Source organism: Muscardinus avellanarius (assembly GCF_963383645.1).
Source record: "Muscardinus avellanarius genome assembly, chromosome: 4".
Taxonomy (NCBI): domain Eukaryota; kingdom Metazoa; phylum Chordata; class Mammalia; order Rodentia; family Gliridae; genus Muscardinus; species Muscardinus avellanarius.
The window spans coordinates 130,043,680-130,115,768 of record NC_137789.1 but is presented as its reverse complement, the minus strand read 5'-3'; the positions used below and the strand labels follow the sequence as shown (position 1 = coordinate 130,115,768).

The 72,089-nt window shown below is 42.0% G+C and overlaps 1 protein-coding gene across 1 annotated transcript; it reads left to right on the top strand.

Annotated features, from left to right (window-relative positions):
* Positions 1-24,165: 24,165 nt before the first annotated feature.
* On the top strand, positions 24,166-70,590 carry ARHGAP19 (Rho GTPase activating protein 19; the record flags this gene model as incomplete). The annotated part of the gene is made up of 11 exons (XM_080694597.1): positions 24,166-24,221; positions 40,151-40,416; positions 43,943-44,023; positions 46,519-46,728; positions 49,570-49,796; positions 52,073-52,159; positions 54,761-54,826; positions 58,863-59,054; positions 64,675-64,773; positions 69,637-69,744; positions 70,489-70,590. The coding sequence occupies 11 exons, from the start codon at positions 24,166-24,168 to the stop codon at positions 70,588-70,590; spliced, it is 1,494 nt and encodes a 497-aa protein (XP_080550723.1).
* Between the last annotated feature and the right edge of the window lie 1,499 nt (positions 70,591-72,089).

The window sequence follows — 72,089 nt, the reverse complement described above, 5'->3', positions numbered from 1 at the left end:
GACAACAGACAGACAGACAGACACGGCAGGGAACCTGTTGTGTAATGGAGTGGAATAGAAAAGGAAAAGAGCCTGGCATGGTGGTGCAGGATTGTAATCCCAGCATTTGGGAGGCGGTTCGCGGCCAGCCTCAGCTACTTAGGCCCTTTGCAACTCTGTGAGACCCTGTTTTAAAATAAAGAATAAAAGCTAGGCGTGGTGGCGCACACTTGTAATCCCCGCGCTTGGGAGGCTGAGACAGGAGGATCGCGCAGATGAAGCCAGCCTTAGCTACTTAGTAAGGCTCTCAGCAATTTAGTGAGATCCTGTTTCCAAATAAAAATATAAAATAGGTCTGGGAATATAGCCTGGAGGTAGGAATCCTCTGATTTCCACTCCCAGTACCACCAAAAAAAGAAAAAAGAAAGAAAAAAATAGAACTGGGGGTATAGCTCAGGGATAGAATATCCTCCTAGATGCTGGGATTACAAGCGTGTGCCACCACACCCAGCTACTGGTGCATTTTTACTTTATTTACTTATTTATTTATTGGTACCCGGGATTGACCCCATCGACCACCTACCTCTGAGCTACACCCGTAGCCCTATTTTATTTATTTATTTATTTATTTATTTATTTATTTATTTATTTTTGCGGGTCTAGGGATGGAACCCAGGGGCATTCGACCTCCAAGCTACAGCCCCTGTACTATTTTTTTAAAATTCTTTATTTTGAAACAGGGTCTCACTAAGTTGCGGAGGGCTTCACCTAAGTAGCTGAGGCTGTCTGCGAACTGTGATCCTCTGGTCTCAGCCTCCCAAATACTGGGATTACAAATGTGTGCCAACATGCCTGGCTGACAGAATATGATTTAGTCACAAAATGTCCTGAACATTGTTCCAGTTAGAAATGTGGATGAAGCCGGGCGTGGTGGCGCACTCTTGTAATCCCCGTGCTTGGGAGCCTGAGATAGGAGGATCGCACAGGTTCAAAGCCAGCCTCAGCTACTTAGTGAGGGTCTCAGCAACTTAGTGAGACCCTGTTTCCAAATAAAATATAAAATGGGTCTGGGAGTATAGCCCAGAAGTAGAAAGCCTCTGGGTTCCATCCCCAGTGCCACCAATAAAAAAAAAAAAAAAAAAAAGAAAAAAGAAAAAAAAGAAATGTGGATGAAGCCGGGCATGGTGGCGCATGCTTGTAATCCCAGCATTCAGGAGGCTGAGACCTGGAGGATCGCAGTTTGCAGACAGCCTCAGCTACTTAGTGAGGACCTTTGCAACTCAGTGAGACTCTGTTTAAAAATAAAGAATAAAAATTAGGGCAGGGGGTGTAGCTTGGAGGTCGAATGCCCCTGGGTTCCATCCCCAGACCTCCTCCCCAATAAAAAAATGTGGATGAATCGGGAAACAGTAGTATGTGCCTGTATCCCAGTAGCTGGGAGACTGAGATGAGAGGATCATAAGTTCTAAGCCAACCTCAACAACTTGGCATGACTCTCAGTAACTTAGACCCTGTTTCAAAATAAGAAAATAAAAAAGGCTGGGGGTATAGCTTGGAGGTAGAAAGCCCCTGGGTTTAATCCCTAGAACCAGGAAAAAAAATGTGAATGAAGCCCAAAATCAGAATGCTAAGTGCACTTGTTGTATGATGATTCTGTTTATATGAAATTTTAAAACAGGCAAATAAATTTATGATGGGAAAAACATCAGATTACCTTTGAAGAGGGTGGGGTTGAAGAGGCAGGAGGGGAACTTAGGGGCTGGTGGTGATGTTTCCTCTCTCCACTTCTTGACTTGAGTTTCACAGTTATTGCCATGTGTTAAAACTCATCAAACGTCACACTTAGGAATTTATTCTAAATTTTACATGAAAAGTAAAAACTGCAAAAAAAATTGAATTCAGTTAATCATAGACATGCTGAAGAGTTTGGGAAGAGATTTACTGATGCTTACATTTATTCTGAAGCACATTAAAGTGTGAAATGAAGCTGGATATGGTAGTGCTTGCCTGTAATCCCAGTACTTGGGAGACAGAGACTGGAGGATCACATGTTTGAGGTGAGCCTCAGCAACTAGCAAAGACCTCAGGAACTTAGCAAGACCTTGTTTCTTTTCCGTGTGTGTGTGTGTGTGTGTGTGTGTGTGTGTGTGTGTGTGTGTGTTACTGAGGGTTGAACCTAGGAGCATTCTACCTCTGAGCTACACTCCCTAGCCCTATTTTTTATTTTTTTATCTTGAAGCAGAGTCTCACTAAGTTACTAAGGGCCTAAGTTGCTGAGGCTGCACTCCGACTAGTAAGATCCTATTTCAAAATAAAAATCAAAATAGGGCTGGGAATGTAGCTCAGAGGTAAAGCATCACTGAGTTCAGTCCCCAGTAGTGCACGCGCGCGCACACACACACACACACACACACACACACACACACACACACACACACACACTCGATGGCTGGGGAGGTAGCTCAGTGATAAAATGCCTCTGGGTTCAATCTCCAGTACTACAAAAATAAATAAATGATAAGTGAGATGATTAATATATGAATAGAAGGATGGTTAGATTGGTGAGAAAACATATAAAAATTAATGTTACAATGTGCTTATCAATTCCACCCCTAAATATTCCTGAAAGAATTGAAAATATGGTCACACAAAAAGTCATACACAAGTGTTGATAGCAGCAGGGTGTGGTGGCACACCCTTGTTATCCCAGTACCTGGGAGGATGAGACAGGAGAATCCCAGGTTCATGGCCAGCCTCAGCTACTTAGTGAGGTCCTCTGCAACTTAGTGAGACCCTGTTTCAAAATAAAGAATAAAGCCAGATGTGGCGGTGCATGCTTGTAATCTTAGTTCTTGGGAGGCTGAGACAGGAGGATTGCGCAGTTTCGAAACCAGCCTTGCCTACTTACTGAGGCCTTCAGCAACTTAGTGAGACCTTGTTTCCAAAACAAAATATAAAAGAGGTCTGGGAATGTAGCCCAGAGGTAGAAAGCCCCTGGGTTCCATCCCCAGCACCACCAAAATAAATAATAAGAATAAGAATAAGAATAAGAAGAACAGGGGTAGGGGTAAAGCTAGGAGGTAGAATACCCCAGGGCTCAGTTCCCAGTACCACATGTATGATGTGCGCACACACACACACACACACACACACACACACAACAAAAAAAAAAACCCGCATTATTCATAATGGCCCAGAACTAGAAACAACACACATGTGTCAGTTGATGAATAGATGAATAAAATGTCATATATTCCTAAAATGGATTATTTATTATTCACCACAAGAAGGAATTAAGTGTTGCTACACAGCACAACATGGATGAACCTTGAAAACATTATGCTGAGTAAAAGAAGCCAGCCATAAAAGGCAACATATGATCTCATTTATGTGAAATGTCCGGAACAGACAAATCCATAGAGACAGAAAGTAGATTAGTGGTTGCCAGGGGATGGGAAGAGCAGGGAATTAGGACTGTTAATGGGTATGGAGTTTCTTTTTGGGGTGATGAAAATGTTCTGGAATTAGTGGTAATGTTTGCATGACATAACAAACGTATAAAAACCATTGAAGTGTACAGCTTAAGATGGTGAATTTTATGTCATGTGAAGTACATCTTGATTTTCATGTGTGAGTATGTGTGTATGTGTGTGTGTTACTAGAGACCAAATCCAGGGGTGTTCTAAGTTACAACCCCAGCCTTTTTAATTTTAATTTAATTTTATAATAATAATAATAATAATAATAATTATTATTATTTTTGCAGTACTTGGGATGGAACCCAGGGCATTCTACCTCTGAGCTATACCCCCTGCCCTATTTTTAATTCTTTTTTTTTTTTTTTTTTTGTGAGTCTGGGGATGGAACCCAGGGGCATTTGACCTCCGAGCTACACCCCCTTCCCTATTTTTTATTCTTTATTTTGAAACTGGGTCTCACTGAGTTGCAGAGGGCCTCACTAACTAGCTGAGGCTGTCTGCGAACAACGATCCTCCAGGTCTCAGCCTCCCGAATGCTGGGATTACAAGTGTGCGCCACCACGCCCGGCTAATTCTTTATTTTGAAACAGGGTCTTACCAAGTTGTGGAGGGCCTCACTAAGTAGCTCATGCTGTCCGGGAACCGCGACCCTTTGGTCTCAGCCTCCCAAATGCTGGGATTACAAGCGTAGGCCACCACGCCTAGCTACATTTTGACATTTTAAACGTTTTAAAATGGTAATGATGCCGGGCGTGGTGGCGCACGCTTGTAATTCCCTGCGCTTGGGAGGCTGAGACAGGAGGATCGCACGGGTTCGAAGCCAGCATCAGCTACTTAGTGAGGCTTTCAGCAACTTAGTGAGACTCTGTTTCCAAATAAAATATAAAAAAGGTCTGGGAGTATAGCCCGGAGGTAGAAAGCCTCTGGGTTCCACCCCCAGTACCACCAAAAAAAAAAAAAAAAAAAAAATGGTAATGATAAAGCTGGGCGGAGTGGTGAACACCTGTAATCCCAGTACTTGGGGGGCTGAGACAGGAGAATTGCAGGTTCAAAGCCAGACTCAGCTACTTAGTGAGGCCCTCCACAACTTAGTGAGACCCTGTTTAAAAAAAAAAAAAACATGAATAGCCAAGCGTGGTGGTGCACGCTTGTAATCCCCGCGCTTGGGAGGCGGAGACGGCCGATCATGCAGGTTTGAAGCTAGCTGCGCTGGCTTAAGAGACCCTGTTTCCAATTAAAAAATATAAAAAAGGTCTGGGAGTGTAGCCCGGAGGTAGAAGGGTTTCCAGGAACACCAGTACCACCAAAAAAAATATAAATAAATAAAAAAATAAATAAATAAAAAAATAAAAAATAGGGCTGGGGCATATAGATTGGAGGTTGAATGCCCCTGGTTCCATCCCCAGTACTACAAGAAAGAAAGAAAGAAAGAAAGAAAGAAAGAAAGAAAGAAAGAAAGAAAGAAAGAAAGAAAAAAGAAGGAAAGAAGTGTTAATGGTTAATGATAGAGTCTAGGTACTGGGTAATAGGGTGTTCATTGTTAAATTCTTTGAGCTTTGTTAACTCTTAAATTTTTTGCAATCAAATATTAGGATCAGTAAGCCTCAGAAAAGGAGGATTAATTGTAGGCCTCCCTTCAGAGCTGCCTAGGACAGGAGGGCTCTGGCTCACACTGCTGGGAAGGGATGGAGGAGAGAGAAGTGTCTGCCTGCTTCACCCTGGCAGGACGGGACAGGGGCCTGTGTGAGCTCACCCTGCACAGGTGAAGGGTTGTTGATATCTGCTCCAAGCTGACTAAGTTCTTCCCCCTGGAGGCTTGCCAACAGGGGCTGCGAGGAGTAGGTTGACTCTGAGGAGCCAGGAGCAGCCCTGTGTGAGGAGCTTGGGGCGTAGGGGAGAGGCTGAGATTCCATGCTGGCTGGGGAGAATGGATGTGTACTGAGAGATGAAAGGATTCAAGCTGATTTGCTAAGAGGTGCCAAAGAGGGGAGGAAGCTGTGGAAGGCAGAAGTTGAAATGTCTTGAAGCTGTTCATAGGGCAGGGAAGATAAGCAACCCCTGACTAAATGGAGTGCTAGACCAGTTGGACCCAGTAGTTAGAACCCAGTAGTTAATATGGTCAGAGGATCTGGGGGTTGGCATTGATGCAGCAATGTGAATATGTTGCTACTTATTTATTTATTTTTGTGTTTGTTTATGCTTTTATATGGAACCCAGGGGCATTTTACCTTTGAGCTACACACCTGGCCCTATTTATTTTTTATTTTGGAATAGAACCTCATTAAATTGCTGAGGTCGGTCTCCAACTTGTGGCCCTCCAGTCTCAGCCTCTCAAGTACTGCGATTACAAGCACGCACCACCACATCTGTCATAGTTTGTTATTTATTAAAGGAGAAAGGAGCTAGGGTTCAAGGCCAGCCTCAACAAATTAGTGAGGCCCTCTGCAACTTAGAGAGACCCTGTTTTCAAATTGAAAAATAATAGGGCTGGGGGCATAGCTTGGAGGTAGAATGTCCTTGGGTTCAATCCCTAGTACCAAATTTAAAAAAAAGTAAAGAAAGAAAGAAGAAAGGAAAGAAGGAAGGAAGGGAGATAGGAAGGAAGGAAGCTGGGCATGGTGGTGCACACCTGTAATCCTAGTACTTGGGAGGTTAAGGGAGGATGATCGCAGGTTTGAGGATAGACTTAGCAAGTAATGAGACTCTCAGCAACCTAGCGAGACCCTGTTTCAAAATAGCAAATAAGCCGGGCGTGGTGGTGCACGCTTGTAATCCCCGCGCTTGGGAGGCTGAGACAGGAGGATCACACAGGTTCAAAGCCAGCCTCAGCTACCTAGTGAGGCTCTCAGCAACTTAGTGAGACCCTGTCTCCAAATAAAAACGAAAATAGGTCTGGGAGTATAGCCCAGAGGCAGAAAACCTCTGGGTTCCACCCCCAGTACCACACACACACACACACACACACACAAAACAAAATAGCAAATAAAATTGGGTGAGGCCCTTTGTCACTCAGTGTGACACTGTTTCCAACAAACAAACAAACAAACAAACAAACAAACAAAGAAACAACAGTAGCAGCAGGTGTAGCTCGAAGGTAAATTGCCCCTGGGCTCAGTCCTCCTGTCTTCCAGCCTCTTACCTCAGCCTCTCAAGTTTTCGGATTACAGGCATGAGCCACTATATTCAGCTGCTGACATGCTTATAAAATGAGGAATATTTAGATACAGAGACACAAGGAATGAAAGCCATATGGTGACAAAGGTTGAGGCGGGATTTATGCTGCTACAAACCACAGACACCAAGGACAAAAGAGCAACAATTATTTCTATGGTTACAACTCGGGCTGGCAGCTGGAGGACTGAGAGCCTCTGGATGTCAGGTCATGCGAGGCCTGGAGCCACAGGACAGGATCGAGAAGGTTGAGATGAGGGTCCATTGATCATAGGGGAAAATGCCCAGATCAGGACCAGCCCAGAACGACCCACCCAGGCGGAAGCAGCCCCTGCTCCCATTTCTGGGACAGCGCGGCCTTCCAAGTGGGTGGCGGTGGGAACGGGGAAGCAGATGCTGAAACTCGGAGCTGTTTGTGGGTGTCAAGGGGAGGCAGTCTCTGCTCTGCAGAGGCTCATGGCCATCTGGATGCCTGCCACAGCTGTGCGATAGAGTTTCTTCCTAACACAGCGCTGGGTAGCCAAATTCAGTGTATGCATTTTAATTCTAGTTTTGTTTAAGGCAAACCATCATTTGTTGTGCATTCTTCTTAAAGATGTTTTATACACTTTTCTTCTTCCTGTGGTACTGGGGATGCTCTACCACTGAGCTACACCTTCGGCCCTTTTTCTTCTTTCTTTTGAAGTAGGGGCCAGGCTGGGTGGCGCATGCCTGTAATCCCAGTATTTGGGATGCTGAGACAGGAGGATTGCAAGTTTTTTTGTTTTTGTTTTTGTTTTTGTTTTTTTTTCAGTACTGGGTTGGAACCCAGGGGCATTCTACCTCCGAGCTATGCCCCAGCCGTATTATTATTATTATTATTATTATTATTATTATTATTATTATTATTTTATTTATTTATTTTTTTGTGTGTGGTACTGGGGGTGGAACTCAGAGGCTTTCTACCTCCAGGCTATACTCCCAGACCTTTTTTATATTTTATTTGGAAACAGAGTCTCACTAAGTTGCTGAAAGCCTCACTCAGTAGCTGAGGCTGGCTTCAAACCCGTGCGATCCTCCTGTCTCAGCCTCTCAAGCGCGGGGATTACAAGCGTGCGCCACCACGCCCGGCTATTATTATTATTTTTTTTTACTGGGGGTGGAACCCAGGGGCTTTCTATCTCTGGGCTATACTCCCAGACCTATTTTTTTATATTTTATTTGGAAACAGGGTCTCACGAAGTTGCTGAAAGCCTCACTAAGTAGCTGAGGCTGGCTTCGAAACTGTGCGATCCTCCTGTCTCAGCCTCCCAAGTACTGGAATTATGGGTGTGCACTGCGACTGCCTTATGCCCTTTCTTTATTTATTCCTTTCCTTTCCTTCCTTCCTTCCTTCCTTCCTTCCTTCCTTCCTTCCTTCCTTCCTTCCTTTTTTTAAAAAATTTTCTGCCTCCCTTGTTAGATAATTAGTAGCAATAGTGGAGGCTGCTCTTTGCCTCCCAATAATCATTCTCCCCTTTAGTAAACTCCAAGTGTAGTTACACCAGAGCCATTGACATTTATTAACTTCTTTTGCAACCAGATGTGATTAAGTTCTGTCCCATAAAAGTATTATGTAGTACTTCTGGAAACTCTCCCTATGAGCAAGAGGGCAAGCCTTTTTCTTTTTCATTCCTCTTGTTGCCTGGAATGTGGGTGTGATCCTTAGCGTTCTGACAGCTACATTGATCTATGAGGATCAGGGATGAAAGCACTGAATTTGAAGGAGTCTCAAAAAGACAGATTTTAAGACTGCCTACCTCTGGATCTCTTGTATGTGAGAAAGGAGCAACTTTCTATCTTGTTTAGGCCTACCAGGATCTTTTTAAAGAGAATGCTAGTATAATCAGAAAATCTGCAAAGGTAGTTTGAAGAGCACTGCTACCTGGCCTGTGAGAAGAGCTCAGAGCAGGAGACAAGGCAGATAACAACAGGAACGTGATCTTGATGATGATGATGAGGATTTGTGTACTGGGGATTAAACCCAGGGGCATTTTACCTCCGAGCTACACCCCCAGCCCTATTTTTAATTTTTTATTATTTTTTTGGTGGTACTGGGGGTGGAACCCAGGGCCTTTCTACCTCCGGGCTATACTCCCAGAGCTATTTTATATTTTATTTGGAAACAGGGTCTCACTAAGTTGCTGAGAGCCTCACTAAGTAGCTGAGGCTGGCTTCGAACCTGTGCAATCCTCCTGTCTCAGCCTTCTAAGCACGGGGATTACAAGCGTGCGCCTCAGCTACTTAGTGAGGCCCTCTTCAACTTAATGAGACCCTGTTTCAAAATAATAAAAAATAGGGCAGGGGGTGTAGCTTAGAGGTCAAATGCCCCTGGGTTCCATCCCCAAACCCGCAAAAATATAAAATAAAATTAAAATTAAAAAATGGGGCAGGAGGTGTAGCTCAGAGGTAGAATCCCCTTGGGTTCCATCCTCAGTATGGCAAAAAAAAAAAAAAAAAAAAAAAAAAGCGTACTACAGTTCAAGCTGGGTGTGGTGACACAAGCTTGTAATCCCAGTACTTGTGAGGCTGAAACAGAAGGATCACGGGTTCACAGCCAGCCTCAGCTACTTAGTGATGCTCTCTACAACTTAGTGAGACCCAGTTTCAAAATGAAGAATAAAAGAATAAAAAATAGGGCTGAGTGGGTGTGGTAGAATGTCCCTGGATTCAATCTCCAGTGTCGCAAAATAAAAACATAAAAAATAAAGCATAAAGTTCAGCCAGGCGTGGTGGCACACACATGTAATCCCAGTGTTTGGGAAGCTGAGACAGGAGGGTAGGTTCAAACTCAGCAATTTAGTGTGGTCCTCTGCAACTTAGCAAGACCTTATTTCCAAATAAAAAATAAAATAGAGTTGGGGGAATAGCTCGCAGAATGCCCTTGGGTTGCATCCTCTGTATCACACACACACACACACACACACACACACACACACACACACACACACAATGAATAAATAAATAATGTTTACAGTTCCAGCCAGGTGTGGTGGCACAGGTTTGTAGTCTAGTACTTGTGTGGCTGAGACAGGAGAGGTGCAGGCTTCTCAGCAACTTAGCAAAGTCTTGCTTCAAAAAAAAAAAAAAAATAGGGCTGGAAATGTAGCTCAGAGGTAGAATGTCCCTGGGTTCAATTCCCCAGTACCAATAAATAAGTAAATAAATAAATAAATAAATATAAAAAATAAAGCATACAGTTCAGTGGCTTTTAGATATTTACAAAGTTGTGCAACTATAACCATAATCTAATTTTAGAAGATTTGCATCACCCTGAAAGGAAACTTTGTACTCATTAGCTATATGAGGTGTTTATTCCTGGAACCCTGGAAAGTGCTTTTCAGAGATTATTTCCTTTAGTCTTCCAGTAGCTTCTAAGTTTGGTATTATTATACCCTTTTCATAAATAAGAAAACGGAGGTTTAAACTGAGCGTGGTGGTGGCACATACCTGTAATCCAGTACTTGGGAATCTGATACCGGGGGACTGTAGGTTTGAGGCCATCCTCACCAACTTAGTGAGACCTTGTTTCAAGTAAAAAATAAAAAGGGCTGGGTTTGTGACTTGTAGGTAGAATGTCCCAGGGTGCAATCCCTAGTACCAAAGGGGGAGGGAAGAAGACTGAGGCCCAGAGATACGGAAACCTGCCCAAGATTATACAAACTCCTACGCCAGTGCCAAGATTCCAACTCAGCTGCTTCTGTTTCTGTTTTTTTCTTTCTTTCTTTTTTTTTTTTAAGAGACAAGGTCTCGCCGGGCGTGGTGGCGCATGCTTGTAATCCCAGCATTCGGGAGGCTGAGACCAGAGGATCGCGGTATGCGGGCAGCCTCAGCTACTTAGCGAGACCCTTTGCAACTCAGTGAGACCCGGTTTCAAAATAAAATAAAGAATAAAAAATAGGGAAGGGGGGTAGCTTGGAGGTCAAATGCCCCTGGGTTCCATCCCCATACCAGCAAATAAATAAATAAAAATAAATAAATAAATAAATAAGAGACAAGGTCTCACTATGTTGCCCAATCTGATAAACTCCTGGGCTCAAGCTGTCTTCCTGCCTTTCGAGTAGCTGGGACTATAGGCGTGTGCCAGGGCACCATGCTAAACTCATTTTTTTTTTTTTGGTACTAGGGATTGAACCCAGGGACATTTCCTCCAGCTACACACTCAGCCCTGTTTTTTTGTTTTTTGTTTTTTTTTTATTCTTTATTTTGAAACAAGTTGTCACAAAGTTGCAGAGGGCCTCACTAAGTAGCTGAGGCTGGCTGCAAACCTGTGATCCTCCTGTACTGGGATTACAAGTGTGCACCACCATGCCTGGCTTATTTTTATTCTTTATTTTATTTTATTTTTTGTGGTACTAGGGGTGGAATCCAGGGGCTTTGCTACCTCCGGCTCTACTCCCAGACTTATTTTCTATTTTATTTGAAAACAGGGTCTCACTAAGTTGCTGAGAGCCTCACTAAATAGCTGAGGCTGGCTTCGAACCTGTGTGAAACTCCTGTCTCAGCCTCCCAAGTGTTGGGATTACAAGCGTGCGCCACCACGCCCGGCTTATTCTTTATTTTGAAGCAGGGTCTCACTAAGTTGCAGAGGGCCTCACTAATCGAACCTGCGATCCTCCTGACTCAGCCTCCCAAGTACTGGGATTACAACCTAACTCAGTTTTTTTTTTTTTTTTTTTTGGTGGTACTGGGGGTAGAACCCAGAGGCTTTCTACCTCCGGGCTATACTCCCAGACCTTTTTTATATTTTATTTGGAAACAGGGTCTCACTAGTTGCTGAGAGCCTCACTAAGTAGCTGAGGCTGGCTTTGAACCCATGCGATCCTCCTGTATCAGCCTCCCAAGCGCGGGGATTACAAGCGTGCGCCACCATGCCCGGCTCAACCTAACTCAGTTATGATTGGTGCCAAAGCCTGCCCTTCTCTAACCACTGCCCACATGCCATTATCAGGTTTGGAAGCTGGTCTTTTACCCTCCGCCTTGTTCTTACTCCCTGAGGCCGGTCCATTCTTTAGTGCCTCGTCCAGCAGCCATGCCCTACTTCTGGTCCCGTTGCTGATCTCCTTCCCGTTCACTTGACCAGCCCCATGCAGCTTGTGCCTGGGCTCTGCCCCTTTTTTAATTTTTATTCTTTGGAACTAGGGATTGAACCTAGGAGCATTCTACCTCTGAGCTTTACTTCCAGCTCTATTTTCTTTTTTCCTTTTTTTTTTTGTGGTACTGGGGATGGAACCCAGGGGCAGTCTACCTCTATACTATACCCCCAGCCCTCCAAATGCTGGGATTACAAGCATGCGCCACCACACCTGGCTTAGCTCTTTTTATTTTGTAATTTAAAACAGGCTCTCACTATGTTGCTGAGGTTGGTCTTGAACCTGCAACCTCCTGTGTTAGCTTCTCAAGTACTGGAATTACAGGCCTGTGCCACCATGCCCAGCTCCCAGCCTCTTTCCCTTTAGTCCACTCTCACGATAGATGGACTTCCTGATGACCACTCTGAATGGATGCACACTGGCTCCTCAACAGTATCCAGAAGCCTTGAAGGCCTTGCCCTGCTCCTTTTTCCAGTCTTATTTTGTCCTTTACCCCCATGTAAGCCCATTGCTCCTGTCACACCGGGCCTTTGCCAGCTTCCAGATGCGTCTCTCACGTTCCTGTCTGTGTGTTTGTCCCTGTTCTCTGTGAGAATCCCCTCCTGCAGTCTCAGCCTGTTTAAATCTTACCTCTCCAGCTCCAAGCCTCTGAAGCTGCCTCTGATCTTGCCAGTAGGCAGGGTTCCTCCCAGCCTTGGCCTTCTGCTCCATGTAGTTCCCCCAGTTGAGCTCTGGTCATACACTGCCTTTCTGTAGCGACTTGTGCTGGCTGATCTCTAGGAGCCTTGAGTCCAGAGGCAGGGTGGTGGAATGTCTGGCTGGCTGGGTCTGAGTTGCTTGTTCACTCCCATGGCCAATGGTGGTGCCACTTCCACCCAAAACACGTGGCCTAAGGATAGGGGAGCAGAGGGTCCCTAAAAGGATGCTGGGGGCCAGGTGGTGGCGCACGCTTGTCATCCCAGGATTCAGGAGGCTGAGACAGGAGGCTTGAGGTTCATGGAAAGCCTCAGCTACTTTGCAAGCCCCTTCAGAACTTAGTGAAACCCTGTTTCAAAGTAAAGAATAAAAAATAGGGCTGGGGTGTAGCTCGGAGGTAGATTGCCCCTGTGTTTCATCCCCAGTACCACACACACACACACACACACACACACACACACACACAACAAACAACACAATAAATAAATAAAAATAGGGCTGGTAGTGTAACTCAGAGGTAGAATACTCTTGGATTTAATTCCCCGTACTGAAAAAACAAAGAGAGAGAGAGAGAGAGAGAGAGAGAGAGAGAGAGAGAGAGAGAGAGAGAGAGAGAAAGAGAGAGAGAAAGAAATGCTGGGGATGCACCTCTGTAATATCAATATTTGGAAAGGATCACAGGTTTGAGGACAGCTTTAGCAACATTTTGAGGCCCTCAGAAATTTAGCGAGACCGTTTCAAAACAAAAAATAAAAAGAGCTGGTGCAACTTGGTGGTAGAATGCCCTGTGTTTAGTCCCCTGCAATACACACACACACACACCATACCACACACCACACACACACACACACACACACACACACACACACACACACACACACCCAGGTGTGGTGTTGCATGCTTGTAATCCCAGTACTTGGGAGACTGAGACTGCAGGAGGATTGCGGGTTTGTGGACAGCCTCATCTACATAGTGAGGCTCTCTGCAACTTAGTGAGACCCTTTTTTAAAAATAAAGAATAAAAAAATAGGTCTGGGTGTTAACTCGGAGGTCAAATGTCCCTCACTTCAATCCCCAGTACACCATCCCCCCAAAAAAAAAGGAAAGAAAAGGGAAAAGAAAAATAAATAGATGTTGGGCACATCAAGACAAAAACATGTCTAGCATAGATAGGCAGTAGTTTTTCCACAAGACTCTGGTAACATCATTGTTTCATTTATTAGTTTTTTTTTTATTGATTCGTGTGTTCTTTCACTCATTCAGAAAATGGTTGTATCAGCAGAACCAAATATAGTCTCCAGCCCTTGGAGCCTGCAGTCCGGCGGGAGAAGCCAACACTGACAAAGAATGGAGCAAATCCAGAAATGCAGCAAGTATCAAATGGAAGCTCAGACACCAAGATTGAGTCCCAGAAAGCTTTCATGTTTCCTAATCCAAGTGACTGCCAAAATATATTAATTAGGTGCCAAACCTTTTATTTCACAGTTAAAAGTGGTCCTTTAAGCCAGGTGTGTGTGGTTGGTAAATGCCTGCAATCCTAGTACTGGGAGGCTGAGACAGGAGGGTTACACAAGTTCAAATACAGCCTCAGCAACTTAATGAGACCCTCAGTAATTTAACAAGACCTGTTTAAAGAGGGCTGGGGGAACACACTTGTAATTCCAGTACTTGGAAGGCTGAGACAGGAGGATCGCAGGTTTGAGGACAGCCTCAGCAAGTAGTGAGATTCTCATCACCCTAGCAAGACTCCGTTTCCAAATAAGAAATAAAATTGGGCTGGAGGTGTAGCTCAAAGGTAGACTGCTTCTGGGCTCAATCCCAGCCCTTTGTGTGTGTACCCACAGACACACACAAAAGGGCTGGGAGTATAGCTCAGAGTTAGAGTGCTCCTGTGTTTAATCCCCAGTAACACACACACACACACACACACACACACACACACAATTAAATTCACATGTTACAGAAGAGGTACTTTTTTGATGGTATCAGGTATTGAACCCATATATAACCTTAACTCTCTCTCTCTCTCTCTCTCTCTCTCTCTATATATATATATATATATATATATATATAGTTATATATATATTTATTTATTTTAAACAGGATCTTGTTATGTTGCTGAGTCTTGCTAAGTTGCTAAGGCTGGTCTTGAACTGATGATCTTCCTGTCTCAGCCTCCCAAGTACAGGGATTACAGACATGAACTACTGCAAACTCAGAAGAGGTGCCTTTATATTAATTCACACTAAGGCAACTTTGAAAGAAGGTAAGTCCTGTGGATACGGCTGAATAACCTTGGGGAACTGGTGGATAATTTCCTGTATTTTTTTTTTTTTACTGGGGATGGAACCCAGGGACATTCTACCTCCGAGCTACACCCCAAGCCCTATTTTTTATTCTTTATTTTGAAACCAGGTCTCACTGAGTTGGAGAGGGCCTCACTAAGTAGCTGAGGCTGTCCACAAACTGCGATTCTCGGATCTCAGCTTCCTGAATGCTGGGATTACAAGCGTGTGCCACCACACCTGGCTCTTTTTCTTCCTTCCTTCCTTCCTTCCTTCCTCTCTTTCTTTCTTTCTTTCTTTCTTTCTTTCTTTCTTTCTTTCTTTCTTTCTTTTCTTTCTTTCTTTCTTTCTTGTAGTACTGGGGGTGGAACACAGAGGCTTTCTACCTCCGGGCTATACTCCCAGACCTTTTTTATATTTTATTTGGAAACAGGGTCTCACTAAGTTGCTGGAAGCCTCACTGAGTAGCTGAGGCTGGCTTGGAACCCGTGCGATCCTCCTGTTTCAGCCTCCCAAGCGCGGGGATTACAAGCATGCACCACCATGCCCGGCCGCCCAGGCCTTTTTTATATTTTATTTGGAAACAGGGTCTCACTAAGTTGCTGAGAGCCTCACTAAATAGCTGAGGCTGGCTTCGAACCCATGCGATCCTCCTGTCTAAGCCTCCCAAGCACAGGGATTACAAGCGTGCGCCACCACACCCGGCAAGCCGCATGATCTTTAAGCCATTGGCTGAAGGGGTTACGGGGGAGGGTTTGGCACTCACAATTTCCAAGAAATGCTATCTTTACAAAAATACTAGCACACATAAGGTTATACAATGACAGTTTTATAAAACAGAGCCTAAGTCAAGCTACCTCTTCCCTCCTTCTTCTCCTTCTCCTTCTCCTTCTCCTTCTTCTTCTTCTTCCTCCTCCTCCTCCTCCCCCTCCTCCTCCTCCTCCCCCTCCTCCTCCTCCTCCCCCTCCTCATCTTCCTCCTCCTCCTCCTCCTCCTTCTTCTTCTTCTTTTTCTTTCTCTCTCTCTCTCTCTCTCTCTCTCTCTCTCTCTCTCTCTCTCTCTCTCTTGCAGTACTGAACTCAGGGGCCTTCTACCTCTGAGCTACACCCCCAGCTCTATTTTAATTCTTTACTTTGAAACAGGGTCTCACTGAGTTGCAGAGGTCCTCACTAAGTAGCTGAGGCTGGCTGCTGCAAATCCGAGATCCTTCTGTCTCAGCCTCCCAAGTACTGGGATTACACATGTACACCACCATGCCTGGCTAAGCTATTTCTTTGATAGAAAAGATTGAACTATATTCTCACATTGAAGGTCTTGCTAAATTGTTGAGGCTACTCTTGAACCTTCGATCCTCCTGTCTCAACCTCCCTAGTACTAGGATTACAGGCTGTGTCACCATATCTGGCTGATTTCTGGCTTTTGAGTGGGGGAATCTTTGAAGCTGACTGAGAAGTAGGGAAGTCTTAAGGTCTTTCCTGACCTTCACCCTATTTTCTCATAGCCTTAGAGATATTATGTGCAAAACTCCTCTTCATATACCATGACTGTCTCCATGAGAATGGGTCATACTGGCAGAAAAAAAATCCCCAGCATGCTTCGGATCACGTGACTGTCTAGATAACACCCAGCCCAGCAGTTCAGCTGGTCCCTGCACACTTTTTTTTGTGGTACTGAGGATTGAACCCAGGGGCATTCAACTTCCGAGCTATACCCCCAGCCCTATTTTTTATTTTTTATTTTGAAACAGTCTCACTAAGTTGCAGGGGCCCTCACTAGCTGAGGCTGACTGAGAACCTGTGATCCTCCAGTCTGGGCCTCACAAGTACTGGGAATACGAGCGTGTGCCCCCACGCCCAGTTTCCCTGCCCACTCTTGACCCTCACATGTGTGTTACTTCCGTGATCTCAACCACCAGCACCCGGGGCCTGTTGACCTCAGGTCCGGGGTGTTTAGAGACTTCCCCACTCATTGCAAGCTTGGATCATCCCTCACGTCCTTCAGACTTGGCCTCCACACCGGGCCTGGATACTAGGGGTAGGTTCAGAGAGATTAGTCCTTGTTTCTGCTGCAGTGGCCCAAACAGCACAGCAGCCTTGCCTTGGGCCACAGTCAGTGAGCTTTCTGAGGCAGGGTGCCCAGCTCGCTCAGCTGCTCAGCCACGACACCAACCTCAGTGCCTGGAGGTGCAGAGTGCCGCTCCCAGCGCTCGGCCAGCCTCTGCCCAGGCCCTGGCTGACTCCAGCTGTGGCTCTCCGGGCAGGGTTGGGGGGCTCCAGAGTTGTTACCCTGGTGCTCTAGTCCTGAACCTGGTCATTTTAGGTTGTGCGGAATCAGTAGTCTTCCCTTTGCTGCGCTGAGTCCCCTCCACACTCTGTTCCTGTGGCTAGTCTTGCAGAGGTTCCCACAGGGAGGCGAAGGCAGTTTTCTTCTCTTTTTTTCTGCATATGTAGTAATGCAGATGTGAGCTAGCATTCCAGGCGCATCTGAGGAAGACAGAAGCTTGGCTAAGACCAGAATAAATGGGTGCCCAGGTACACAAGGAGGCCAGATGTTAGAGTTTGGACCTGGAGTGTCCCAAAGGCTCCTGTGATGAGGACTTGGTCCCCAGTGCAGCAGAGTTCAGAGGTGGGTGCTAGGAAGTGGCTAAACCACGAGGGCTCTGATAACATTGATGGGCTCATCCACGGATGGGTTCATAATGCAATGGACTGTTGGGAGGTGGTGGAAGCTGTAGGAGGTGTGCCTAGTAGGAGAAAGTAGGTCACTGGTGGGGACCTACTTCTCTTCCTGTTTCTCTGTTTTCTGGCTACTACTAGGTGTGAAGTTCTGCTCCACCAAACCTTCCCCACCATGATGTTTTTCATTGCCACAAGCCCATAATGATGGGGCCAAGTGACTATGGATTGAAATCACTGAAACCATGAACTGAAATAAATATTTTCTCCTCTGAGTTGGTTTTCTCAGGCATTTTGTCATAGCAACAAAAAGCTAACACATTGGGGAAACAAAAGATCGGGAATGAGTTGTGTCCTTGCAGCAATTCCAGGTCCTGTTTCTGTTAGGCAAAGTCGGTTTTCAGTGTTTGCAAGCCTAACTGGCATAAACCTAAATGTTCAACTAGAGGGCATTGTTTTACTAACTAGGGAGCATCTGTAATGTGGATCGCTATGCAAGATCAAAAGAATTATAACAGCCAGGTGTGGTGGCAGGAATTATAGGTGTGCACCACCATGCCTGGCTTATTATTTTTATTTTGAAACAGAGTTTTGATAAGTTGCTGAGGCTGATCTCAAACTTGGAATCCTCCTGTCTTAGCCTTTCAAGTAATAGAAATGTATCCATGGGTCTGGCAATTATTTTGATAAGAGAACATTATATTTTTAGCTTTTTGGTTTTAGTGATGTGTGTGTGTGTGTGTGTGTGTGTGTGTGTGTGTGTGTGTGTGTTACTAGGGGTGGAACCCAGAGGGTTTCTACCTCCAGGCTATACTCCCAGACCTGTTTTTTCTATTTTATTTGGAAACAGGGTCTCATTAAATTGCCGAGAGCCTCATTAAGTAGTTGAGGCTGGCTTTGAACCTGTGCGATCCTCCTGTCTCAGCCTCCCAAGTGCAGGGATTACAAGCGTGCATCACCACGCCAGGCTTTAGCTAATATTTTTATATTTTATTTGGAAACAGGGTCTCACTAAGTTGCTATTTTATTTATTACTATTTACTTATTGCTATTTTGTTACTAATTTATTTATTTAATAAATAAATTTATTTGTTTGTCTTTTTGGACTGGGGATCGAACCCAGGGCAGTGCACTTGCCAGGCAAGTGCTTTGCCACTGAGCTACATCCCAGCCCTAGATTTTTGGTTTTAAAAATGTTTGTAGGTACCCTCATCCCATGCCTTACCAGAGTCAACATTATTACAAAATTCAGAAATACTTATTATAAATTGGGGTGGTGGCGCATGCTTATAATCCCAGTACTCGGGAGGTTGAGACAGGAGGATTGAGCAGGTTTGAAGCCAGCCTCAGCTACTTAGTGAGGTTCTCAGCAACTTAGTGAGACCCTGTTTCCAAACAAAATATAAAACTGGTCTGGGAGTGTAGCTCAGATATAGAAAGCCCCTGGGTTCTATCTCCAGTGCCATACACACATACAAAAATACTTCTTAAAAATTTGATTGTTTGTTTTGTTTTTGGTGCTGTGGATTAAACTCAGGGGCATTCTACCTCTGGGGCAACCTTCCAGTCCTATTTTATTTTTTATTCTGAAACAGGGTCTCACTAAGTTGTGGAGGGCATCACTAAGTAACTGAGGTTGACCTGGAACCTGAAGTCCTCCTGTCTCAACCTCCCAAATACTGAAATTACAAGTGTGTATTACCATGCCCAACTACCCTTGATGCATTTTTATTTTGATATGGGCATCAAAATGCCCTGTGTGCCGGGCGTGGTGGCGCACGCTTGTAATCCCCGTGCTTGGGTGGCAGAGACAGGAGGATCGCGCTGGTTCGAAGCCAGCCTTGCTAGCTTAAGAGACCCTGTTTCAAAAAAAAAAAATATATATATATATAAAATAGGTCTGGGAGTGTAGCCCGGAGGTAGAAGGGTTTCCAGGAACCCCAGTACCACCAAAAAAAAAAAAAAAAAAAAAAAAAAGGTAGAATGTCCCTGGGTTCAAACCCCAGTAACTAAAAAAAGCCAGTGTGATAGTGCATACCTGTAATCCTAGTACTTGGGAGGTTCAGACAGGAGGATCGCTGGCTTGAGAATAGACTCAGCAACTTAGCAAGACCCTATTTCCAAATAAAAGATTAATAGAGCTGGGGGTATAACCCAGAGGTAGAATGCCCCTGGGTTCCATCTTTAGTACCAAAGCAAACAAACAGACAAACAAACAAAATTGATCTGGGAGTGCAGCTTAGAGATGGAGTGCCTCTGGGTTCAATCCTCAGTACCAAAGCAAACCAAACAGGGCTCACTAGGTTGATGCGAGTCTACTTGCTGAGGTCCTTGATCCTGCGATCCTTCCGTCTCAGCCTCCCAAGCAAAAAGATTACAGGCGTGAGCCATCAGGCCAGGCCTTATCATTTTTTATCTTATTTTATTTTTGTGGTGCTGGGGATGAAATCCAGGGGCATTCTACCTCCGAGCTATACCCCCAGCCTTATTTTTTATTCTTTATTTTGAAACAGGGTCTCACTGAGTTGCAAAGGGCCTCACTAAGGAGCCGAGACTGGCCGTGAACCTGTGATCCTCTCGTCTCAGCTCAGGATTACAAGCATGCGCCACCATGCCCAGCTTATTTATTTATTTATTTTTTTAATTTTGAAACAGGGTTTTGTTTTGTTAAATTGACTCTCCTAAGACTCCTTAGAACTCCTTAAGGGCTTGGGTCACTTCTTTGTGACCTATTGTTCGGTTTGACTACTAGAAACAAGTTGCCTTTACAAACTGTTTTGAATTCCTGCCAGACAACCATCCTTAACCCCAGTCTATACCTGGAAAGAGTGAGGGCAACCTCAGGGGAACCGTGCCCCTGCAGAAACAAGGAGAACGGGCGTGTCCGCTGCGTGCATATTTCTACAGCACTCAGCAAGATTTGCTTTTAATCAGAAGCCATGGTGAAACGGTTGGTTTTGAGGGAAACACCCCTCTCCAGAGTAACTGATTAAACTAACCACGGTGTAATGTGTGCTGCTTATCATAAGCAGGGGCAGAGGTATGCTCTCTGAGGAGGCAGGGTGGCATTCTTAATATTCTTCATGTCATCTGGAACCTTTATCTAGTCTCAGTATGTGCCAGACGCCGTGCTACTAAGCAGCTTTTCTGTGATTATCTCATTTAATCTTCGCGATAGCCGGTGAGAATTAATATTATCCTCATTTTGCAAAAGAGAAAATGGGATCAGAAAGTTAAGCAAGTGGCCCAGGCTCACACAGCTAGAGGTGATAGACCTCGGAACATAGAGCTGGGCTCAGTAACTGCACAGCCCAATGCTTTGAAGTACTAAGGGCGATTATCCCCAAATTATATAAAAATGTAATTCCTTGCCAGGCATGGTGGCACACACTTGTAATCCCTTGGGAGGCTGAGACAGGAGGATTGCAGGTTTGTGGCTGGTCTCAGCAACTTACCATGGCCTTCTGCAACTTAGTGAGACCCTGTTTAAAAAAAAATAGGATGCCGGGCGTGGTGGCGCACGCTTGTAATCCCCGCGCTTGGGAGGCAGAGATAGGAGGATCGCGCAGGTTCGAAGCCAGCCATGTGCGCTGGCTTAGGAGACCCTGTTTCCAAATATAAAATGTAAAAATAGGTCTGGGAGTGTAGCCCGGAGGTAGAAGGGCTTCCAGGAACCCCAGTACCACCCAAAAAAAATAAAAAAATAAAAAAATAAAAAAAAATAGGGCTGGGGTTGTACCTCAGAAGTAGAATGTCCCTGAGGTCCATCCCCGATACTAAAAGCAATACAACAACATAAAACTAATTCCTCAACAAAACCGATGAGCCAGAAATATAGTTCCATGGTATTCTTCCTAGTTGCTGTGGTAATAAAGGTTTTTTTTTTTTTTTTTTTTTTCAGCACTGGGGATGGAATCCAGGGGCATTTGACCTCTGAGCGACACCCTCCAACCCTTATTTTATTTATTTATTTATTTTTTGGTGTTACTGGGGGTGGAACCCAGGGGCTTTTCTACGTCCGAGCCCTACTCCAGACCTATTTTATACTTTATTTGGAAACAGGGTCTTACTATTTGCTGAGAGCCTCACTAAGTAGCTGAGGCTGGCTTCGAACCTGTGCGATCCTCCTGTCTCAGCCTCCAAGCGCTGGGATTACAAGCGTGCACCATCAAGGCTGGCTCTTATTTTATTTTTGAAACAGAGTCTCACTGAGTTTCAAAGGGCCTTGCTAAGTAGCTGAGGCTGTCCTCCGGTCTCAGCCTCTAAGTTAAAGTTTTGAACATTTTTCTGTGTAAGCACCAATTTAATCCATTCAATAAATCAATTGATTTATTAACCAATCAATTGTGGGCTGAGTGTCCTGGGGCCTGGAAAAAAACTTCATACATTTGGGGCAGGGCAGAATTTGAGTGTGGGGTTCCTTGCAACGTATTTTGTAACAATTAACATAGGCTGGATCTTCTGACACTGCTTGGGGTTCAGTTAAAAATTTTTCCAAGCCAGGTGTGGTGGCGCACACTTATAATCCCAGCATCAGGGAGGCAGAGACAGGAGGATAGCAGTTCGCAGACAGCTTCAGCTACTTAGTGAGACCCTCTGCAACTTAGTGAGACCCTATTTCAAAATCAAGAATAAAAAATAGGGCAGGGGGGTGTAGCTGGGAGGTCGAATGCCCCTGGGATCCATCCTCAGACTTGCAAAAAAAAAATTTTTTTTCCAGTGGACTGAGGATGTGAGTGGTAGAGTGCTTGGCTAGTATGTATAAAGTCCTGGGTTTGATTTCCAGCCATCAAAACAAAACTTTCTTTTTTTTTCTCTCTCTCTTTCTTTCTTTTCTTTCTTTCTTTCTTTTTTTTTTTTTTTTACCAGCAGTGGTGCACACCTGTAAAGCCAGTCACTTCAGAGGTTGAGGCAGGAGGATCTCAAGTTTAGGCCAACCTGGACAACATAGCAAGACCCTAACTCAAGAAAATTAAAAAATATATATTTTTCATGGAATGGCTGTAGTGTAGCTCAGTGGTAGAATGCTTGCCTAGAATATGCAAAGCCTTGGGTTTGATCCCAAGCATCACTAAAAATAATTTTTTTTACTGATGCATATTTGTTGATTTTATGTTTCTTTTCACATGTTTGCTCAAAAAGATGATTTGTTAGACACCCTAACCCTAACCCTAACCCTAACCCTAATAAGACTAAGCCCAGCGTGGTGGTGCATGTCTGTAATCCCAGTAGTTGGGAGTCTGAGACAGGGAGATCAAGGGTTTGAAGATAGCCTAATCAAGTAGTAAGACTCATCAGCCTAGCAAGACCTTGTTTCAGAATAAAAATAAAATAGGGTTGTGGTTGTAGCTTGGAGGTAGAATGCGTCTGAGTTCAATTCCCAGTACTACCACCACCACCACAACTACTGAGCTATACCTTATAGCTCTTTAAACTTTATTTTTTTTTTGTAATACTAGAGATTGAACTGGAGGTGCATTCTACCTCTGAGCTACACCCCCAGCCCTATTTTTTATTCTTTATTTTGAAACAGGGTCTTAGCTGGGTGTGGTGGTGTATGCTTGTAATCCCAGCATTTGGGAGGCTGAGACACCAAGACTGGGAAGATTTGAAGCCAGCCTCAGCTACTTAGTGAGGCCCCTTGCAACTCAGTGAGACCCTGTTTCAAAATAAAGAAGAGAAAATAGGGCTGGGGTGTCTCTCAGAGGTAGAATGCCCCTAGGTTCCATCCTCAGTACTGAAGAAAAAAAAAGAAAGAAAGAAAGAAAAAGAAACAAGGTCTCACTAAGTAGCAGAGGGGCTCTCTAAGGAGCTGAGGCTGGTTGCAAACCTACCATCCACACTGGCTTTGAATTTTTTATTTTGAGACAGGTTCTTGCTAAACTGCTCAGGCAGACCTTGAACTGAAGTCCTTCTCCCTCTGTTGCTAGGTTACAGGCATGGGCCACAGTGCCTCTCCAGAGAATGACTCTTAAAGTCACTTTCAAATTTGACAGTTTCAGGAGGGTGTGGTGCACAGGTTTGTAATCTCAGGAGGCTGAGACAGGAGATTGCAGGTTCAAAACCACCCTCCACAATTTAGCGGGGTCCTGTTTTCAAATAAAGAAATAAAATCGGGCTAAGGGTATACCTTGGAGGTAGAATGCCTCTGGGTTCAATACCCAGTGCCTAAATAAATAAATAAGAAATAAATTTGACAGTTCTTTAGTTCCGAGATTTGCCCGTCACAATACAAAAAATGAAGCGAATTCTGGGATTTCTGAGAAGACTCTAAAAGACGATAGAATCCAAAGGGGTAATCTGAACGTGAAACCAGCCGGGGATGGTTGCGCACACTTGTAATCTCAGCATTTGAAAGGCTGAGACAGGAGGATTGACAAGGTTCGAAGCCAGCGTCAGCTACTTAGGCCCTTTGCAACTCAGTGAGACCCTGTTTCAAAATAAAGAATAAAAAATAGGGCTGGGGGTGTAGCTCCGAGGTTGAACGCCCCTGGGTTCAATCCCCAGTACCGCAAAACAAAACAAAAAAAAACTCGTGAAACTACATCTCCCAGCAGGCCTTGGTGCTGGGTCTCTTCTGCTTTTTCTTTTCTGCCAAACTGGGGGCCACCAATGACCGTTAGGCATTTGAATACGCCAATAGTATAAAAGTGGAGGAGGGGCGGAAGGATTATCCAATCGTTTGGGAGATGGGAAAGTATCTTAGCCAATCCAAAGGCGTGGGGCGGGGCCTGAGGAGGGGAGGCGGAGAAAGGAGTTGCTGACGAAGATGGCGACTGAGGAGCAGAATGAAGGGGAGGTGCCAGCTCGCAGCTCCGGCCGGAGGTGAGCCAAGTTCTTGGTCCGGCTGCCTAGGAAACGAGGCCGTGGGCTGGTCGTACTGCCGCCCTTGCCTTGGGTCATGCTGACCCTCGGGCCGGGCTTCGTTGCCGCCTCCCACGGCGTTTTCGCACTGTCCAGCCCCGGCTCCGGGTTCGGCCGCGGCCCTGGCGGTCCTGCTGCTGCCTCTGCCGCCCCGCGCGGCTCAGACCCACCTGCCCGGCCGGCGGCGCTGCCCTCCAGGGCGCCGAGACCTTTGGGTGGCCGGGGAGCGACTCCCAGAGCGGTTTACGAAAGCCCCGCGTCACACCGCACTTTAAAGCCGCCCGAGGCAGTTTGTATGGGAAGTCAGCAAGGATTTGAGTGTTAATAATTGGAAATGGAAATGCACCCGCGGGTTGGCCGTTAAGCCTCCCTCAGCTTCAGTTGTTTTATCTGTAAACAAACATAATGATGTCTGTTTCAGATCAATGTAAAGCTCCTAGTGCCGAGCCTAATAAATAGGTACCACTCGATACGTAATAGATTTTCCTAGTAGAAGAGCTGAAAAATAGGAAGGTCTGCAGTCCAGGAAATTAGGGCTTTTTCGACAGAACCTTCTTTCCTAAGAGACTTAGCGTACCCAGGAAAGAACTTCTGATGCACTTGCCCATCTTTTTTTTTTTTTTTTTTTTTTTTTTCAGGTCTGGGGATGGAACCCAGGGGCTTTCGATCCCCGAGCTACACTCCCTGCCCTAGTTTTTATTCTTTATTTTGAAACGGAGTCTCACTAAGTTGCAGAGGGCCTCGCTAAGTAGCTGAGGTTGTCTGCGAAACGCCATCCTCCGGTTTCTGCCTCCCAATTGCGGGGATTACAAGCGTGTGCTACCACGCCTGGCTTACCCAGCTTTAAGGCTGAAGTTGTCCTAATTGATTACCAATAATTTGTTCTTATTATTTTTTGGTAGAATTAAATAGAATGAGCTAATATATATATATATATATATATATATATATATATATATATATATATATATATTATTATTATTATTGTGGTACTGGGGATGGAACCCAGGGACATTCTATCTCCGATCTACACCCCCAGCCCTATTTTTTATTCTTTATTATTAAAGTAACCGAGGCTGCCCGTGAAGTGCTCCTGTCTCAGCCTCCCGGATGCTGGGATTACAAGCTTGTGCCACCACACCTGGCTTAATTATTTTAAATTAATCATTATTATTATTATTATGGCTTTGGTACCAAGGATTGAATCCAAGGATATTCTTCCTCCGAACTCTACCCCAGACCTTTTATTTTTTTGTTTTGAAAGAGTGTCTCTCTAGGTTGCTGAGAGTCTCCGAGAGTTCTTGAGGTTATTCTTAAACCTGCAATTCTACCATCCCAACCTGCCAAGTACTGGGATTACAAGCTTGACTACTATGCCCAGTATTTAATTTTTTCTTTTCTTTCAGAACTGTGTATTGAATCCAGGAGCATTCTACCTCCAGGTTACACCCCAGTCCTATCATTTATTCTTTACTTTGAAACAGGGTCTCACTAAGTTGTGGAGGGTCTCACTAAGTAGCTGAAGCTGTCCCCGAACTGTGATCCTTCGGTGTCAGCCTCCCAAATGTTGGGATTACAAGCGTGTGCCACCACGCCTGGCTCTTTCTTTCTTTTTCTTTTTTTCTTTTTGCGGTACTGGGGATTGATTTCAGAGGCATTTTGTTTCTCTGATACATCCCCAGCCATATATATATGTATGTATATGAATATATATATATATATATATATATATATATATATTTTTAATTCTTTTATTTGAAACAGGGTCTCCCTAAGTTGCAGAGGGCCTCACTAAGTAGCTGAGGCTATCCGTGAACCACAATCCTCTGGTCTTAGCCTCTGGAATGCTGGGATTACAAGTGTGCGCTACCACACCCGGCTCTATAACCTTAAATAATAAAATGAGCCAGACATGGTGGTGCATACTTGTAATCCCAGTATTTAGGAGGATGAGACAGGAAGATCCCAGGTTCATAGCCAGCCTCAGCAACTTAGGCTCTCAGCAACTTAGTGAAACTCTATTTTTTTTTTTTTTTTTTGGCGGTACTGGGGTGGAACCCCAGAGGCTTTCTACCTCCGGGCTATACTTCCAGACCTCTTTTTTTTTTTTATTTTATTTGGAAACAGGGTCTCACTTATTTGCTGAAAGCCTCAGTAACTAGCTGAGGCTGGCTTCCAACCTGTGCAATCCTCCTGTCTCAGCCTCCCAAGCGCGGGGATTACAAGCGTGTGCCACCACGCCCGGCTAAAACTCTCTTTTCTTTTCTTTTCTTTTCTTTTTTTTGTGGTACTGGGGGTGGAACCCAGAGGCTTTCTGCCTCCGGACTATACTCCCAGACTTATCTTTTAAAATTTTATTTGGAAATAGGGTCTCACTAAGTTACTGAGAGCCTTGCTAAGTAGCTGAGGCTGGCTTCGAACCTGTGCGATCCTCCTGTCTCAGCCTCCCAAGTGCAGGGATTACGAGCGTGTGCCACTATGCCGGGCCGAGAGGTTCTATTTTCAAATAAAATAGGTCTGCGGGTGTAGCCTAGAGGTAGAAGGCCCCTGATTTCCATTCCTAGTATCACATTAAAAAATAAAATGAAAAATAAAATAATAAATAATAAATAATAAAATGACATCTGTGTTTTATTTATTTATTTATTTATTTATTTATTTATTTATTTATTTATTTATTTATTTAGTGGTACTGGGGATGAAACCCAGGCATTCTACCTCCAAGCTATACCTTCGGCCCTATTTTTTATGCTTTTATTTTGAAACATGGTCCCACTGAGTTGCAAAGGACCTCACTAAGTTGCTGAGGCTAACCATGAACCGCAGTCCTCCTGTTTTAGCCTCGCAAATGCTGGGATTACAGTGTGTGCCACCATGCCCTGCTCTCATTTATTTTTTTATTTTGTGATACTGGGGATTGAACTCAGGGGCATTCTACATCTGATCTATACTCCAACCTATTGTATTTATTGTTTTATTGTCTTAGAGATTGAAGTCAGGAACATTCTACCTCTGATTCACACTCCCACCCCTATTTTTTTATTTTGATTTTGAAACAGGGTCTCCCTAGGTTGATGAGAGTCTCATTACTTGCTGATACTTTTCTTGAACCTGTGATCCTTTTCTCAGTCTCCCAAGTATTGGGATTACAAGGGTGTGCCACCATGCCTGGCTACTTATTTTTTATTTTGAAACCGGGGTCTCACTGAGTTTTGGGGGCCTTGCTAGTTGCTGAGGCTGGCCTTGAACCTGTGATCCTTCTGTTTTGGTCTTTCAAGTACTGGGATTACAGGAGTGCGCTGACCCACCCTTCCTTCCTTCCTTCCTTCCTTTCTTTCTTTTTTCTTTCTTTCTTTCTTTTTTGGTATTGGGGACGGAACCCAGGGGCATTCTACCTTTGAGCTACATCCCCAGCCCTATTTTTTATTCTTTATTTTGAAACAGGGTCTCACTAAGTTTCGGAGAGTCCAAGTAGCTGACAAGGAACACAAGATCCTCCTGTCTCAGCTCCCAAGTACTGGGATTTTAAGTGTGCACCACCATGCCTGGCTGCAAGAATTCTTTAATATCTGAATAGTTTGTCAATTTAGTTTTAGGTCAGGTTGCTCAAGTGGCTTGGTTAAGTTGAGAGCAAATATAGGGGCTAAATATATTTTGCAGATTGTTGGCATCTGCATTAGAGATAAGAGGTTCATATTACCAAACCTTGGACAGTTGCCTCTTAAGGGCAGATGTTAGGGTGTAAATGTTTTCAGATACCTAAGAAATTAGATACTATTCCCTGAAATCTTGTGGGGTACTACTTATCAGCTGTGAATTGTTTCTCATATTTAAAAAAAAACCCTGCCATCTTGGTCACATTGGGCCTTTTTTGTCGTATGTACAATTTTCATTATACCAATTTATTTTTTGTGGTTTTAAGGGCTTTAACCCATAGCCTCACACATGCTAAGTTAGTCCTTTTTCACTGAGCTATATTCCTAGCCTTATGATACCAACTAAAATTTTGGTTATGTAGAAAGAAGATAGACTATAGTAGTCTTTTGGTTGATACTTGTATATATTCTTTATTTAATAGTTCCTCAAGAAGTGACATGTTTAAAGCTGCATTTCCTAGCCTTTTAGGGTTAAAAAAGCAGTAACAGAATACATACTTTTTTCAGGGCGGTGAGTTGGACTGAGACAATTTTAAATATAGCCCATATTTTGATAGATGCTGCCAAGGTTGTGGTTCTTGGAGAACAAATCAAGTTAAGCAATTCACTAGGGAGGAAACATTTAGTTTTGTGGGTATGCCGTTTTGGTAGTCATTAGCCAAAAGACACATTTTCAGGATGCAGAGTTTTTTTCCCCCCACTGCCTTGAATTTTGCAGATTCATGGGTTCAACATGCCCCCAAATCACTTACATTTCATTTTTCTGTAATTGATTTTTCAGCTGTGGATTGTTTCCAGTCCTTTTACCAAGCCTATCACTTTACAAGCAGAGTACCATCTAGTGGTAAATGCAGTAATTGTAGATTGTAAGTAGGTTATAAAAAATATTCTTTTTGGGAGATCTTGCTTCTAAGATCCTTCTGGGTAGCTGCCCATAGCCTTTGCTGTCTCTATGTCTACATACAAGCCTAGTTGCCAATTCTCATTCTGGCCATTCTGTAGGTTTTAAACTCAGACCTAGGACCCCACATGTGCTAGGCAAATGCTCTACCACTGAGCCATATCCCCCATTCCTGCAGAAACTTTTACAAAGAGGACATTAACCTTTACTAATACTTTGATTTTTCATGATTTAAAAATTTTTATATTTGTGGTAGTGGGGATCAAACCTAGGGCTACCCACAAGCTAAGCATATGCTGTGTCTCTGAGCTATACCCCTAGACCCTCTTTGATATTTATATTAAGTTGTGAGATTTAGGTCAAAATCACTTGGTTTCTTAACAATTGTTGTTTCTGAGAGTCATCTATGATGGTGCGTATACACAGAGCCTGTTCATTTCCATTATAATCTACTGTAAATACCACCATTCAGCTCCATGTTTTGCTTTTAATTTTGGCTGTTTGGAAAATAATGTTGTAATGGGTATTATTGTTTGTGATTTTCGGTGCATATGTTAGGAATGAAACAGTTGCTGAACCATAGGTACATTTTGTTCAACTTTAGTAGATAGCCTGGGAGTGGTAGTGGCACATTTGTAATCCCAGCATTTGGGAGGCTGAGGCAGGAGAATCAGTTTGGTTTGGTTCTCAGCCAGCTTCAACTACTTAGTGAGGCCCTCTGCAACTCAGTGAGACCTTGTTTCAAAATAAAGAATAAAAAATAGGGCTGGGGATGTAGCTCAGAGGTAGAATGTCCATGGGTTCCATCCCCAGTACCACACACACACACACACACACACACACACACACACACACACACACAAAACCCACAAACAAACAAAAAGAGCTGAGGGTGTAGCTCAGAGGTAGAATGTCCCTGTAAATAATGGAACTGAGGATTCAATCTTCAGTACCAAAAAACATGCAAACAAAACGTTAGTAAGTAAGCCTAGTTTTCCAGAATGGTTGTGCTATACTATTGGTGTAAGAGAGTTCTTGTCTTTTCCTAAACCTTGGTATTGTCAGTCTCTTTAATTGTTACTATTTTTTTGTGGTACTGGGGATTGAACGCAGGATCACATACATGCTAGGCAAGTTGTTCTACCACTGCATTATATTTCCGGCTCTTTTTATTTTGTGGTACTGAGAATTGAACTCAAAGGCATTCTACCTCTGGGCTATACTCTCAGTCTTTTTATATTTTTTATTTGGAAACATGTCTTGCTTAGTTGCTGAGAGCCTCACCAAGTTACTGAGGCTGATTTTGAATCTGTGATCCTCCTGTCTCATCCTTCTAAGTACTGGGATTTCAGACGTGTACCACCATGCCCAGCTTTTATTTTGTATTTTGACAGGGTCTCACTAATTTGCCTGGGCTGACCTGAAACTTGTCTTCTTCCTGCCTCAGCCTCTGAGTTGGTGGGATTATAGGTGTGTACCACTGTGCTTGGTGGGAATTAATATATTCAGGATATGGACCCTTTTTTGATTATTTATATTGTAGGTATATTTTCTTGTCCTGCGATTAATGATGTCTTTTGATGAACGCAAGCTCTTATTTTAATGAAATTAAATGTATTAATTTTTTTTTTGTGGTACTGGGGGTGGAACCCAGGGGTTTTCTACCTCCGGGCTATACTCCCTTTTTAATATTTTTTTTATTTTGGAAGCAGGGTCTCACTAAGTTGCTGAGAACCTCACTAAGTAGCTGCGGCTGGCTTCAAACCTGCTCAATCCTCCTGTCTCAGCCTCCCAAGCGTGGGGATTACAGGCGTGTGCCACCACGCCTGGCTTAAATGTATTAATCTTAATGGCTAATATTATTTATTATTGTGGTAGTTTGGATTGAACTCAGGCATTCGACCTCTGGGATACATATCCAGCCCTATTTTATCTTAAACAAGGTCTTGCTAAAGTTACCACACACTAGCATAGAATCTGCAATTCTTCTGTCAGCCTTCTAAGTACTGGGCTTACAGGTGTGCACCAAGGGGGCCTAACTTTGTTTAATATTTTTTAGGTCTTATTTAACAATTATTTCCCTACCTGGAGTTCAAGAATATACTCTTCTTTGTTATCTTCTAGGAGGCCTATTGTTTTGCTGTTCACCTTTAGATCTGTAGTTCTCCTGGAATTGTTCTTTGTGTGTACTTTGAGATAAGTATCAATTTTCCCCTGTAGATAGAGATCCATCTGTCCCAGCGAAAAGGTCATACATTCCCACTGATTTGCATTACCACCTTTGTACTGAATTCAGTAGAGAAAGTAAAAGAAAGGAAGTAATAAAGATAAGGGCTGGCAGAAATTAATAAAATAAACAAACATACAGTAGGTTCAACAAAGTAAAAAGTTGGAATCTTGACAAAGCTAATAAAATAGATACTTATAACAATAAATATATGTATATATTTTTTGGTGGCACTGGGAATTGGACCCAGGGGCATTCTATGAGCTACCACCCGTCCTATTTTATTTTTATTTTGAAACAGGGTCTTACTAGGTTGATGAGTCTCTACTTGTTGAGGCTGTCCTTCAACTTGTGATCCTCCTGTCCTAGCCTCCCAGTACTGGGATTACAAGTGTGTACCACCACACCTGGCTCATAATTTTAAAAAAGAAAACAGATTGTATCAGGAACAAAGATTTGGAGGCCATTATTGTAGAACCTGTAGTCCTCTAAAAGATAAGAGAATATTATAAACAAGTTCATGCCAATAAAGTTGAAAAGTTTATGTGAAGCCGGGTGTGGTGGTGCACGCTTGTAATCCCAGCATTCGGGAGGTTGAAACCGGAGGATCACGGTTTGTGGACAGCCTCAGCTACTTAGTGAGGTCCTCCACAATTCATTGAGACCCTGTTTCGAAATATAGAATAAAAAATTGAGCAGGGGGTATAGCTCGGAGGTCGAATGCCTCTGGGTTCCATCCCCAGACCCACATACAAAAAAAAAAGTTTATGTGAAACACATAATTTCCTAGAAATATGCAACTTATGAATGTAAATAGAAGAAACATAACATGAATAGTTCTATAACTCCAAATTAAATATATAATTATTTATTACTTATTTATTTATTTATTATTTTTGTGGTACTGGGGATGGAACCTAGGGGCATTCTTTTATTTTTTTTGCGGGTCTGGAGGTGGAACCAAGGGGCATTTGACCTCCGAGCTACACCCTCTGCCCTATTTTTTTTATTCTTTATTTTGAAACTGGGTCTCACTGAGTTGCAGAGGGCCTGACTAAGTAGCTGATGCTGTCCGTGAATGTGATACTCCAGTCTCAGCCTCCCGAATGCTGGGGCTGTAAGCATGTGCCACCATGTCTGGCTTGATCAAGCATTTAAAAAACAAATAATACCAATCTCATGTAAACTTTTTCAGGAAATAGAAAAATAAGACATACTCCCCACCTAACTTTTGAATGTTCATGGAGGATCTAAAGAAAGAGATAGATCAAATTCAGCAATATATAAAGATAATAATACATCACAAGTGAGTTGGATTTTGAAATGCAAAGTTGACTTAATAGAAGACTAGTGTAATTTACCACACTAGCAAAATAAAGGAGAAAAATATATGGTCATCCAGTAGATATACAAAAGTTATTTGATAAAATTAAACACTGATTCAATTTTTTTGGTACTGTAGATTAAGCTCAAGGGTATCCTATCTCCGAGTTACACTCCCAGCCCCTCTATTTATTTTTACTTTTTGTGGCACCGGGTATTGAACCCAGAGACATTCTACCTCTGAGGTAAACCTCCAGCCCAATTTTACTTCTTATTTGGAAACAGAGTCTCACTAAGTTGCTTAGGGTCTTGCTAAGTTGTGGAGGCTGGCTTCCAACCTGCAATCCACCTGTCTCAGCCTCCCAGTTACTGGGATTACAAATGTGCACCACCATGCCCAGCTATTTTTATTTTGAAACATTATCTTGCTAAGTTGCTGAGGACCTCATTACTTGTTGAAGCTGGCCTTGAACCTGTAATCCCCTGTCTCAGCATCCCAAGTACTGGAATTACAGGCATGTGCCACCATGCCTAGCTGCCTTTTATTTTAAAGTTTTAAGTTTATTTGCTCATTTGTTTATTATGAATAATAATATGGTGTTTTTGGGAATTGAACCGAGGGTGTTATACCACTGAGTTAGGTCAGCATCCCCCCTTTTTTTGTGGTGCTGGCAATTGAACCCAGCAGCATTTAATTTCCGAGCTACACTCTTTACCCTATTTTATTTTTTATTTGGAAACAGGGTCTCACTAAGTTGTGGAGGGCCTCACTAAGTAGCAGAGGCTGTCCTCAAACCGGGATCCTCCTGTCTCAGTGTCCCAAGTACTGGGATTATAAGCATGCATTACCACACCCAGCACACCAGCCTTTTTTGTTTTTTATTTTGAGACAGGGTCTTGCTAAATTGCTTATCTTGGTTTTGAATTTGTGATTCTTCTGTTTTAGCCTCATACTAGCTGGGATTACAGGTGTGTGCCACCATACCTGGCTAATTTATTTATTTATTTATTTTTTAAGTGGTACTGGGGATTGAATCCAGGGGCAGTCTACCTCTGAGCTACACCTAGCCTTATTTATTTATTTATTTATTTATTTATTTATGGTACTGGGATGGAACCTAGGGGCATTCTACCTCTGAGCTATATCTAGCTTTATTTATTTATTTATTTATTTATTTATTTATTTATTTATTCTTTATCTTGAAACAGTGTCTCACTGAGTTGCAAAGGGCCTCACTAAGTAGCTGAGGCTGTCTGCGAACTTCAATCCTCCTGTCTCAGCCTCCCAAATGCTGGGATTACAAGTGTGTGCCACCATGCATGGCTTAGTTTTTGTTTTGAAACAAGATCTTATTAGGTTGCTGAGAGTCTTGCTAAAAGCTAAGGCTTTTCTTGAACCTGTAGTCTTCCTGTGTTGGCTTCCTAAGTACTGGGATTGCAAGTGTGTGCCACCATGCCTGCCTGATACTTTGTGTATGTGCGTGTGTGTGTATGTGTGTGTGTATGTGAGAGAGAGAGAGAGAGAGAGAGAGAGAGAGAGAGAGAGAGAGAGAGAAGAAGAAGAAGAAGAAGAAGAAGAAGAAGAAGAAGAAGAAGAAGAAGAAACAACAACTGTGGATGGAATCCCCCAGTCCTATTTTTTTTTTTTTTTTTTTTGTGTGTGTGTGTGATCCTGGGGATTGAACCCAGGGGCTTTCTACCTTTGAACCACACTCCTAACCTTATTTACTTTTATATTTTGATACAGGCTCTTGCTAAATTGCTGAGAGCCTCTTTAAGTTGCTGAGACTGGCCTCAAACCTGCTGTCCTCTTCTCTTAGTCTCCCAAATATTGGGATTACAGGCAAGTGCCACCAGGCTCTGCTAATTTATTCTTTTATTTATTTTTTTATGGTACTGGAATTTGAACCCAGGGGCATCCTGCCACCAAGCTACATCCCAGCCCCATTTTTTAAATTCTTTATTTTGAAACAGGGTCCCATTAAGTTGCAGAGAGCCTCACTAAGTAGCTGAGGCTGTCTACAAACTACAATTATCCTGTCTCAGCCTCCCAAATACTGAGATTACAAGTATGTGTCACCAGGCCTGGCTGCTAATTTATTATTAAATACTGTGTCAGGGTATGGCTATATTTCAGTGGTAGAGCACTTTCCTGGCATTTGTGGCTCCCTTGCTTGAATTTTGGCACTGAAAAATATTAGTGTTCTAGAGTCCATAAAGTTTGACTTTTCATATTTAGATCTTTATTCTTTTTTTTTTTTTTTTTTGGTGGTACTGGGGCTCCTGGAAGCCCTTCTTCCTCCGGGCTACACTCCCAGACCTATTTTATATTTTTGAAACAGGGTCTCTTACGCCAGCACGGCTGGCTTCGAACCTGCGCGATCCTCCTGTTTCCGCCTCCCAAGCACGGGGATTACAAGCGTGCGCCACCACGCCCGGCCTTTAGATCTTTATTCTGCATGGAATTTATATTTTGTGTATGATGTGAGGTAGGGATCATCCCCCCCTCCTATGTAAAACTATTTTAATCCTGTTACATTATGTGATTGTTTTATTTATTACAACTTTTAGTGGTGATGGGCATTTGCTGTTGAGTTCCATCTGTGTCTGGATAAATACTATTAATTGGTCCGGTATTTTTTATTTCTGATTGGTCCCTACTTGCAGAAGAGTGCTCAGAGTTATATAATAAGTACTGCCTTTCAGGCCTCATAATGTGTCCTTGTGTCCTCTAACATGTCTGGAATTTGTGTAGGCTATGCTGGGGCAGGGGAAGGCGCATTTCTTTGTCATACAAACAAGGAGAAAGCTTTTTTTCCTGTCCCTTCGATTTACCAATGCCTCATCAGAAGCTTTCAGCATTTATGTAAGAAATTTACTTATTTTTCCTGTACTTGAGTAAACTTAAAAGTTTGTTTTAAAATATCTTAGAGTAGGAAGTTGTTTTTGCTTTAATATAGTGTTTTTTTCTTTAGTTCTAGAAATCTCCTAAATTCTTAAACATTTCCTTGATATTCTTAACTTTGTTGTGGTATTATGTATTCTTTAGAATGAGATCAGTGGGCATTATGATACGGAAATTAAAAAAAACCCTCCATCTATCTTTCTTTCTTTCTTTCTTTCTTTCTTTCTTTCTTTCTTTCTTTCTTTCTTTCTTTCTTTCTTTCGTGTGTGGGTCTGGGGATGGAACTCAGGGGCATTCAACCTCCGAGCTATACCTCCTGCCCTATATTTTATTCTTTATTTGAAACTGGATCTCAGAGTTGCAGAGGGCCTCACTAAGTAACTGAGGCTGTCTGCGAACCCCGATCCTTCTGTCTCAGTCTCCCAAATGCTGGAATTACAAGCGTGCGCCACCACGCCTGGCCATTTAAAAAAAAAATTTATTTCCATCTCTTATATATTATCTTACCAGATACTGTACTTATAAAAAGTGAGGAAGAAGTTTAAAAGAAAAAATAATTTAGCTTACAGAAAAATTAAGGTTTAGAAAACAGATTACAGTAAATTAACATTGAAGGGAAAGAGGGGGTCAGATAAAACAGGAAAAGAAACGATTGTTTATGTGTTAGGACTTCCACGGTGTCTTTTTTCTGGTATTCTTTACAAATAGCTAGTAGCAGCTTTGACCCTGTTTGGTATTGGTAGGGTGCAGTTTCAGGGTCAGTGGCCAGGTAGGAAAAGTTCTGTTGAGAATATAGCTAGGGCTTTGTGTTTCTTTCTTACTGTGTATTTGATACAGGGTAGTGCCAGAGGGTCAGCTGTAATAGAAGTTTTAGAATCTTACTGCGTCATGCTCTGGACATTCAAAAAGGTCTGTAGGTTTTATATATATGTATGTCTCTATTTCAGGACCACAATGGATGGGGTTTGCAATTTATATAACTAATTTGATCTAAAATCAGTTATTCAGAATTAAAAGAGATGTGAATTCCATAAAATGATTAGGCTTGATAAATGGTATGTTTTTTTTGTGCTAACACATTTCATGATGTATGTATGTATGTATGTATGTATGTATTTTGTGGTACTGGGGATGGAACACAGGGGCATTCTACCTCCGAGCTACACCCGCTAGTCCTATTTTTTATTCTTTATTTTGCAACAGGGTCTTACTGAGTTGCAAAGGGCCTCACTAAATAGTAGCTGAGGCTGTCCTTGAACTGCAGTCCTCTCACTAGTTTGATGAGAGTCTCAGTGCTTGCCGAGGCTGTCCTCACTTCTGTGATCCTCTTGTCTCAGCCTTCCAAATACTAGGATCACAAGCATGTACCACTATGCCTGGCCTGTTTTATGATTTTCTGATCTCAGTAGAATGGTGATTTCTCATTGGCAGTGATTATAAATAATAGTTCTATGCTGACTGTCGTTTCTTGCCTGAAATAAACAAGCATTAAAACAAGGATTTATGGCGAGTATGGTGGCATACTCCTGAAATCCCAGTACTTGGGAGGCTGAGACAAGAGGATCACAGGTTCAAAGCCAGCCTTGGCAATTTAGCTAGGCCCTTAGCAGCCTAGTGAGACCCTGTTTCAGAATAAGAAATATAATTGGGCTGAGGTTATAGTTTGAAGGTAGAATGCCTCTGGGGTCAATCCTCAGTACCACAAAAACCAACCAAACAAAACATAAGCAAGGGTCTTTTTTTAAAAAAGGCTCTTATCAGCTAGGTATAGTGGCTCATACCTGCAATGGCAGTGGCTCTGGAGGGTGAAGCTAGAAGACCACAAGTTCTACTTCAGCCTGGGCAACTTATGAGATCCTGTCTCAAAATAAAAATATAAAAATATATATTTTATATATAATAAAAAGCTGGGTGTGGTGGCACATGCTTGTAATGCCAGTACTTGGGAGGCTGAGACAGGAGGATCTCAGTTTTGCAGCCAGCCTTAGCTACTTAGTGAGCCCCTCCACAACTTAGTGAGACCCTGCTTCAAAATAAAGAATAAAAGAAAATAGGGCTGTAGGTATAGCTCAGAGGAAGAATGCCCCTGGGTTCAATCCCTAGTACTGTAATGAGGAAAGAAAGGAAGGAAGGGAGGGAGGAAGGAAGGAAGAAAGGGAGGGAAAAGGTCTGGGAGTATAGTAATGTTTCAATCCCCAGAATTGCAAACAAAAACAACAACCCCAACAAAATGCTGTCAAAGGTTTATGATGAAGTTGCTTCTGATTCTAATTGACTTCTAGTGCAATCATCTTTAAGTTTTTACAGGGAACATAACCTAGTATGTAGAGAGGTTGACGAGACAAGAATTGTGCCTTTCTTAAATGACTTTTTGACTTATGAACACAATTTATAGTTTTAATTTTTTTCTTTACTAGGAATTGAACTCTAGAACACCCTATCACTGAGATAGATCCCCAGTCTTTTTTATTTTGCAATAGGGTCTAAGTTACTGACTTGTGATCTTTTGCCTTTTATAGGCATGTGTCACTGTGCCCTGCCATAGTGATTTCTCATAGTACATTATCATTTTATTTTATTTTATTTTATTCTATTTTGGTGGTACTGGGGGTGGAACCCAGAGGCTTTCTACCTCCGGGCTATACTCCCAGACCTATTTTATACTTTATTTGGAAACAGGGTCTCACTAAGTTGCTGAGAGCCTCACTAAGTACCTGAGGCTGGCTTCGAACCTGTGTGGTCCTCCTGTTTCAGCCTCCCAAGCGCGGGAATTACAGGTGTGTGCCACCACGCCTGGCTGTACATTATCATTTTAGAAAAGAGAGAATCTAAAAGCCGGCGTGGTGGCGCACCCTTGTAATCCCCGCGCTTGGGAGGCAGAGACAGGAGGATCGCGCAGGTTTGAAGCCAGCCATGCTGGCTTAAGAGACCCTGTTTCTAAATTAAAATATAAACATAGGTCTGGGAATGTAGCCCGGAGGCAGAAGGGCTTCCAGAAACCCCAGTACCACCAAAAAAAAAAAAAAAAAAAAAAAAAAAAGAAAAAAGAAAGAATCTAGTAGTTACCAGCTAAAAATTTAGGCTATTGATTAAAATTATGTTAAATTTTTTCAAGGAAGTAGAGATGAACTTAGAAGTTTACCCATGCTATGTTTTCATTATACTGTTATTAAAAATTATTCATGTAAGCTGGGCGTGGTGGAGCACGCTTGTAATCCCAGCATTGGGAGGCTGAAACAAGGAGGATCGGGGTTCACAGCCAGCCTCAGCTACTTAGTGAGGCCCTTTGCAACTCAGTGGAACCCTGTTTCAAAGTAAAGAATAAAATTAGGGATGGGTGTAGTTCAGAGGTAGAATGCCCTTGGGTTCCATTCCCAGTACTGCCCAAAAAAAAATTATCCATGTATTGTTGGCAAAGCCTGTTGTTGATGAGTTATATCTACTACTTAGAGGGCCAGTGCTGGAATGGTGCCTTGGTGCCCACGGTGCAGAGGGCAGCATTTGTGATTGCATTTATTGTAGAAATGTTTATACGAGTCATGTGAATTTATCTTTGACTGAAAGATGATAACTTATCCTTTTTGACTTGTGTTTTATCTATTCATTGATTATATAACAGACGACTGCTTATATAACAAGGATTAAGCCATTAGAGTTTTTTAATGATGAGTACAAACAACAATGTGCCCAATATAAGAGATGAATTAAGAAACTGGGTGTGGTGGCTCTGGCCTGTAATACCAAGCACTTGGGAGGCTGAGACAGGAGGATCAGGATTTGAGGCCAGTCTGGTGTGGTGGCACATGCTTGTAATCCCAGCATTCCAGAGACTGTGACCAGAGGATCGCGGTTCAGAGACAGCCTCAGCTACTTAGTGAGGCCCTTTGCAACTCAGTGAGACCCTGTTTCAAAATAAAGAATAAAAAATAGGGTTGCAGGTGTAGCTCAGAGGTAGAATGCCCCTGGGTTCCAACCCTAGTACTGCAAAGAAAAAAAAAATTTGAGGCCAGCCTCAGTAATTTTAGCAATAGCCTCATCAACTGAGCAAGACCCTGTTTTAAAATAAAAGATAAAATGGAATCATAGGTGTAGTTCGGAAGTAGAATGCCACTGAGTTCAATTCCCATGACAAAAAAGAAAAAAAATATTGGAGATGACTACACTCTATTCCTTTTTACTTTTTATTTTGAGACGGTCTTACTAATTTGCCCAGGCTAGCTTTCAACCTGTAGTCCTCCTGCTTCAGCCTCCTAAATATCTTGAATTTCAGGTGTGTGCTACCACACTTATCTAATAATATAGTTCCTAAATGAGTCAATACTCTAGTTAAACTAATAATACTCTTCCTAAAAGAGTTCTAGTAGTTAGGCATTGGGAAACAAAGAACAGAGAAGAAAATATTTCTGAGACTTGAAGGAGCTTTGACAGGAGGATAGTCAAATGTAACATGGGAGTGGAAAATCAGATGAGTTGAGTGATCCTAGAGGAGAACCTTTCTTTGCAAGGGAAGACTGAGATGATGAATGGGTCCGCATCAGAATTGAAACATTTTAAATAAATCTGTGCCAGGGATGTTTCAGTGGTAGAGCTCATGCCAAAAGTGTTTGAGGCTCTAGGTTTAAGTGTTGTATTGCTAAAGAAATAAATAAATCTTATTTGTGGATCTGGGCAAAACTAATTAGTGTTTATTTTATTACCTGTGAGTGTCTTCTATTCTGTAAAGCTTTTTGGTTATGAGGAACACATTTAGAGGGCAGTTGGCTTAATTAGAGGGAGCCAACTTGTAAGAAAACCTTTGCTTGTGTGTAGGCTAGGCACAAAAAACATATATAAAGATGGTCTCCACAAAGATTCCTGATTTTTTTTTTTTTCTTTCAGTGATGCCATCTGCAGTTTTGTCATCTGCAGTGATTCTTCCCTTCGAGGTCAGCCCATTATCTTCAATCCTGACTTTTTTGTGGAGAAACTCCGACATGAAAAACCTGAGGTGTTCACTGAGTTGGTGGTCAGCAATATCACAAGGCTTATCGATTTACCTGGAACCGAATTGGCTCAGCTGATGGGGGAAGTGGACCTTAAGTTGCCTGGAGGGGCTGGCCCAGCATCAGGATTCTTCCGGTCTCTAATGTCTCTCAAGCGAAAGGGTAGGAGATGTGTCTGTGAAGGGTGGGCAGGTCTCAGCAGCTCCCTGGCCTTTAGTCTTGTTTTTTCCTTACTTTTTTTTTTTTTTTATGTCATACTAGGGATTGAACCCGGGGCATTTTGCCTCTGAGCCACACACACCCTGGCCCTATTTCATATTTCATTCATTTTTTTTTTTTCCAGTACTGGGGGTGGAAACCAGGAGCATTTTATCTCCGAGCAACATCCCCAGCCCTATTTTATTTATTTATTTATTTATTTATTTATTTATTTATTTATTTATTTATTTATTTATTGTGGTACTGGGGGTAGAACCCAGGGGCTTTTCTACCTCTAGGCTATACTCCCAGACCTAGTTTATACTTTATTTGGAAATAGGGCCTCACTCAGTTGCTGAGAGCCTCACTAAGTAGCTGAGGCTGGCTTCGAAACTGTGCAATCCTCCAGTCTCAGTCTCCCAAGCGCTGGGATTATAAGTGTGCACCACAACCCCGGGCTCTATTTTTTATTTTGAAACAGGGTCTCACTGAGTTGCAAAGAGCCTCACTAAGTAGCTGAGGCTGTCCGTGAACCTGGATCCTCCTGTCTCAGCCTCCCAAATGCTGGGATTATAAGCGTACACCACCACGTCCGGCTTTCATTCCTTATTTTGAAACAGCGTCTCACTAAGTACAGAGGGCCTCACTAAGGCCGTGAACCTGCAATCCTCTTATTTCAGCCTTCCACGTCCTGGGATTACAAGTGTGCACCACCATGCCCAGCTGTCTTAACATTTTTTGAGATGGGGTCTTACTGTGTTGTGTAGGTTGGCCTCAGCTGTTGGTCTCAAGTGAGCCTCTTGCCTTAGCCTCTTGAGTGCAGGGAGCACTGGTGCCACTGCACACGGCCTTCCCTGGGTTTCCTGGCTAACCTTTGACATTCACTGAGGAGCTGTGGTTACCTGAAGTTTGATTGGTCATTTTTCTTTATAAGCAGTAGAACCTTAAGTACTAGTGATAAAAGTGAAAAAAGTCTATTAAAGAAACAAAGCAAAAATATTCAGTCCCAAGATGACATAATTTGTTTAGGTAGTTATCAGGGCTGTCTGTGAACTGCGATCCTCCCATCTCAGCCTCCCAAATGCTGGGATTACAAACATGCGCCACCATGCCTGGCTAAAATAATAATATTTAATTTTTCATTTTTTTTGTGGTACTGGGGATTGAACCCAGGGTTTGGCATTTACCTTTGAGCTACACCCCCAGCCCTACTTTATTTTTATTTATTTATTTTTTTGGGGGGTGTTGGAAATCGAACCTAGGGGCATTCTACCTCTGAGCTACACCCAGCCCAATTTTTTTATTCTTTATTTTGAAACAGGATCTTACTAAGTTGCAGAGGGCCTCACTAAGTAGCTGAGGCTGGCCGCAAACCCAGATCCTCCTGTTTCAGCCGCCCAAGTACTGGGATTACAAGCACGTGCCACCATGCCCAGCCAGATCAATTTTTTTATTTATTTGGAAACAGGGTCTTGCTATGTTGATGAGAGTTTCACTACTTGCTGAGGCGGTCCTTAAACCAGCGATCATCCTGTCTCAACTTCTCAAATACTAGGATTATAAGCATGCATCACCTTGCCTGGCTCAGTTTTCTTTTCCTTTTGAGATGATGTTTTTTCTGTGTTGCCCAGGCATTCTTGAACTCTGGGCTCAAGTGGTCTCTCTGCTTTAGCCTGCTTAGTAGCTGGGACTCAAGAAGTATGTCACTGTGCCCAATTAAAAATGACACTTAAAAAACAACAATAAAATCACATAGCTGGAGAGGACAGTAAAGAATGCCTGCAAGCTGGGCGTGGTGGCGCACGCTTGTAATACCAGCATTTGGGAGGCTGAGACTGGAGGATCCAGACAGCCTCAGCTACTTAGTGAGGCCCTTTGCAACTTAGTGAGACCTTGTTTCAAATTAAAGAATAAAAAATAGGGCAGGGGGTGTAGCTCGGAGGCCAAAAGTCCCTGGGTTCCATCCTCAGACCCGCAAAAAAAAAAAAAAAAAAAAGAAAACCTGTACATTTTTTCTTTTATTATAGTAGTTCTCAGATGTTTTCATTCCATGGAACTTTGATAAGGCAGATAACTAACTTCCAGATCACCCAAAAAAGCCTTTTCAGGAAATAAGGAAATTATAACACTCCTTTTGATAACATATTAAAGAGGTCCAATTTTATTTTATTAAACATAAGGAAATCATTAAGGTAGAAAAAATGTTTATGCATTGACAGATCAAGTTCTATACCAACTATATCAGTTCTTGTGAATAATTTGTCATGCTTGGACAATCATAGCTCACTTTTTTGGGGTGTGGTACTGGGAATTGAACCCAGGGGCAGTCACATGAATTTCTGAGCTACACCCCATATTTATTCATTTATTTATTTATTTATTTATTTATTTATTTATTTATTTATTTATTTATTGTGGCACTGGGGATAGAACCGAAGGGCCTTCTACCTCCAGGCTATATTCCTAGACCTATTTTAGATTTTTATTTGGAAACAGGGTCACACTGAGGTACAGAGAATCTCACTAAGTGCTGAGGCTGGCTTTAAACCCATGCGATCCTCCTTTCTCAGCCTCTTAAGTACTGGGATTACAAGTGTGCACCACCATACTCGGCCTCTTTTTATGTTTTTGTTTTGAAGTGATCTCACTATGTTTCTGAGGCTGTGATTGAACCTGTGATCCTCCTGTTTCAGCTTTCCAGGTACTGGGATTACAGGTGTGTGCCACCGTGCCTGGCTCATAGCTCACTGTTTTTGTTTGTTTTTAAATTAAATAGTAACATGCTAGGTATTGTTACTTAAGTAAGAAAATGGTCTTTGCCTCCAGAGAATCTATAATCTAATACTGAACTTGGAGAGGGTTGGTTCAGAGTTATTCTGATTACATTTTCTGGTGCATTTCTAGTGCTAAGGTTTTTGTGTACTGACCTGGTAAAAACAATATCTGTTGAACTATAAAATATAATGCTAGAATAGTGGGTTGTCCGTCGTCCCCCCCCCCCCCCCCCGGTACTGGGGATGGAACCCAGGGACATTCTATTCCTGAGCCCTATTTTTTATTCTTTTTTTGAAACAGGGTCTCACTGAGTTGCAAAGGTCTTTACTAAGTAGCTGAAGCTGTCCGTGAACCCCGATCCTTCTGTCTCAGCCTCCCTAATGCTGGGATTACAAGCATGTGCCACCATGCCCAGCTGCTAGAATTTTTATTTTTTTATTTTTTGGAATTGGGGATTGAACTCAGAGGAATTCTACCGCTGAGCTACATCCCCAGCCCTATATTTTATATTTTATTTCGAATAGGGTTTCACTGAGTTGCAAAGGGCCTCACTTAGTATTAATTGAGGCTGTCCTTGAATTGTAGTCCTCCTGTCTCAGCCTCTCAAATGCTGGATTACAAGTGTATGCCACCATGCCCGGCTTAGAATGGTTTTAAATAAGGTGATTTTGTACTTTTGCCTGAAATATGGCTTTATCCTATAATCATTTTACAGAAAAAGGAGTGGTATTTGGATCCCCGTTGACAGAGGAAGGCATTGCCCAGATATACCAACTGATTGAATATCTGCACAAAAGTAAGACTATATGAAGTTTTATTGTCCTTTGTTTATTGAAGAATTGTCAGTTTTCCATTCAGAGCTATCTTCCTTTAGTTAGTAGGTGCCAACTAACCATCAATAAATGGACTACCAGTAGTAATTAACCTCAAGAGGCAGTTTTTAAATATATTTCCTGGCCGGGCGTGGTGGCGCACGCTTGTAATCCCCGCGCTTGGGAGGCAGACACAGGAGGATCCTGCAGGTTCGAAGCTAGCACGCTGGCTTAAGAGACCCTGTTTCCAAAAATAAAAAAGTATAAAATAGGTCCAGGAATGTAGACCAGAAGTAGAAGGGCTTCCAGGAACCCCAGTACCACCAAAAAAAAAAAAAAAAAAAAAAAATATATATATATATATATATATATATATATATATATATATGCACACACACACACACACACACACACACACACACATATTTCCTTTTAAGCTTCATCTCATGTATTGATTTGCCAAATATTCTCAAAGTTGTATATAAATTACATAGTGTCTATGATAATAAATTTACTCCCTAAGTCAGACATTTCTTCTGCAAGAATTCATTGTCACTAAAGAATCATGACACTTATTCAGAGGATCATGATCCTTTTTTTTCTTCTTTTCTTTTTCCTGGTACTAGGGGTAGAACCCAGGGACTTTTCTACCTCTGGGCTATACTCCCAGACCTATTTTATACATTATTTGGAAATAGGGTCTCACTGAGTTGCTGAGAGCCTAACTAAGTAGCTGAGGCTGGCTTTGAACCTGCGTAATCCTCCTGTCTCAGCCTCCCAAATTCTGGGATTACAGACATACACCACCACACCCAGCATCATGATCCTTTTCATCTCTAGAATTCTATGATTAACATACACTTTTCACTTAATTTTCTTTACTTTTTTTATTTTTTTGGTGGTACTGGGATTCCTGGAAACCCTTCTACCTCCGGGCTACACTCCCAGACATATTTTTATATTTTTATTTGGAAACAGGGTCTCCTAAGCCAGCGAGGCTGATTCGAACCTGCACGATCCTCCTGTCTCCGCCTCCAAAGAGATGGGATTACAAGCTTGCGCCACCACACCCCGCTACTTTTTTTTTTTAATGCCATACTGGGGATTGAAACAAGGGCCTTGCACTTGCTAGGCAAGTGCTGTACCGCTGAGCTCTGTCCCCAGCCCTACATTTCATTTTTCAGTAGTCTTGCTGGTCTTTATTCTAAGTGCTTTACACAGTTGAGTATACTGAAATGTGTAAATTTTTTTTAAGTACTAGAGATGGAACCCAGGGGCATTCTATTTCCGAGCTATACGCCCAGCCCTATTTTTTATTCTTTATTTTGAAACTGTCTCACTGGGTTGCAAAGGGCCTCTCTAAGTAGCTGAGGCTGTCTGGGAACCACGATCCTCCTGTCTCAGCCTCCCAAATGCTGGATTACAAGAGTGTGCCACCATGCCTGGCCTTCTATGTTTTGATTAACTAAAAATATCTCCATGATAAATTCAGCCTAGACACTTATACTGTGTGAGACATTGTGCTAGGAGCTAGAGCACAGGTTGCAAACTGCAGCTTAAGGGTCTGAGTCATCTACTCTTATATTTTGTTTGTTGGCAAAGGAGTATGTTAAAAATAAAATTAGTTATCAGTGGTTTTAAGTGGAGAGAGTCCAGGGTTCCAGCGTCTGTGGATGGTAGGACGATCTGACATCCTTGAGCTCAGCTGTCACTGGGACACAATCAGTTGGAGCCAAGGGATGTGTTCTCCAGTTTGTTATGGTTCCTATTCATTCTTTTACTTTTCCCTGCTGAACCTGTAGGCATGTGGACTAGGACTCTTAAATATGGGGTTATATAAAGGATAAAATCATGGTGAAATCATGGATGTACTTCTTTCAGACCAAACACAAGGTTTATTCTCCCCATCCCCTTAACTTATCTCCTTAGATAAACTTAGAATGTAGTTGGAAAGAAAGAATAGTTAAGCTGAGATGACCATAAGCTTTGGTGAATCTCCTAAACTGAAAGGTGATTTGACATGTTAAGAGTTTTAATTTTTGAAATAATGCAGAGACCCTAGATTTATTCTGCACTGAGGAAACAGTTAACAGGAGCAACAAATTTCTACAGATGAGCTTGGCCCCTCCAAAGTCCAGGAAGGGCAAGGGGAAAGGATCTTCAGGTTTTTCTTTCCACTTATTTTTCAGACTTTTCTGACCACTGAATAGGTTAAGTTCAGTCTCCAGATGTACCTTAGGAGGTTGGCTGATCCCTCAGAGGAACATTTTACAGTTTGGGTGACCTCCAGGATCTTAGGGATGTTCTGTCTCTTGAGGAATCCAGTAGGTTCTAACTTCTCGGAAAAAAAGGCCAAACTCTCTTTTAGAGCTTTGTAAAGGGTATGTTAAGTGAACGTAATGTTTAGGCTACATATATTAATCATACCTTCTCTGTGTGCTTTCTTTTTGCCTGTCCTGTTTCCTTCCATGCTAAGCAGACTTGAGAATAGAAGGTTTGTTTAGAGTACCAGGCAATAGTGTGCGACAGCAGATTTTGAGGGATGCTCTCAATAATGGAACAGAAATTGACTTGGAATCGGGGGAGTTTCATTCAAATGATGTTGCCACTTTGCTGAAGATGTTTCTAGGAGAGTTACCGGAGCCCCTGTTGACACATAAGCATTTCCACGTGCACCTCAAAATTGCTGGTAAGTATAAGAAGTGAGAAGGAGATGTCAGTACTTCTCTTTCCATTGAGTAAAGACCTTTAGGGTTTTCTATGGCTTGCAACCCATAGCAAAACCTCTGTTGATATTGGTGGAAATATATTGCTAGGATTTTCTGGGCACTTCCAATTATTAGTGAGTGAAGTTTGACTTAAATTTTTTTTTAATTAAATAAGCTTCCTACTAAGTACGAAATTAATTTGATTTCCCAAGGCAGCTTTACTGTAAAGAAAAAATCCACATTAACCAGCCAAAATGAGTATTTTATTTAATAGCTAGAATTTTCTACAGAGTTTCCACTAAGAAGTTGCCATGAAGGTTTATCACAGATTGATTTATACATAAGGTTATAGGAATTGGCCCCTCAGGTTGATAACTCTTGAATGAACTAATAAAGTAAGTTCCTACTAAGGTAAGGAACTCTGATAATAAGAGTGGGACATGCCTGTAATCCCAGTACTTGGGAGGCTGAAACAGGAAAATCTCTGGTTTGAAAACAGCCTCAGCTGTTCTCAGAAAGTAGTGAGACTTTCATTAGCATAATGAGACCCTGTTTCAAAATAATAAAATAGGGCCAGGAGTCTAGCTCAGAGGTAGTGTGCCCCTGGGTTCAATCTCCAGTACTATAAAATAAATAAATTAATTAAAAATATAAAAGCACTTTTAATAGCAATCTAGAGGAATAACTACTACTAGAATGTTATATAATTTTATAATTAATTTGAGGAGAAATAAAGTTAAGAGTGTCAAAAAAAGATTTAGAAAATAGATACATTTTTTTTTTTTTTTGGTGGTACTGGGGTTCCTGGAAGCCCTTCTACCTCCAGACCTATTTTTTAATATTTTTATTTGGAAACAGGGTCTCTTAAGCAGAGGTCTAACCTGCATGATCCTCCTGTCTCCGCCTCCCAAGCACGGGATTACAAGCGTGTGCCACCACGCCCGGCACAGATAAATTCTTTTTATGTGTTAAGATGAAGGATGATTGCTTTATTTGTTTTCCTGTTAACATTTAGTGCACTTTTGAAATCTTCCACTTCACTGCCCTGTGATTCACTGTTTCTTGAGAACATTTAGGTGTGGCACAGTTGCAGCATTTGATATGCTTTGCTGATACCTGGAAATAATTTTTGTTTTCAGTTTCATATTAACAGGATACGTTTACTAGATACAGTACCTGCCCTTTTTTTTTTTTTTTTTTTTGTGGTACTGGGGATGGCCTCTAGAAGCATTCGACCTTTGAGCTACAACCCTAGCCCTATTTTTAATCTTTATTTTGAAACAGGGTCTCACTGAGTTTCAAAGGGCCTCACTAAGTAGTAGCTGAGGCTGTCCGCGAACTTGGATCCTTCAGTCTCAGCCTCCCAAATGCTGGGATTACAAGCGTGCGCCACCACACCCTTTACTTGCCTTTTCTAAATCTGAAATTTTTAGGTTAAACAGAATAAATAAAATACTGACATCATTTCCTGATCTATTTGACTCACCTAAATGGTTATTAGTACTCTTTGAAGTTCTGCTTATCCAGGGTACTGTTTTTATTGGCAACCTGTGTAGCCTGTTAGGGAAGAAACTGGTTCTGTCTCCATGAGGAGCAGTTTGGAGCCATCATGTTGTCAGGGTATAATTCACTCTGCTTCTTCTTTTAGCCATAAAATATCCAAGTGGGGAAAAGTGGAGGGATGGCATTATAAAGGTATTTGTGGTCATGTTTTCATTTCTCTTTGGTATATTCCTAAGGAGAGAATTGCTGGAACATATGTTAACTCTCACTTTTTGAGGTACTGCCCAAATATTTTCCAAAGTGCTTATATCATTTTACATTCCCACCAACAATGTAGGAGGTTTAATTTTCTCTTTGCCAGCAGTCATTGTAGTCATCCCTGTGGGTGTGTAAGTGATATCTCATTATGGTTTTGATTTACATTTTCTTGATAGCTAATGAAACTGAGTATGCAAATGCCTATTTGCCATTTGTATCTTTTTTTCTTTTCTTTGAAGGAATTCTATTCAAATCCTTTCACTTTTTTTCTTTGTGGTGCTGGAGATCAAACTCAGGGCCTCGCACATACTAGGCGAAGACTCTTGCTGAGCTATGACCATATCCCTCCTTGCTACAGTTTTTTTTTTTTTTTTTTTTTTTTTGGTGGTACTGGGGTTCCTGGAAGCCCTTCTACCTCCGGGCTACACTCCCAGACCTATTTTTACATTTTTATTTGGAAACAGGATCTCCTAAGCCAGTGCACGTGGCTGGCTTCGAACCTGCGGGATCATCCTGTCTCTGCCTCCCAAGTGCGGGGATTACAAGCGTGCGCCACCACACCCGGCCTTTCTACAGTTTTTAATTGGGTTATTCTTCAATTTTTGACTTTTTTTGTGGTACTGGACTTAGAAACCAAGTGCCTTCTACCTTGGGTTATACCCTCAGCCCAATTTATTTTTTATTTGGAAACGGTCTAAGTTACTGAGAGCCTCACTACTTGCTGAGGCTGACTTCGAACCTGTGAATCCCCTCATCTCAGCCTCCCAAGTACTGGGATTACAGGCATGCACCACCATGCCTGACTAATTGTTGACTTATATTAACATTTTTTTTGGTTTTGCTGTAAGGTGTGTGTGTGTGTGTGTGTGTGTGTGTGTGTGTGTGGTGATGGGAATTGAATCCAAAGCCTTGTACATATTAGGGTGCTTATAATTTTTGAATTTTGCTTATACTTGATTCTTTTTTCCCCTTTCTTTGGTGGGTGTTGAGGGGCAGTGATAGCAATAATTTTCTTGCTGATATTTTCTCCCTCCTTTCTAATAATTTCTCTTGTTCTCAAGATTTGATGCAGTTTGATGATAAAGGAAACAAGACCAATATACCAGACAAGGAGCGGCAAATTGAGGCTCTTCAGTTGCTCTTCCTAATACTTCCTCCACCCAATCGAAACTTGCTGAAGTTATTACTTGATCTCCTGTACCAGACAGCAAAGAAACAGGACAAGAATAAGATGTCTGCCTATAACCTTGCCCTTATGTTTGCACCCCATGTTCTGTGGCCAAAAAATGTGAGTGTTGAGGGGAAGAGTAAAGACTGCTTGGTCTTCTCAGGCTGGACCTTATCTGGTGGCTGTTCCCTGGTGAGCTTATCAAGGGTCCAAGGTCTAGTTCGGCTTTATGAGGTTAGGAACTTACTTTATTAGTTCATTCAAGAGTTATCAACCTGAGGGGGCCAATTCCTATAACCTTACTTATAAATCAATCTGTGACAAGCCTTCATGGCAGCTTCTTAGTGGAAACTAGAAAATTCTAGCTATTAAATAAAATATTCATTTTGGCTGGTTAATGTGGATTTTTTTCTTTACAGTAAAGTTGCCTTGGGAAATCAAATTAATTTCTGAAGAATATGATATAAATTTAGAATAGAGTTGTGTGATTTTTTTTGGTACTAGGGATGGAACCCTGAGTCATTCTACCTCTGAGCTACACTCCCAGCCCTATTTTGTTTTTAAAAAATTTTTTTAATTTTGAAACAGGGTCTCACTGAGTTGCAAAGGGCCTCATTAAGTAGCTGAGGCTGTCTGTGAACCACGATCCTCCAATCTCAGCCTCCCGAATGCTGGGATGACAAGCATGCTCCACCACGCCCGGCTCTGTGTGATCTTATTGGATAATGTCACCAAGCTTTATATGAGATGACACCTAGAGCAATTTTACCTTGTCTGAGCTTTTCTATTTTTCATAGTTGCCTTGGTTAGCTGAATGTACTTCTTATTTCTGAAACCATGGCCTTCTTGGTGACTTAAATAGAAAATAAATTGTCTAAAGTCTTTTAAACAACTGTTTCACTTGGAGGTACCCAGTTCATACTCCTGTCCAGTCATAATATATGTTTTACTGTATAATGGAACTGTAAGCCAAGATTCCTGGGTTAGAAGCTACAAACTTACATTGCTAGATCGTTTACCCTTGCTATACTTAGGCTTTTCCTCCATAAGCTGGACATAATGTAAACTGAACATAACCATAGCTTTGCCACTTACAAGGTTGTTGGAGACAATAGAAGCACATATAGTGAATTATAAAATATTTTTCAGATTACAGGAAGATATCCGGGCGTGGTGGTGCACGCTTGTAATCCCCGCGCTTGGGAGGCAGAGACAGGAGGATGGCGCAGGTTCGAAGCCAGCTGCGTGCGCTGGCTTAGGAGACCCTGTTTCCAAATAAAAAATGTAAAAATAGGTCTGGGAGTGTAGCCCGGAGGTAGAGGGCTTCCAGGAACCCCAGTACCACCACCACCACCAAAAAAAAAAAAAAAAAAAAAAAAAAAGATTACAGGAAGATAAAATAAAGGAGAGAGGTTATATGGGGGACATTATACTTGACAAGGAACTAGAAACAAAATATTAGAAAGTTTTGGGCTAGGAATAGCTTCTGGGGTAGGTCAGGGAGGAGAAGACACACCAACTAAGTCCAAGCTGAGGAGATCAATTCTCATGATGCAGGATTTTAGAACCAGTTAGGTAAGGCTATGGAAAAGGGGCGAGTGGACTGTGGCTATACAAGAAGTAGGTAAGGGGTCCTGGGAAGAGCAAACAGATCAAATAACAGATACATGTTGAGGATGCAGGCTTTCGTATGGCAGAAGTGCCGAAGTACTTAAGAAGAGAGGCAGGAGAAATAAGAGAATGGATCAATGATAATTCTACTGTACTTTTAAGAAACGGAAGTCACCTTTGGTATCATTAGTGACAGTTCTCCTTTGTCTTGGAGAAACTCCAGTTTCTCTGAAGAGACACTGTCCTTGAGGCTAGTACAGATTATGTTCTTCCTGTTTATTTTGAACCCTAGGCTAGATTTTCTTTAGCAACTGCTTACATGTCAAATTCTCAAGCAGAATTAGGAAATGATTGGTTCTCAAGGATTTTCTGGTCACTTCAGGGACATATGGTTGTTCTAGATTATGCCATGTCCAGTGGAAATCTGCTCAAACAAAAAGCTTTTCCAGAATCAAATGTTTTATTTATAGGTACTTTTTGTGTGTGTGTGGCAGTGGGGATTAAACCCAGGGCATTTTACTTCCAAGCTATACCTCCAGCCCTGTTTTATTCTTTATTTTGAAACAGGGTCTCCCTTAGTTTCAGAGGGTCTCACTAAGTACCTGAGGCTGGCTGTGAACCTGCGATCCTCCTGTATCAGCCTCCCAAGTACTGGGATTACTAGTATGCTCCACCATGTCTAGCTAGGTACTTTTGATAGGGATAGAAATGATGATACAGTTGAAAGAATCAGCATATTGATAAGTAGTACTTCCCAGCTTTTAATGCTCTTTTCCTCTGAATAGGTGACTGCAAATGACCTTCAGGAAAATATTACAAAGTTAAACAACGGGATGGCTTTTATGATCAAACACTCCCAGAAACTTTTTAAGGTAGGTATAGGATGGCATTTGGTTGGTAACAGGAGAAGGAAGATGGAGCAAAAATATAAAGAAAAATGGTTTCCTTCATAAGAAAGGAGACTGGGATTATAAACCAGAATGGGCGGTGGCAAATCCCTTCCAGCGTGGGAGAACTCTGGGTGATTGGCTCCACTCTCAGAGTCATTCTGAGTTTTCACAAGCGGCCGCACATGCTGGCAGCTGAATTTTCAGGATCAACAGTTCCCTTTCATTTTTTCTTCTTTGTCCTTTTAGTCAAGTAGGCGGTGTTTCTGCCAACATGATTTCCTCAGGAACTTTGTGGGTCTTCTGTGGACTTCAGTGGAGTTCATCCCATTAGACAAAAGCCACACATACAAATTGTTTGAAGATAAATCCTCTACATTGGTCTCATGCTGAGGATCTGGGAGGCGCGCTCTTACTTTCCTGAAAGGGCCCTTTGTGTGACTGAGTACCTTGACCTTTTCATGTTTCTAAGGTTTTAGCAAAAGGTTGTACAGTAATATCTGTGGCCTTTAGAGTATACCTACTTGATACTAAATCTCTTAATTTTAGTATCTTTTATCTGGAGAGGCCAATTCCAAGAGCATTCATTTCTGGTTTCTTTTTTTCCTATGGTAAAATGCTTATAAAATTTACCATATTTATAAATTTACCATCTTAATTTTTTTTTTAAGAAAGGTGTCTTTTTTTTTTTCAGGTCTGGGGATGGAACCCAGGGGCATTCAACCTCTGAGCTATAGCCCCTGCCCTATTTTTTATTCTTTATTTTGAAACGGGGTCTCATTGAGTTGTAGAGGGCCTCATTAAGTAGCTGAGGCTGTCCGCGAACGGCAGTCCTCCAGTCTCAGCCTCCCAAATGCTGGGATTACAAGCATGCGCCACCATGCCCAGCCTAAGAAAGGGGTCTTACTGTGTGGTTCAGGCTTATCTCAAATTCCTGGGTTCAAGTGGTCCTCTTGCCTCAACCTCCTGAGTAGCTACAGGCATGAGTCACTGTACCTCACTCTATCAATTTACCTGGGAACAGTGTACGTATCATAGGATTCTATCTCATAGTAAATAATAAATTCTTTATTTTATTTATTTATTTATTTTTGCAGTACTGGGGATGGAACCCAGGAGCATTCTACCTCTCAGCTACACCCCAGTCCTATTTTTTATTCTTTTATTTTGAAACAGGGTCTCACTAAGTTGCAGGGGGCCTCACTAAGTAGCTGAGGCTGTTCCTGAACCTGCGATCCTCTTGTCTCAGCCTCCCAAGTACCAGAATTACAGGCATGCACCACCATGCCTGGCTTAAATGTTATTTTATTTTATTTGTGGGTCTGGGATGGAACTCAGAGGCATTTGACCTCCGAGCTACAGCCCCTGCTCTATTTTTTGTTCTTTATTTTGAAACCGGGTCTCACTGAGTTGCAGAGAGCCTCACTAAGTAGCTGAGGCTATCCACCAACCGTGATCCTTTGGTCTCAGCCTCTCGAATGCTGGGATTACAAGCGTGTGCCACCATGCCCGGTTTAAATGTTATTTTATATACAATGATTCTAAAGTGTTATCTTACAGTTTATAGGAATTTGGGTATTATTATTATTATTATTATTATTATTATTATTATTATTATTATTTTGTCAAATACAAACGTTGCTACTAATGTGTCTTTTTTTTTTCCTGGCTCACTTGAGCGCATACATTTCTTTTCTTTTTTTTTGTGGTTCTGTGGATGGAACCCAGGGGCCTTCTACCTCCCGGCTACACTCCCAGCCCTATTTTCTATTTTATTTGGAAACAGGGTCTCACTAAGTTGCTGAGAGCCTCACTAAGTAGCTGAGGCTGGCTTCAAACCTGCATGATCCTCCTGTCTCAGCCTCCCAAGCGCGGGGATTACAAGCGTGCGCCACCATGCCTAGCTTACATTTCATATTTTATTTTTAAAATAGCAACATGACATTGCTGTCTTCTTACAGTTTTCTTGTCAGATTTGTTGAGTTTTTTTTTTTTTTTAATGCCTCCAGCCTGATTTTATTTTATTTTATTTTATTTTGTAGTACTGGGGCTGGACCCCAAGGGCATTCTACCTCTACACCTTAAGCCCTATTTTTTTTTTTTTATTCTTTTTTGTTTTCAAAAAGGTCTTACTAAGTTGAGGAGGGTCCCACTAAGTAGCTGAGGCTATCCGTGAATTTGATCCTTTTGCCTCAGCCTCCCAAGTACTGGGATTACAAGCGAGTGCTACTATGCCTGGCTTATTTCTTTATTTGGAAACAGGTCTCACATGGTTGCTGAGATCCAAGGCTAACTTTGAACCTATGATCCTTCACAAGTACTGGAATTACGAGTGTGTGCTATCACACCCAGCTTATTGAAGTATTTATTCAGTGGCAAGAGAAAGGATGCTGTGTAATATGACATTTTGGACAATCTTTGGCTTCCCCAAAGTAATCTATAAGTCACAATTTAGAGGACCACTGTTTTTTCTTTTTGTTTTTCGTGTGTGTGTGTGTGTGTGTGTGTGTGTGTGTGTGTGTGTGTGTGGTCTGAAAGAATTTTAGGTCCTACTAACCACTTGTTTCTGGGTTTTTTCTTGCTTAGGCTCCTGCCTACATTCGGGAATGTGCTAGATTGCATTATTTGGGATCCAGAACCCAAGTTTCAAAGGTAAGGATAGGAAATTGCTCTTAATCCAAATAAGGAGAGAGGATTAGTGGAGTTGTTTTTTTTTTTAAAAGCATGACATCAAAGTAAAGCCACTTAAAATAAAGTTTTTTGTTTTGTTTTTTTGTTTTTGTGGTACTGGGAATGGAACCCAGGGGCATTCTACCTCTGAGCTATATACCCAACCAGATTTTTTATTCTTTATTTTGAAACAGGGTCTCACTGAGTTACACAGGGCCTCACTAAGTAGCTGAGGCTGTCTTTGAACCACGATCCTCCTGTCTCAGCCTTCCAAATGCTGGAATTACAAGCATGCGCCACCATGCCTGGCTTCCAGCCCTATTTTTTATTCTTTAATTTGAAACAGGGTCTCACTGAGTTGCAAAGGGCCTAGTAGCTGAGGCTGTCTGCGAACCACCATCCTCCTGTCTCAGCTTCCCAAATGCTGGGATTGCAAGTGTGTGCCACCATGCCTGGCTAAAATAAGCGTTTTAGTGTTATAGCCCAAACTTATCTATTCATTTTGTTACAAGGAGAAAGAATGTAAAGCAAGTCATGTATTAAAATAAAAATGCCATTACAGACAGCATCCTTTCCTGATTTCAGAGGTTCTCCACTAGCCGATGATACCCTCTAAATAAGAGCAAGGCTGTATGTGTAAAGATTTGCCATAAGACCCTCGTGCATTCTCCTAGTATGTTTCAGACAGCTTTCCCATTGCTGACAAGGACAACTTAGAGGAAGAAAGGTTTATCTGGGCTCATGGTTTTAGAGGGTCCCTAGGGCTGGCTCTGAAGCATAAACGGTGGCAGCGGTGGTGGTGGCAGTGGCAGCAGTGTTTTTTGATAGATGCTGTTGCTCTCATGACATGGAGGCCAGAAGCAGAGTGAGGATAGGGGAGGGGACAAGATGAGGGATGAATACAGTCTCCAAGGCCCATAGTGTTATAGCCTCCTCACTTCCTCCAGCTACACCCCCTTCCTACCTTGCCACTCAGCAAATTCATTCAAATCATGAGTCCTTTAATGGATTCATCCTCTGTTGAAGTCAGAAACCTTATGATTCAGTTATTTTATCTCTAAACATTTTTGCATTGCCAGTACTTGAGCTTTTCCAGGGGATATTCTGTATCCAAACCATAATAGTATATGACATAAGCAATCTATAAATTAAATGGTTTATAGTAACAAGAATACAATTTTATGTAATTTATTTTTATTCAGCTTCACTGGTATGATAAAATTCTATCATATTGCTAAGACTTGAGATCACATGAGCTTAGAGTAGGGAAATATGTGGTGCTTATTAACAGAAGATTATGTATGGATATTATGGATATTGAGCTTTAAAAGTGAGAAGCCAAAAAGAAAAACGTCATTAGCACTTTTGTGTGTGTGTGTGTGTGTGTGTGTGTGTGTGTGTGTGTGTGTGTGGTACTGGGTGTGAAACCCAGGGGCTATACTCCCAGACCTATTTTATACTTTATTTTGAAACAGGGTCTCATTAAGTTGCTGAGAGCCTCTCTCAGTAGCTAAGGCTGGCTTCAAACTTAATGTGATCCTCCTGTCTCAGCCTCCCAAGCTCTGAGATTACAAGCATTGGCCACCACGCCCAGCTCTTTCATGAACACTTTTTATTTATTTTATTTTATTTTTATTTTATTTTATTTTATTTTTTTGGTGGTACTGGGGTTCCTGGAAGTCCTTCTACCTCCGGGCTACACTCCCAGACCTATTTTTTATTTTTTATTTGGAAACAGGGTCTCTTAAGCCAGCGAGGATGGCTTCGAACCTGCACGATCCTCCTGTCTCCACCTCCCAAGCGTGGGGATTACAAGTGTGCACCACCACGCCCGGCCTCATGAGCACTTTTTAAAGAATTCTATTTAGTCTGTCTTGGTTAAAAACTTTGCAGTAGAGGAGATGGAACCCAGGACATTCTACCTCTGGGCTATACTCCCAGCTCTCTCTCTCTATTTTTTTTTTTTGGTGGTACTGGGGTTCCTGGAAGCTCTTCTACCTCTGGGCTACACTCCCAGACCTATTTTTTATATCTTTATTTGGAAACAGGGTCTCTTAAGTCAGCGCGGCTGGCTTCGAACCTGCGCAATCCTCCTGTCTCCGTCTTCCAAGCATGGGTATTACAAGCGTGGGCCACCACGCTGGGCACTCCCAGCTCTATTTTTTTTCTTTATTTTGAAACAAGGTATCACTAAGTAGCTGAGGTTGGCCATGAATCTGTGATCTTCCTGTCTCAGCCTCTTTTTTTTTTTTTTTTTGGTGGTACTGGGGGTGGAACCCAGAGACTTTCTACCTCCGGGCTATACTCCCAGACCTATTTTCTCTTTTATTTGGAAACAGGGTCTCACTAAGTTGCTGAGAGCCTCACTAAGTAGCTGAGTAGCTGAGGCTGGCTTCGAACCTGTGCGATCCTCCTGTCTCAGCCTCCCAAGCTCAGGGATTACAAGCGTGCGCCACCACACTCGGCTCCTGTCTCAGCCTCTTAAGTACTGGGATTATAAGCATGTGCCACCATGCCCAGTGGAAAACAGTATTTGATTCTAAGTAATTTAACTGGAGTGTGGCTTTTATTAAAGAGCATTAAAGAGCTCTTGTAAGACAGGTGTGATGTATGCCTGTAATCACAGTACTTGGAAGACTGAGATGGGAGGATTACAGCTTGGTGGACAACTTCAGCAATGTGGCAAGACTCTTAGCAACCTAGTGACCCTGTTAACAAAACAAAACAAAACAAACAATGGCTGGAGATGTACTGTCCCCCATACAAATAGCTGTTGTTTTTATTCTTTCACCACTGTTGCATAGTTGTCACATTAAATTTTCATGTGTGGGAAAGAGTATCAGCTAATAAAAAAATAACCTTATGCTTCAGGGTAGGTCTGTCACTTTAGTATTTAGATGACTTTTCTCTTAGAGGTTAACCTCAGTTTTTTCTTCTAATGGGAATGATGGTATTTTCACTGCTTACCTTGTAGGATAGAAGTAAGAATTTCTTGGGATTAAAAGATGCTTTGAAAAACTGAACTCTTTTGCCAGGCATAGTGGCACTCGCTTGTAATCCCAGTACTTGGGAGTCTGAGACAGGAAGATGGATTTGAAGTCAGCCTCAGCACTTAGTGAAACCTTGTTTCAAAATAAAGAATAAAATAAGGCTAGGGGTGTAGCTCACAGGTAGAATGCCCCTGGGTTCAATCTTTATTATCACACACACACAAAACAGTAAAACAAAACAAAACCCCCTGAACTCTTATACAAATATAACTCTTGGTGGCAATATTCTAAATATATATTAGGTTCTCTGGGCAGGTCTTGAGAATGCACTACTAATAGAAATTTTATCAGTTGGTTCCTCCTTATTTGATAATTATTATTATTATTTTTTTTTGGTGGTACTGGGGTTCCTGGAAGCCCTTCTACCTCCTGTATACACTCCCACGGGCTACACTCCCAGACCTATTTTTTTTAACATTTTTATGTGGAAACAGAGTCTCTTAAGCCAGCGAGGCTGGCTCCGAACCAGCACGATCCTCCTGTCTCCGCCTCCCAAGCGCGGGGATTACAAGCGTGCACCACCACGCCCGGCATCTTATTTGATAATTATTTTAAGATTTTTCTTCTTCCTGGGCTAGGAATACACCATGTTCCCACTCACCCTTTTTTTTTTTTTAAATAGAAATATGAAAGTTTATTTGTAAACCAAGGAAAGATAGAAAACAAAAATGCCCTCCCACAGGGCACAGGAGTGTATGGATTCCTGAAAAATAGTCACCTCTTCTGCCAGGCATGGTGGTACTCGCTTGTAATCCCAGTACTTGGGAGGCTGAGACAGGAAGATCGCAGATTTGAAGCTAGCCTCAGCAACTTAGTGAAACCCTGTTTCAAAATAAAGAATAAAATAGGGCTAGGAGTGTAGCTCAGAGGAAGAATGCCTCATCTTTTTTGTTCCAGACTTTTGTGGGAACTCCTCCCACAAAGCCAGCAGAAAATATTAATTTACTTTTCTTTAAAATTTTCTTTAGGATGACCTTGATCTCACATCTTCAGGTCATGCCAAGACCTTCCAGCTGGCAAAATCTCAGGAAAGGAACCGGGTAGACTCCTGCTCTCATCAGGAGGAGACCCAGCAGCGCACTGAAGAGGCACTGAAAGAGCTCTTCCAACACGTTCACAATATGCCAGAGTCGGCAAAGAAGAAACAGCTCATTAGACAGGTGCCCAAAGCAGGAAATCAATAGTCATGGGCTTGAAGAGTCTGATGGTGTTCGTAGGGTATATTTTCAAGAATAGCAATTAATCATTTAATTTTACTCTCCAATTGGGGTAAGCTCTGGCTCAGCCAAGAAAGCAATGACTCCTCATGATTCCCCATGTACTACTGCCCCACTAGAGGAAGGAGTGGAAGCTCTTGGGTTTCTATAATTAAACATGAGGATTCAAACATGGTTAGAACAATGTCTGTAATTTGGTCCTATTACAAGATTGCTTAGAGAGAACCAGAAATTACAATATTGTTCCAAAGTTTAAACCCTCCAATTTTTTTGGCAAATAACTTTCTGAATCTTAAGTCTTTTTATTTACAAAGTGATAATAGTAATGTCCATGATTCATACTTGTAAAAGTTAGAAGTAGCTGGGTGTGGTGGCACATGCTTATAATCCCAGGGCTTGGAAGACTGAGACAGGAGGATCGCAGGTTCATGGCCAGCCTTAGCTACTTAGTGAGGCCCTCTGCAACTTAGTGAGACCCTGTTTCAAAATAAAGAATAAAAAAATAGGGCTAGGGGTGTAGCTCGGAGGTACAATGTCCCTGGGTTCAATCCCCAGTATTGCAAAAAAAAAAAAAAAAAAAAGGGCTGTTGGAGTGTAACTCAGAGGTAGAATACCCCTTGGGTTCAATCTCCAGTACTGAAAAAAAAAAAAAAAAAAAAATGGAGGTATTGTATGTAGAATGGCTGGTATATCACAGCATCAGTATAACTTACTAACAGAATTGTTCGCATTTAAAAAACACTATAAACTAAGGTCCTGATGTGATACTAAGAATTAGGACTTCTAGTGGCTGAATTTGTTTATTTTGGAGCCACAAGAGCAAAATTAGAGCCAGGCGTGGTGGCGCATGCTTGTAAACATCATTCAGGAGGCTGAGACTGGAGATTCATGGTTCGTGGACAGCCTCAGCTACTTAACAAGTAGTTACTTTGCAACTCAGTGAGACCCTGTTTCAAAAAAAGAAAACTACTAGAAAATAAGGGTGGGAGTGTAGCTTGAAGGTACAGTGCCCCTGGATTCTATCCCCAGCACTGCAAAAAAAAAAAAAAAAAAAAAAAAGGAGCAAAATTAGGTCTTCCATTTACTACTTGTGAGAACTCAAAGCATAGTTTGAGTAAATCCTGACTTGAGTAGTTTCTTTCTCATGAAATTTATTTGGTGTTAGTCTCTCTTGAATTTCAACTGAACAGACAGGGTTAGCATTTTAGCTTTTTATTACAGTAGCAAATTTCTTGAGATTATCAACTCTTGTTTGGGGGAGGGTTCAGTCCATGGCTGAGTGGCCCTTTTGCTTTTGGGTCAGTGATGAGGTAACGCTTCATGTCAGGGAGCATGTGGCAAAACCGTTCACCTCATGGTAGGGAAGCTAAAGAAGGAAGAAAATCATCCAGACGCAATGGTGCACACCTGTAATCCCAGGACTTGGGAGGCTGAGCTAGGAGGATTGAAAGTTTGAGGCCAGCATGTGGTAACTTAATGAGATCCTATTTCAAATAATCACCGCAGGCGTGGTGGCTCACACCTGTAATCCCAGAATTTGGGAGCTGAGACAGGATGATTGCAGGTTCGTGGCCAGCCTCAGCAACTTAGTGAGGCCCTCTGCAACTTAGTGAGACCTTGTTTCTAAAAAAATAAATTTTATCTGGGGGTGTATTCAGAGGTAGAAAGCCCCTGGGTTTCACCCCTAGTAACACACACACACACACACACACACACACACACACACACAAATAACGTGTGTATGTATGTGTATACACACACATACATATATATATATATATGTACATACATACATACATACATACGTATATATGTTAAGGGCTGGGGATATTGCTCGGAGGTAGAATGCCCCTCGGTTCAATCTCTACAACCAGAAGAAATAAGAAGAGAACAGGGTCCCATGGTTCCCTTTGAGGGCACGCCCTCGTAAACTAAGCCTTTCTACTAGGCTTCATCTCTTAAAGGTTCCACCACAGCCAGGCATGGTGGGGCGTACTTGGGAGGCTGAGACAGGAGGATCGCAGGTTCGAAGCCAGCCCCAGCAACTTAGTGAGGCTCTCAGCAATTTAGCAAGACCCTTTTTCCAAATAAAAAATAAAATAGAGCTGAAGGTATATCTCAGGTAGAATGCACCTGGGTTCCACCTCTAGGACTACCAAAAGAAAAAAAAAAAAAGAATTTCACCACCCTCCAATTGCACCACTGGCTGGGAACCAGGCCTTTAAACACAGACATTTGGGGACATTTCAAATTCAAACCATAGAAGCCAGCCTCTTGATTTCTTATTCAACTAGGACCTTTTTGGGAGAAGAGTCTGTATTTTTATTTATTTATTCCTAGTCTCAAGCATAGGGCCAGATATAAATAAGTACTTAGAAAATGTTGAACTGGGACATTTTAATTTAATTAAATTAATTAATTTATTTATTTTAGTTTGTAAATTTTTATTATTTTTTTATTGGTGCATTGTAATCCTATATTACATTGGAATACAAGACTTGAGAGGATATACAAGCACACATCATCCAATTAGCCTTCATCCAGCCCCTATCCCATTCCCTCCCCCTCCCTGGATCCCATGCTTGTTTGGTGATAAACTTTGACACATTTGTTTATGTACCTCCTGCATTTTAAAGAGGCTCCATCCTCCCCTATTCCATACCCTCTGATTGGTCACCTTAGTTGCTTCACTATAGGGCCCTTTCTATAGCTCGACCTCTTCCTGTTGCCCCTTTCCTCCTAGTTTTTGCTGATTAGGGGAAGCATCTGATTTTTATTTTCTGCGATATTTCTCTGTGCATGCCGCGTTGCAAATACCAATCCCACTCTTGACGGCCCCAGTAGTGGCCTGGCTACCCGGTGGACTGATCCAGACCTTGCTGGCTCAAGCAGCGGCCTTGCCTCATGGGAGGCCCCGATTCTGGTCTCGCTGGCCCCGACACCGGCCTAACCCCTCAGCTGGCTCTGATCCCGGCTTCGGAGGCCCTAGTAGCGGCCTTGCCTCACGGCAGGCTCCGATGCCGGCCATTGGCCCTGGCACCGGCCTAACCCTTTGGCAGGCTCTGATCCCGGCTTCAGAGTGCCCAGCACCAGCCTAGGCTCACGGCAGGCTCCGATCCTGGCCTCGCTGGCCCCAGCACCGGCCTAACCCCTCGGCAGGCTCCGATCCCGGCCTCGGAGGCCTCAGTAGCGGCCTTGCCTCACGGAAGGCTCCGATGAACTAGGACATTTTTAACAATTGATAAAAACCTTTAAGAGAATTTTTTTTGTCATTCTTTGTGAAGTTACTTTGAGATCTAGCAAATTGTTCTATTCCTGTAATCTTAGAGTTTTTGCTTAGTATTGTTTCAGATTCCAATCAACCTAGTGATTTTCTTTCTTTCTTTCTTTCTTTCTTTCTTTCTTTCTTTCTTTCTTTCTTTCTTTCTTTCTTTCTTTCCTTCTTTCTTTCTTTCTTTTTTGAAGTACCAGGGATGGAACAAAGGGGCATTCTACCTTCAAGCTACATTCCCAGCCCTATTTTTTATTCTTTATTTTGAAACAGGGTCTCACTGAGTTGCAAAGGGCCTAAGTAGTAGCTGAGGCTGTCTGCAAACCTGGATCCCCGTCTCAGTCTCCCCAATGCTAGGATTACAAGTGCGCACCACCATGCCTGGCTTAGTGATTTATTTTTTATTTTTTTATTTTTTTGTGGTATTGGGGATTTAACCCAAGGGCATTCTACCTCTGAGCCAAACCCCCCCTACCCTATTTTTTAAGTTATTTTGAAACAGGGTCTCACTAAGTTGCAGGGGGCCTCAATAAGTAGCTGAGGCTGGCTGCAAACCTGTGATCCTCCTGTCTTAGCCTCCCAAGTACTGGGATTTTAGCATGTGCCACCACGCCCAGCTTTTAATATGCATTTTTTTTTTTTTTTGCGGGTCTGAGGATTGAACCCAGGGGCATTCGACCTCCGAGCTATACCCCAGCTCTATTTTTTATTCTTTATTTTGAAACAGGGTCTCACTAAGTAGCTGAGACTGTCCACGAATTGTGATCTTCCTGTGTCAGCCTCCTGAATGCTGGGATTACAAACATGCACCCCCACGCCTGGCTCAATATGCTTTTTAAAAAGATTTTGTATACATATTGCTAAAGAGTGTTCCAGAACATTTTACCAATTAATGCTTCCCCATCCCTGAAGGTGGATATGAGAGAACCTACTTCATTGTACCCTTGCCAACATTATCATGAATGATGGGTTTTTACATGTTACAATATGTTCAGGAGAAGTTTTATTAGCCAAAGTCTTTAGAGGTAACTAAATTTCTGTCTGCTGAGGCAATTAACTTGAAAACTTCTTGGTACCCATATATAACAAAGTCAAGTTTAGTCTCCAGAATCTGAACTGATAAAAATATATCTACGTAGCCGGGCATGGTGGCGCGCGCTTTGAGGCGGAGACAGGAGGATCGTGCAGGTTTGAAGCCAGCCACGCTGGCTTAAGAGACCCTGTTTCAAAAAAAAAAAAATAGGTCTGGGAGTGTAGCCCAGAAGTAGAAGGGGTTTCCAGGAACCCCAGTACCACAAAAAAAAAAAAAAAAAAAAAAAAAAAAATATATATATATATATATATATATATATATATATATAAAATCCAAGTTTAGATTTAAGACGTTTCAAAAGTATGGTTAGAAAAAGCAGAAGAGCAGATTCTTCTGTTAGGTACTTTTGTGTGTGTGTGTGTGTGTGTGTGTGTGTGTGTGTGGTGCTGGGGATGGAACCCAGAGGCTTTTTACCTTTGGGCTATACTCCCATATCTCTTTTCTATTTTATTTGGAAACAGGTTCTCACTAAGTTGCTGAGAGCCTCATTCAGTAGCTGAGGCTAGCTTTGAACCTGTGCAATCCTCCTGTCTCAGCCTCCTAAGTACTGGGATTACAAGTGTGTGCCACCATGCCCGGCTAAGTACTATGTTTTTACGTGGAGAAATGAATAGCCAATCAAAACACTGAGTAAAACTATACAGTTCCTGTGTCTTCCCTTTTTCCACGCTGAAGTCCTCCACACAGAGCTGACGCTGATGCAGAAAGCCTGCCTTCTCATCTTGTCCCTTGATGTTGCTGCTCACAGGCAATCATGAGACTTATTAAAGAATTTTAATAACTTTTAAAAATTCTTCTTTGCAATTTATGTTAAATTAAGTACTATTTTAGGTTGTGCCAGTGTGTCCAAGATGCTTTATGCAAAAAAAAAAAAAAAAAGCGATTTACTAGCAGGAGGTCTTGGGCAAATTCCATAGTCTTAATTTTTTATTTGTAAGTAGGGTAATAGCTCCATTTGAAGGAATATTAAAGCAGGAATCCTCCTTTTTTGCAGTGCTAGGGATTGAACTCAAGACCTTGCACATGCTAGGCAAACTGCCATTGAGCTACTTCTTCACTTTCCATTTCTGCTTTTCTAATTTGCTTGTTGGCCTACTAATATATTTATGTATAGACACATTTATTCCTCAAGTTCTTGGTTGGCACAGTCATCTCTTGATTGGAGAACATTAACACTTTTTTCCTGTGTTTTCTTTTAGTTTTATAAGCAATCTTTGACCCAAACACCAGGCCGAGAACCTTCTACTCCCCGGGTACAGAAGAGGGCCCGTTCACGTTCCTTCAGTGGACTCATTAAGGTAGGTGTGCTGTACTGTCTTTTTATTATTTATTTATTTATTTATTTATTTGGTGGTACTGGGGTTCCTGGAAGCCCTTCTACCTCTGGGCTACACTCCCAGACCTATTTTTACATTTTTATTTGGAAACAGGGTCTCCTGCCTGATCCTCCTGTCTCTGCCTCCCAAGCGTGGGGATTACAAGTGTGCACCACCATGCCCGGCTTATTTATTTATTTACTTACTTATTTATTTATTTATTTATTATTTTTTGCAGGTCTGGGGATGGAACCTAGGGGCATTCGACCCCCAAGCTACTCCCCCTGCCCTATTTTTTAGTCTTTATTTTGAAACAGGGTCTCACTAAGTTGCGGAGGGCTTACTAAGCAGCTGAGGCTGTTTGTGAACTGCGATCCTCCCGAATGCTGGGATTACAAGCGTGTGCCACCATGCCTGGCTGTGCTGTCTTTTTAAGTATTGATTGTGAGGAAATGTAGTAGTCTGATTTTTCTTACACATAAATAGTTTTCTTCTATTCCTTGGGATCCTATAAAGGGTTAATTTACAAGGAGATAAAGATAGAATTTGGAAACATTTTTATTTTTTAAAGCAATTTGTGGTTTCAAATCAGAGAAAGGGCTCTGTGGAGGAACAGAAATAAAAGTCCTTTCTTTTCTGGGGCTGAGCAGTTCTTATTCCTGAGCAATGTGAACAGTCTCTTTTGCTTCCTGACTTGCTTTTCAGGGCACATTTTATTCATTTACTAAATCTAAGGAAAATGAGAAAGTTGTGAGACTAGGGAAATTGTTAGAATGGATCTTCTAATAGGCTAGTGAATTTTTTTCTTTTATTTCAATTTTTTTTTTTTTTGCAGTACTAGGGATTGAACCCCAGGGGCATTCTACCTCTGAGCTATATCCCCAGCCCTATTTTTTATTTTATATTTTGAAACAGGGTCTCATTAAGGTGCAGAAGGCCTCACTATATAGCTGAGGCTTGTTGCACACCTGTTATCCTCCTGTCTCAGCCTCCCAAGCACTGGAATTACAAGCCTGCGACACCATGTCCAGCTTAAATTTTCATGTTTTTATTGTTGTTATATTCTCATTTCTTATGTCAAATTCATTAAAAACCTTGTATTTAGAATGAATATAAAATATATTTTTGTGCTGTTGTTGCCATCACTATATTTACAGATTCAGTTTATAAGCCTTCAGATTATCTGAATTTGTAGTTAAGGAATATTACCATCAGGTGGCAGTAGATAACTTGGTTATGGGGTTCAAATTTCCATGCATACACTATAAACCAGAACCAGGCAAGGCTCTGGTTAACTTGGAGAGACTAGCCCTATTCTGTGTTCTACTCTTTTTCTTTTTAAAATTGTTTTTCAAGATTATTAAGGTATGAAATCCAGCAACATTAAGGAGTCCTTTAATTAAATTTAAAGTTTTTATATTAAAAAATGTATAGCTTCATTTTTCCCCCCTTTAAACTGTAGCTTTTTGCAGTTGCAAATTCTTTTCACTCTAGTTTTGGTCCTAGATATAATTTTGTAGAAGTCGAGAATTCATTCTCAAACCTGATCACTGGGACATGTGGCTTCTGGAACATTAGGCTTGCCTGATATAAAAATTATCTTCACTTTCAACAGAGTAAAAAGGCAACCCATCAAATGAGAGAGAATATTTTCAAATCATTTATATGGTTAGAGTTAATACCCAGAATCTATGAAGAATTCCTGTAAGTCAATAGCAAATACAGGCACAAATATACACACCTTCATTAAAAAATGGACAAAGGACTTAAATGGACATTTCTCTGAAGAAGATATATAAATGGCCAAGAAACACATGAAAAGATGCTCAACAGCATTAATGATCAGGGAAATGTAAATCAAAATACAGTGAGAACCTGGCATGGTGGTGTGCACTTGTAATCCTAGAACTTGGGAGGCTGAGACAGGAGAACTGCAAGTTCTCAGCCAGCCTCAGCTACTTAGTGAGGTCCTCCACAACTTGGTGCGACTCTGTTTCAAAAATAAAATAGGAAGCCGGGCATGGGCAGGGTAGCGTACACTTGTAATCCCAGCGCTTGGGAGACAGACAGGAGGATCGCACAGGTTCAAAGCCAGCCTTGGCTACTTAGTGAGGCTCTCAGCAACTTAGTGAGACCTTGTTTCCAAATAAAAGTATAAAATAGGGCTGGGAATATAGCCCAGAGGTAGAAAAACCCCTGGGTTCTATGCCCAGTACCACACACACACACACACACACACACACACACACACACACAACATGAAATAAATAAAATAGGGCTGGGGGTATAGCTTGAAGGTAGAATGCCATCCCTAAATCCAGTCCCAGAACCACAAAAACCAAAACAAAAAACCAAAAACCACAGTGAGAAACTTCATATCCACTAGGTGGCTATTTAAAAAAAAATAGCTGGGTGTGGTGGCGCCCGCTTGTAATCCCTGTGCTTGGGAGGCTGAGACAGGAGGATTGTGCAGGTTTGAAGCCAGCCTCAGCTGGCTTAAGAGACCCTGTTTCCAAATAAAATATAAAATAAGTAGGTCTGGGAGTGTAGCCCAGAGTTAGAAGTGCCCCTGGGTTACATCCCCAGTACCACCCAAAAAAAAAAAAAAAAAAAAAAAAAAAATCCCAGAAAATAACAAATGTTGATGAGGATCTGGAGAAGGTAAAACCCTTGAACATTGTTAGTGGGAATGTAAAATGGTGTAGCTAGCTGTACATAGTGGTGCATGATTAAAATCCCAGCACTGCGCCGGGTGTGGTGGCGCACGCTTGTAATCCCTGCGCTTGGGAGGTGGAGACAGGAAGGGATCACACAGGTTCAAAGCCAGCCTCGCTGGCTTAAGAGACCCTGTTTCCAAATAAAATATAAAATAGGTCTGGGAGTGTAGCCCAGAGATAAAAGGGCTCCATCCCCAGTACCACCAAAAAAAAATCCTAGTTTTTGGAAGGCTGAGGCAGGAGATCAGCCAGCCTTAGCAATTTAGTGAGGCTCTCAGCAACTAGTCAGACCCTGTTTCCAAATAAGAAATAAAACCAGTCTGGGGGTATAACTCAGGAGATAGAATGCCTCTGGGTTCAATACCCAACACCAAAAATAAATAAGCAAATAAGCAAATACATAAAAATAAAATGACGCAGCTGTTGTGAAAATGGTAGGGGATGACAACGTTCTGGAGATGAATGGCAGGCAATGGCCACACGGAGTGCACTTCATGTAAAACTGTATACTTAAGAATGGATGAAATGGCGAATTGTATGTTACTTATATCTTATAGTTTAAAAACATTCTCTTTGCTAGAACTCTAGAAGTGCATTCATCTGCTCAAACAGAAAAGCTAGAAAAGTATTCTCTGTGACTTCCCAGGTGTAGAGATGATGATGATGACGATGATTATGATTATGATTATTTGGTATTGCAAATTGTACATGGGGTTATTCTACCACTGAACTACACCCACAGCCCCATTTTATTGTTTATTTTATTAAATCAGGGTCTTGCTAAGTCACTGAGGGTATTGCTGCATTCCCGAGGCTGGCCCTGAACCTTTAGTCCTCCTGTCTCTTCCTCTTGAGTACTGAGATTATAGGTGTATACCACCATACCCACCAAATAAACATTTCTTTAATTATAGGTGGTATAATTTTGATCTTGCCAAATCTTTTCCTAAAGTTGGCTTTAGGTATATTGCTAGAAATTAAATGCATAGTGGCAACTGCCCACATCTTTACTATGAGATAATTTAAACTTTAGAATTTATAAGAGAATGTATAGCATAGCTGGTTGTGGTGGCACACACTTGTAATCCCAGTACTTGGGAGGCAGAGACAGGAGGATAACAGGTTTGCGGCCAGCCTTAGTTACTTAGGCCCTCTGCATCTTAGTGAGACCCTGTTTCAAAATAAAGACTAAAAAATAGGGCTGGGGGTGTAGCTCAGAGGTAGAATGCCCCTGGGTTCCATCCCCAGTACTGAAAAAAAAAAAAAGAAAAGATTTATTACATCAGACCATTCTAAATATTGCTTGCTGATATTGATAATGTAGAATTTAATGTTTCCGTTTTGATGTATTCTTCTTTTGCATTCATTTTTCTCTAAGGGAGAAAAAAACAGATGATTTTTCCAAAGATGTTAGAATTGTCACTGTCAGCTGTTATAGTAGGTTCCATGAGCTTCTAAGCTGTGCAGAGATGAAAAGGCTTTTAGTCTTGCTCTGAATGTCAGTATAAAATCATGTGACCCTCTTAAGAAGGCCTATACTCTCTTGTGGCTATATTAGGAACTCTTACAGAATTTCTCTAAAATGTCCAGGCCTGTGTGAGGAAATGACAAGGAAGTAAATCTTAGGGTAGACTAGCCTTCATGTCCCTTATTGGGGAGGGGGAAGGGACTCTCAGCAGCTGCCAGAGACAACATACCTTTGGGGGAAAAACTATACTTGGAAGTAGCTGCTGTTTCTTTTATGGTCTCAGAGGCACACTGCAATTGTCTTGTATTAGCTGGCTTAAATCAACTGTAAAGTTGCTTTTAATATCTCAGCCCTTTTAAATGTGGAGGAAAAGTGAATACTTAAAGAAAAGCAGTGATTTCTGGTATTTTGAGTACATGCTTTGGCTTCCCTTTGAGATGGCCTGGAGGGTCTATACAGAAGTTATCAAAATAATGAGTTCTTTTAACCTAAGAAAATTGTAGTTTTGTGATACTGGGGATGGAACCCAGGGAATTCTACCTCTGAGCTACACCCCAGCTCTATTTTATTTTTTTGAAAATTTTAGTTTTGAAGGCTAGGATAGCTCAATATAGATACAGAAAATTTTTATAAATCAAATATTTTCTGTTCCTAAATCAGCGCAAAGTCCTGGGAAGTCAGATGATGTCAGAAAAGAAAAACAAGTATCCTACTCCAGAATCTGTGGCGATGGATGAATTGAAGAGCGCCAGCAAAGAAAACATGGCCTTAGTAAGATATTGTCCTGTGGATTTTCTCTGTATGTGTATACATTTGTAGAGAACTTATATTCTTCTTCTTCTTCCTCCTCTTCTTCTTCTTCTTCTTCTTCTTCTTCTTCTTCTTCTTCTTCTTCTTCTTCTTCTTCTTCTTTTTAAATGGGATCTTACTGTGTTGCCTAGGTTGGCCTTGAACTCACAATTGTGTCTCAGCCTCCCCAGTAGCAGATAAAGTCATACTCCACCACTTCCAGCATATATTTTTTGAAATGGGGAAATGGATGTGCTATCCATTTGTTTTATTGTTTTACTCTGCACCATTCAACTATGCCTTTTTCTCAATCCTTTTATTTGTGCTGACTATCTTTATTCTATAGGCCTTCATTAAATCATTCAGCAAATATATTTAGAGTTCATGAAGGCTATTTATAGTGGAGCACAGATGACTGATACAGTTCAGTAACTGCATAAACAAGTGTTGGAGGTGCAGTTAATTCTTACTGAGAGACTTCACAGGGCAGATAACAGTTGAGCCAGTTTTCTTGGCTCTGCACTATCTCTAGGGTAGTTCTTTGAGGTATAATTACTTTCTTAAGCTATCAATAAACCAGTTAAGATTAATGATATATGAATATGCCAGCCTCAGTAAATTCCTCATGTTGAAATTGAATGAGTAAAGAATTCATCTTAGTAAAGTCTGTCTATAGCACTGGCATTTGAACACTTAAATCACCATAAAATTTTCTTCTTACAGTTGTTTTCTGGCTCTCCAGCTGTCATGATGACACCAACAAAATTGAAATGGTCTGAGGGCAAGAAAGAGGGGAAGAAAAAAGGTACTGATTGTACTTATTGACTCTTCTTATTGAATGTAGTTCCTTTTTGTTTCCTTTTAGTCAGTCAGTAGCAGTTTTTGATATTCCCAGGTAGTATAATTATAGTCAAGGGGATGTAACAGTGACAAGGCCAGGTTCCTGTCCTTGAATTCCTTCTCAGGGGAGGGTATGTACTCAGTGTTGCCCCAGGAGTCAAACAGGCCCACCTGGTCCCTGCCTTCTAAACAGACAGGACTCACGTGTTAGCTACCTTGTAATCCCAGTACTTGTGAGGCTGAGACAGGAGGATCGCAAGTATATGGGCAGCCTCAGCAACTTAGTGAGGCCATGGGAATCTTAGTAAGACCCTATTTCAAAATAAAGGAATAAAACAGGGCTAGGGGTATAGCTCAAAAGTAGAATGCCTCTGGGTTCCATCCCTAGTACCACAGGAAAAGAAAAGAATACTTGTTAAGTAAGTTAAAAACTAGTATAAACTAATTTGTGAGACTAAGAACAGGAGTGCTTAAAGTATGCCATGGAATAGTTATGTCCCTTTTCTGTATAGATTTTAGTCTTAGTCAGTGAGATGTTGAGAAACCCTGGAAACCAAACTACATCGTACACATTTTTGAGGTTATTTAGTCCAGGAGGATTTTTGAATGCTGGGACTGCTGATGGTCCCAGGCTCTTCGGGCAGAAGGCTACTGTGCTCTCTGCAAGGAGCCGGCGGCTGGCTGGAAAGATCTGGTTATTCTCATTTGAGTCCTCATTGCTTTTGCCCAGGAAAACCGTTCATTCTCTCTGAGCTCAAGTTTCCCTCTCTAAAAATAGGGATGATACATGTTTAGCATGCCCAATTGAAAACTTAAAAGCTAAAATCCTCCAAAATCTGAAACTTTATGAACCCTAAGCAATACATAGTTTTCAGATTTGGGATGTTCATCTGGTAAAGTGTGTGCAAATATCCCCTAACTGAAAAATCTCCCAAATCTGAAACTTCTGGTTCCAATAATTTTAGACAGGGGATATTCATTCTGTAGTCACATCTATTTCACAAGTTTATTATGAGACTCAATAGAAATAATGTTTGAAGCACATTGTCATTGTCAAAGCATTAACAAGTTGTAATAATTGTTACTAAAGAAAATTTGGCGTGGTGGCGCACGCTTGTAATCCCAGCATTTGGGAACGGAGGATCGCGGTTTGCGGACAGCCTCAGCTACTTAGTGAGGCCCTTTGCAACTCAGTGAGACCCGGTTTCAAAATAAAGAATAAGGCTGGGTGTAGTGGCGCACGCTTGTAATCCCCACGCTTGGGAGGCTGAGACAGGAGGATCGCACAGGTTCAAAGCCAGCCTCAGCTACTTAATGAGGCTCTCAGCAATTTAGTGAGACCCTGTTTCCAAATAAAAATATAAAATAGGTCTGGGAGTATAGTCTGGAGGTAGAAAGCCTCTGGGTTCCACCCCAAGTACCACCACCAAAAAAACAAAAGGAATTAAAAAAAAAAATAGGGCTGGGGGTGTAGCTCAGTGGTA